At 40.0% G+C, this 72,089-nt stretch overlaps 4 protein-coding genes across 4 annotated transcripts in view; all 4 read right to left on the reverse strand.

Annotated features, from left to right (window-relative positions):
• Positions 1-4,203: 4,203 nt before the first annotated feature.
• LOC149299961 (tubulin polyglutamylase TTLL13-like) lies at positions 4,204-11,392 on the reverse strand. The gene is made up of 14 exons (XM_089485471.1): positions 11,359-11,392; positions 11,073-11,191; positions 10,717-10,847; positions 10,210-10,366; positions 9,777-9,920; positions 9,550-9,635; positions 9,223-9,448; positions 8,668-8,852; positions 8,139-8,327; positions 7,221-7,404; positions 6,140-6,470; positions 4,963-5,024; positions 4,324-4,505; positions 4,204-4,222 (listed from the first exon to the last, which is right to left on the reverse strand). The coding sequence occupies exons 2-14, from the start codon at positions 11,163-11,165 to the stop codon at positions 4,204-4,206; spliced, it is 1,989 nt and encodes a 662-aa protein (XP_089341597.1). The 5' UTR covers positions 11,166-11,191; positions 11,359-11,392.
• Positions 11,393-26,334: 14,942 nt separating this feature from the next.
• LOC149299962 (tubulin polyglutamylase TTLL13-like) lies at positions 26,335-33,673 on the reverse strand. The gene is made up of 14 exons (XM_089485472.1): positions 33,640-33,673; positions 33,354-33,472; positions 33,005-33,135; positions 32,345-32,501; positions 31,912-32,055; positions 31,681-31,766; positions 31,354-31,579; positions 30,799-30,983; positions 30,270-30,458; positions 29,363-29,546; positions 28,282-28,612; positions 27,148-27,202; positions 26,490-26,640; positions 26,335-26,388 (listed from the first exon to the last, which is right to left on the reverse strand). The coding sequence occupies exons 2-14, from the start codon at positions 33,444-33,446 to the stop codon at positions 26,335-26,337; spliced, it is 1,986 nt and encodes a 661-aa protein (XP_089341598.1). The 5' UTR covers positions 33,447-33,472; positions 33,640-33,673.
• Positions 33,674-43,251: 9,578 nt separating this feature from the next.
• LOC149299963 (tubulin polyglutamylase TTLL13-like) lies at positions 43,252-50,641 on the reverse strand. Its single transcript, XM_089485473.1, has 14 exons — positions 50,608-50,641; positions 50,322-50,440; positions 49,950-50,080; positions 49,257-49,413; positions 48,824-48,967; positions 48,597-48,682; positions 48,270-48,495; positions 47,707-47,891; positions 47,178-47,366; positions 46,260-46,443; positions 45,179-45,509; positions 44,003-44,064; positions 43,372-43,553; positions 43,252-43,270 (listed from the first exon to the last, which is right to left on the reverse strand). The coding sequence occupies exons 2-14, from the start codon at positions 50,412-50,414 to the stop codon at positions 43,252-43,254; spliced, it is 1,989 nt and encodes a 662-aa protein (XP_089341599.1). The 5' UTR covers positions 50,415-50,440; positions 50,608-50,641.
• A 16,062-nt stretch (positions 50,642-66,703) lies between these two features.
• Positions 66,704-72,089, reverse strand: part of LOC149299964 (tubulin polyglutamylase TTLL13-like) — a 7,193-nt gene continuing 1,807 nt past the window's right edge. Inside the window, exons 6-14 of the mRNA XM_089485474.1 lie at positions 72,039-72,089; positions 71,712-71,937; positions 71,157-71,341; positions 70,628-70,816; positions 69,710-69,893; positions 68,640-68,970; positions 67,463-67,524; positions 66,824-67,005; positions 66,704-66,722 (exon numbers count right to left, since the gene is read on the reverse strand). The exon at positions 72,039-72,089 is cut by the window's right edge and continues 35 nt beyond it. Coding sequence (XP_089341600.1) covers positions 66,704-66,722; positions 66,824-67,005; positions 67,463-67,524; positions 68,640-68,970; positions 69,710-69,893; positions 70,628-70,816; positions 71,157-71,341; positions 71,712-71,937; positions 72,039-72,089 — 1,429 coding nt within the window. The remainder of the gene's footprint in view (positions 66,723-66,823; positions 67,006-67,462; positions 67,525-68,639; positions 68,971-69,709; positions 69,894-70,627; positions 70,817-71,156; positions 71,342-71,711; positions 71,938-72,038) is intronic.

The following is a 72,089-nucleotide window of genomic DNA, read 5'->3' on the forward strand; positions in this document are numbered from 1 at the left end:
ATCCCCCGAAATAATAATAAGAGTAATGTGTGTGGAAGTAGACCCATAGCATCCCCATACAGCTACACAAAATGTACACGGAGAGGAAGGGGGAACTCCCTCATCGAGAAAAAGTGCGATGGAAACAGATCTACAGAACGGACTGCCTAGGAGCGTCCGCAATAAGCTAGGGCAATTGCGAGGACATAAGGGCCCACTGAAAACGACAGGGTCCGTCCACATGTGCACCCATAAACATGAATAGCTAAGTGTGATGTCAAGGCATATAATGTACAGTGAGAGCATATGAGCTAGATAGACCACATGGGGGCGTAGTGTCAAGTGTAACGGGCAAAGACTGCAAGGGCAGTACTTAACCACAGGTGTAGACATAGAAATAATAAAAAAAAAAAAAACAACAACAAAAAAGAACAAAACAACCTCCCCGTCCCAAAGCAAACCCCCCCGCCCACAAATACATACATAGAGATCATGGTGGGTGGCATGGTCACAGAGACATCGGCAAGAAAACAGCAATAACATGGCTCGCATAGTGTACCACACAATACAGTAGGACACCATAACATATAAACCAAAATCCAAATCCAAATCAAAACAGCCCGGTTCCGAAGACATCCATGGTGGTGAAGTCACGAAGGACTGGCCAGCTCAGGTAAGGGACATGACAACCGAGGGGGCCAGAGAGAGGAGCACATGGCCGGCAACCCCGGGCACTCGCAGGCATAGAAGGTAGTATAGGTGGCGAAAAAGGAAGTCCCAGGTGCATAGTCTCTACGCCAAGATGTAGCAGGCGAAAACCACGTGGCAAGGCCCAAACATGTCATCACGGGGCAATAGAAAGCTCAAAACAAACATTTAGATCTTTTATGTTATTATGGGCTTTTTTGTTTTCAAATTCCAAATTTTCAATAATCAATTCAGATTTAGTTAGCCTTTCATTCATGGAGTGAAGATCTTGCTTGATATCTTGAAAGTGATTTTTTAATTTGACTTTTATTTAAATTAGTTGTGCATCCAAACATTTTTGCATTTCCATGTATGTAATTAAGCCCTCTGAAGTTGTAGGGCTTCTAGGATGTGTTGTATTTATATCAAGGTCTGTTTCACTTGGCGCATTTAGGCTCTGGCCTGGGGAATAATCTTGTATAACCATTTTTTGGAATTTTGAGGAGAAAAAAGTGTAATTTTCTTATCTTTTCCATGTTCTACGTTGTGCTTTTTGAGATTTATTTGCCATTATCACAGAGGTAAAATTCTGCTAAGTCAATAAATACATAATAAAAAAATCACAAGGTAAAGTTCTGCTGGATCAATAAATATGGAATAAATATTTAAATAGACAAATAAATAAAGAGCTGGAGGGAAAATTCTCTTCTCGTCATTTAGGGAAGTTGACAGTCTTTATGGTTTCATTCGGTTAGGTTCCAGGGAGAGTTGAAATAAAATATAATAAATTGAAATCAGTGGCGTTACAAATGGGGGTGCCTCTCCCCTGTGACCACTTGTCCAGCAGGTCCAAAATTATTAAAAAAGGGCTAGACTTGCCCCTTGTGAACAATTTTGATCGGGCATGGGGAGACAGGAACACAGCGGGGTCCGGGTATATGCCCCAACGGTAGAATCAAGGCTGCTCGTACAGTGTGTGGGAACACCTGAGAAAATGCTGCTGGTGAGAGGATGCGAGAGAGAGTGAGCTATTGACTGTAAGGATAAGGGAGGATGTATGATTTATTGTATGTATGTGAAATGTGTGTAACATGAATGTATATGAATACGTTTACGTGAGAATGGATGTGTATGTGTTTGCGTGTAAACATAGATGTGTGTATGTAAGGGTTTGGGCAGGGGCACAAGAAGGCTTTTTGGAGACAAATATGTCACAGACAGGTTGCTTGGTGGCAAAGAAGTCACAGACAAGCTGTTTGCAGACATGACAGGCTGTTTGGGGAAGAAAATGGCACAGACAAGCTGTTGGTCGGCACTGGCAAGCTGGGGGCACTGATAACACAGTCAGAATGTTTGGGGGGCCCTGGGTTTTTGGGAGGAGCCCTGAAGTCAGTTAACTCAATTGAACCCCGCCAAACCATATATTTTTGAAAACTAAACACCCCAGGGTATTCCAAATGTAATAGTAATTTTTTTAATTTTTTTTTCACACAAATTGTACTTTAGTTATAGATATACAGGTTCTGGTATATATCACTGTCAAACAACACCCCAATGTGTGTTCAGGAACATCTCCTGAGTGCAGTGATACCCGACATGCATGGGTTTGTCGTGTTGTTTGAGATTTAAAATGCCACATTTGGGAAGTGCGCTTTTTTTCTCCATTTTTGGTCAGTCTGTACCTATGCCCTATCTTTGAGCTCGGCCACTCCAATTTACCCCATCAGCCATTTTTTTTTTATATTAGACACCCCTTGGGTATTTGAAGTGCTTTTATTTTAACTCTTTGTTGAGATTTTTGAGAAATTTTAGCACTTGCTCAAAATAATAATCTTTATTTTTTTATTGTATTTTTTTAATACTTTTTTTTTATATTTTTTTTACACATTTTGCTGGTACTGGATGGTTCATCTAGTGACATCACTGCATAATTATTTTTAAATGTTAGCACATTTTATTTTTTTTTCCATTATTTTTTAATTTTTTTTTGAATATTTTACTAATCACATTGTGATTAGAAAGCTGGGCTCCATTGACTTGCACGGTTGAATGCAGTACCTGTAAGTGTTTGGTGTCGCTAGATGCCTCCTGATCGAGGCATTCCAGCGACACCATTTAAGTTTTTAAAACGGGCGTCCGCCACCATACAATGTATGGCGGCTGTTGACGCCCCGGGGAGGGGCCAGGCATGGCCCCCGATGCCGATCTCGGCCTTGCTGAATGCCCCACATCGAGGCACTACAGTAACTTCAGGACCGTCAAAGGTCATTAAGTAACCGTTTTTCCATGACGGTCCTGAACCGACAAAGGTCGTTAAGGGGTTAATATTTATCTTTATCATATTATTATAAAACATAAACAAACACATTTAGACAATACTAAGACATAGGACTAAAGCCTGTATTAGATGTGTGTGTTTGAGCATGCATGTGTACTTGTGTGTGAGCATGGATGGATGCTTGTGTGTGTGAACATCGATGTGTACTTGTGTGTGTGAACATCGATATGTTCTTGTGTGTGTGTATGTGAGCATGGATGTGTAATTGTGTGTGTGTATGAGCATGAATGTGTAATTGTGTGTGTGAGTATGGATATGTTATTGTGTAAGTGAGGTGAGATAGAGTGTGTGTTAGTGAGTAAGTGTACATCATTTGTGTAGGTGTGTTTACATATGTTGTGTGTTAGAAGGGGGCAAGGGGCAAAGAAGGCTAAGACCAGTTGTGTGGGGGCAATGATGGCACAGACTAGCTGTTGAGTTTGGGGGGGGCGAGTCAATTTTTCGCACTAGGGCCCTGTGTTTTCTAGTTAAGTCCCTGTGTGAAGTCTTAATATGTGCATGCCTAAAACAAGTTTATTGTGATCAGTTAAAACAGGTTTTACATATTTTCCTATTTTTTAGAACAGATGTCCTGTACCTCACAGTAAAGGTGGTGGCCTGCATTTGGACCTCTACAGGGCACTACGCATGCTCTTTCAGTTTATATAATGTCCTTGCCAGCAGGAACAATTATTTAAACATGAGTGAGTATATGTGATGACAGAGAATATACATAAACATGGTCATGTATGAAGCTATTTATTTACAGAAACTGGTATTTATATGCATGCATGCTAACGATTCACTGTATAAGATGTATAACAGTATAACAAGATTCAAAGTGTCACAACTTCATTCACGTATGCATGGAGTCTTCTTTGCTTCATCATGATGGGACTGGCAGTCAAGTATGTTTCCCCTGTAGTGGATAAAGTAATATAACTTGTTAGGAATTCAGTTTTGATGCAGCATATAATATAAGTGTTGATGTATAAAGAAAAAATCCTAAACTATCTGGCTATGACGAAGAGTTAGCATAATGTATCATATAAATATCAATAGGTTAGGCAGGTGTTTTTTAAGCCCCCTCTAGAGATGTTGGTTTCCAATGCAGATATTATATATTTTCTGTTATATTTATTCAGTCCATAATTTTCGTACTAACATTTTACTACTGCTTCCAAATTATGCTTCCCGAAGGTGTTCTGGTGGTTGTTGGCTCATACCAAGGTCTTTCTCCTAAAACAGAAACACAATTTTTATAACATGTACAAAGAATCGGTTATTTTCATGCTGCTGCATTGTACAATGACCAGGATTCCAATAAATGATTGAATTACCAGTTTCTGTTTGTGACACCCGCAGTCTGCGTCGGGTAATTGGAGCAGTAGGTGGCGCAGAAGATTTCGGCTAAGAACAAGGAGGAAACCGTTTTGAGGTGCGTCAGGACATCTTCCACCATGGGGGCTGTTCTAAAGAGAGCCAGAAGAAACAGCAGATGGTTTCCTGCATCTTGTACGTCCTGAGGGGAAAAATAAAAATCCATAGCAGACACAGGTAGACTACACTTTAAACTAGACTTGTGCATTCATATTCGGGAGAACATGAAAAGAAGACGAGTTGCGTTTTCATTGTTCAAACCGAATACCCAATACACTAAATATGACGGCGGGTAATAGAAGGTTTCAGAACATAAAACAATGTGTCACAAATACTGGCTTTAAAGTACTCTAAGTGAGAGGACATTTGTAAATGATTCCTTGACCAAATAAGAAAATACTTTCTCCCCATCAATAAGGATTCTGATACTGCCTTCCCTTGGGGTTTTAGCATTAGTGCACTTATGGGGAGCAACGTTCTAGGCCTGACACGGCTTTTAAGCCCCTTCTAGAGATGTTGATTTTTAGTGCAGCTATTATATATTTTCTGTTACATTTATATAGTGTAAGACCCTCATAATTCTCGTACTAACATTTTACTGCCGACGTTGTACTTCCTGAAGGTGTTGTGGCGGTTGTTGGCTCATACCAAGGTCTTTCTCCTAAAACATGTATAAAGAATCAGTTATTTTCATGCTGCTGCTTTGTACTATGACCAAGATTCCAATAAATGATTGAATTACCATTTTTCTCACGTTTGTGACACCCGTAGTCTGTTGTTTTAAGATGTGCGTCGGGGAATTGGAGCAGTAGGTGACGCAGCAAGTAAGGAGCGATTTCCGCTAGGAACAGGGGGGAAAACGCTTCGAGGTGCGTCAGGACATCTTCCACCATGGGGACTGTTCTTAAGAGAGCCAGAAGAAACACCAGATGGTTTCATTCATCTTGTACGTCCTGAGGGGAAGAAATATCTTAGAATAAAAATTTGTAGCACACACATGTAGACTGTACTGAAAACCAAGCCATATTCTGGATTACGGTATATAAACATGTAGAAAGAATTACTACATGTTGTATATTTATTAAGTAGAAAACTTTGTAAACAGACAATAAATGGTATAGGGGTTTAGCCGGATCATGAAATGTTATCGTTATCCATTACATTTTTAAAAGAAAAAACACATCTTCCTGGATATTATCTTTAAAATATTTAAGTGGGTCCTGTAACAAATATTAACATCACAAAAGGGGTCATTGTTATCTTTCAAGTTAACACATTCATTATGGAATACACGGTGCAAATAATCATTAGAAATAGGACAAGTTATTTTACAAAATTCTATAAGCTCTTATATAGGAACGACTGTTCATAATGTATGGGGAAGTTAGAGAGATGAAATGTTTCTATATTTCTAGTTTAGTGAATACACATCTACAAGTACAGGTCCATGGTTGGCATTTCAGTAAAGAGCTGAGCTTTATCGCAGTTATTCAGTGTTTGGATTATTTTGGAAAAATGAGAATTGCAGTTAATGCATGCATCCATTTTGCCTTTTGATATAGAAAGGAAGAGGAATCTTGAGGACGTTTATTTAATTTAGCCTAGATTGCCCCGAGGACACATTGCCTATGAAATGCCGGAACCTTTGAAGATTGTTTGGCTCAGGGGAGCCTAAAAAGGGTTTAGCTTTAGTCTCAAGTCTTTTTCTGGAGATTAGGTCATCAAGCATGTCAGTTATAGATATTAATCCCAAATTGTATACATATATGTTCTTACTGTGTTCAGCCGTGTTTTTGTTACTGGAGAGACTCCTCTGGCTGTCACGCGTTGGTGGTTTAACTGGCTCACTGATGGCAGCAGTTGCCCGCACATTTTGCACCCCATACGATGTTACGGGTCTCTGCTGTGCATGTCTCTGCGCAGAATACTGGGGTGATAGAGAGCCTCCTCCTCCTGACTGCAAGAGTCTAGGAAAACCCCTATAGGATTGACGGCTGGCAGCGGCTTGAGCATTGGCGTGTGATGTTGTGTTCCTCAGTTTAGGTAAAGGAACAATAGATACGCTTTCTGCTTTCTGGCGCACTACCAGTGGGGGGGTACATTGTGCCTGTGAGAAAACAACAAGATGTGAGTTATCATTCACTAGAATCTTTACTGACATATACTATATGGAGATCCAAAAGACTACTCATCTCTTGACATAAGTGGACACAAAAGAAGAATTTGGAGTTTTGTCCACAGAATATTTAACCATACCGTCCCTATCACTTCATGTTTTTGTACATAGAAAACAGCAACATTTCTGCCAAAACCATAAGACCAAATGACTATCGCTATCATAATCAGCTGAAGAGAAGCCTGCAACCTTAAGTGATCAACAACATCAAACAGCCACAAATAGATGCGCAAATGGTTAAGGAAGCCAAGTGTGGAACAGCGTCCTCATAAAGCTACATCCCACATCTTCAACCTGCAAATATACAGATAATTGGCACATACTTGGCTTGCTTGTTGCATGCAAAATAAAGACCTTGTACTATTTACTACATCCCTTCACCTCTACACTGATATACCCATTAATGAAGGGGAAATCCCAATGAGCTTCACCTGCAGAAAGCCCGGTGTAGCCCTGTATAATGCATATTTCATGTCGGAAGATCTCTTCGGGTATCTCATAGATTTGACTTTGCAATACACAGGGCTGCATTATTTCACATGGCAGAAGCCCTTCATAGTACAGAGTGAAGTGAGTAAGCTGAAAGGCATATAATGGCGCTATATAAAACAATAATAATAATGAATACACCTTTCACTGTGAACTATTAACTGGATCTGCTTAACTGCCCATGGATCATACCTTTTTTTCCATCCTCTTAATGGAATTAGGAGGACACATTGGAGGCCTCTTTGTTAGTTTACGTGCGACGGACTTTTCAACTGCTAATGCCCCTGGGATAGGGAAACTGTCCTTAGTCTCTGGATTTTTCCCAATCAGAATGCCCTTTTGCTCTTCCTTCAGACGCAGCTCCTCCAACTGCTGCCTGCAATTAAGGAAAACCAAGATCATTATGATACAAATACTGACAGAAATGAATAAGTTAGCCCAAATATATAGAATAATGAATAGAATTCTAAAACGTTTGTAGAGTTCTCATATTTCCGGGCCCCTTCATGATCGCTATGACCTTAGATAATTGATCAGACAAAACCTCTCATGTTTTAAGGAGCGCGATCTAAAGTTGAGAAATGTTTACTAAAGTTATCTTAAAAACTGCTGAACTTATAACGTTAAGAAGTCATGCACTGTGATTGTGCTGATATTACATTGTTATAATGCAAACAGAAGCAATAGAAGGTCTCAGAACATAAAACAATGGGTCAAGAATACTGGCTTTAAAGAACTCTAAGTGAGAGGACATTTGTAAATGATTCCTTGACCAAATAAGAAAATACTTTCTCCCCATCAATTAGGATTCTGATACTGCCTTCCCTTGAGATATTAGCATTAGTGTACTTATGGGGAGCAACGTTCTAGGCCTGACGTGGCGCGGCACCTCCAGCTGCCTCCGCCATGATTCTATCCCCAGCATACTATGAGGCCGTGCCACCTTGGCACAGTTCTTCATGGCATTAAAAGGCTGGGTGGAGAGATCAGAGTTCTGTATTGCCTCGACCTGCCATCCTAGGCCTATATGACCTAGCAAAACACAAGGCTAGGTGTTGGTAAAGGGTGATTACATGTGTGTACCCGCTGCATATGTACTGAGAAACTCACCTAGCACAATCCTTTCTTGCCTTTGAAGCAGCAGTTTCCTGAAACAAAGAGCTGCACTGTTGGAAGAACTTTTCATACTGCTCCGTTCCGTCACTGGGGTAGATACGGCGGTAGCCTCCCAGATGGCTGTCTTCGTATTTTTCAGCCTGCTCCATACAAGTAGCCTGGTTGTCTTCCAACCGCTTGAATCTAGATTTACAAAACACATATAAATACATAGCATCTAACACATAAAATCTATCTGTTTCATCTAACAGCCACATGCAGAAATATTATAGAATGATTAGAAATATTCTTCCAAACATAACCTTTCCATACACCTTTCATGAGTTGTGACCTGCTTTATATATAGTTTTATATGTAGGTATATATTAAACATGTTAAAAAAACAACGAGCATGTACATTTTGTAAAGAAGCACATATATGTATATATGAACATATACCGTATAGTAAATATACATACAATGTTCACATAAGTAACTTCTGCTGCTTCTTCTGAAATGTGAAAAAGAATGACTTCAAACTAACCTCGCTTCCTTAGGGAGGGTGCACCGGAATAAACGTTCTTTCGCTCTTTGACGTCTATCTTCCTCAGTGACTTTTGCTTCGTTGGAGGCACGAAGGTTGATTAAATTTAGGGTGTCTTCCAGGAGCGCATCCTTGACCTCTCGATCTAAACATGAATCTGTTCTAAAGCTTGGGGAGTGATTTACCTGCACAAACAAGGAAACAAATGATGAGATTGAAGCTAACTATTTGCTATAATCGGGTGTAAATATGGAAAAGAAGGACTGTTAAGAAATATAAATGGGAGATGAGGAGGTTCTTTCCAAGGACAGTCACTCATTACAGCATAAAGCTGGAAGTAATACCAAAATCTTCAATATCTGCTTCCTTATGTACTGCGTGTATTATAAGCATCATGCCATGTATTCACGTCAGCTTCATGGCACACTCTGAGCAGACAGACAATTTCTTATGCAGGAGAACATTTTGTAAATATGGGTGATATATTATATATGATTAATACGGGTTTATTGCTGGTCTTTAGTACACAAGCCAAATGAAAATGATTACTGTTACCTCTAGTAGCCATGGCTTCAAATTTTTATCCAGGATGATGTCGAATCCAAGGACCTCGAAGCATGCGCTACCAGCAAGATGGTTTGGGAAGCAAGTCCGATAATTGTGCTTCAGGATAGGATGGGCAGAAATCAGGGTCTTGATGACCACATCCTCAATATCTCCCCAGAGCTTTACGGTATCGTAGCCATGATTTTCCAGCCAGCTGTTAAGAGTTGAAATTTTCCTGTTGAAGAAATAAAAAAAAATGAAAACACAAAAAAATTATCAGAAAAACAGAAATAAATAAACAAAGAAATACTATTACTGATGGTTCAAATTACATACCTTTTACTTCCTTTGATGTCATCTCTAATGAAGTTTTTGTTGTTTTTATTGATGGAATAATTTGTGAGATGCATAAAGACATTTTTCTAGAAAAAAAAGAAAATATTGCTATTTTAATTCTACCATGGATTCATTTCTGGGAACTCTCCAGATTTGAGTCGTGTAATCAGTTCTCATTGCCTGTTTTACAATCGAGAGATATTGGCGTTTCTGTTAAAGATACTCACCAGGTTGGCGTGGCTGGGTTCGGTGTAATCTATTGTCGCAAAGCGTACGATACCCTCTTTATACATAAAAACACGCAGGGGGTCACAAGATGTGACAAGGACATATATCCGCAGATCAAATTTAAATCCATCGATGAGGAATGGCTGTGCGATTAAAGCAAATATAAATGAGTAGAATTCATACAGTGCAAAAAATGATTATAGACTTCCAGAGTGAGTTATTCCTGATAAAAGTGTATTTATACAATGTTTTTGCAATGTTATGTCGCTTTAGGTAAGTGTTTGCAGTAACCGATCACCATCATTGCCACAATGTTTCTATATCTACCAAATACAGCACATAACCATTCATGCAAATTCTAAACGGACTCTTAAGATGTCTGTTCAGTAAATCATTAAGCATAACATTTCATAGACGTCCACATCCCATTACCTTGCCGATATACTGCTGACAGACCACTTTATCGTAGCGTTCAATGTCCTTCGTGTTGTGGGTCAAGAATATTCCTGTGCCTTGGGAGCCTGTGCCCGGCTTGCAGATGAAGGTCTCTCCTTTGTTGATGCGGCCGTAGTCCTGGAAAGCTCCATAACTGCAGGAGAAAGAAGTGGATTTTAGATGTAAAGAAGGAGAGGTTAGCATTAGTGGTACTGAAGAAACATCTGCATTTGTAAACATTGTTTCAGATCAGTAACAACTCCTATGATGCTCAGCTATATAAAAAACAAGCTATATAAAAGAATGATACTCAAAGGAGAAAAATAAAATATTTTTAAACTGCCTCCAATCCATTAGTAATAACAGTAGGTTTAAATAAATGACTTATATGAATATTTTACTACTGATAGAGGAACGTATAGGAGTTACTCTATAAAGAGGAAGCGTCAAATCGCTATGTAGATGGAAGATAAAATAACTCATATCCATTGCTTGTAAACTCACTCGGCTGGCATACTCCAGGTCCGGGGAAAGATGTTATATTCCTTGGGGAACAGCTTTAACAGGCGGTTCATGTTCCTGGCCAGTAAGTCCTTTCTGTAGATCGCGTTCATTCCAGGAAAGTGGTTGATTTTCTGTAAATAGAAATGTATAGAAAGACACAGAGTTCAAAAAGGCCTCCTTGTTTTGAATTGATCGATTCTTTAATATGTCTAATATTATTAGTGAATTTATGATAAAATGCAGCAGTTTGTGCAAAACTGTCACTCAAGCGAGGTTAAAAATACATAAGCACAAGTACAATGTCCTGAAACCCTACAAATGTATAATATAGCCCCAAGCAAAAAGCAGCTTCTAACCTGATATCTTTCCATGGCCTTGATGCGCTGCAGGGACGTAGACGTGTCTGACCAGTAAACCATCCATTCATCTTCATCCTCGACCTCCTTCATTCCACAACGCCGGACAGCCCGACGCACTGAAATACAACCAACAGCAAAGAAACTTATAAAAAAAATATATATATGATGTAAGGCGTGTAAGATCGTTTTTTCTGTGCTTGTTCCAGAACTCCTATATGTCCATTATTTTTCTGAATTGTTTAACCTATTAAACGTGTAATTGATCAGTAAAGACTATGCTTACCACTGTCATATCTGCAATTGGTTAAATTAATTCCAATTGGCCTAAAAACAAGAGAGGAAAATGCATCAGTTATTCTGGCTGTTTAACAGAAACAGTAAAACATCTTAAAATTCTGATTGCTATAAAGTTAATTATGTTTAAAAAAAAATACATATTATATAAAAAATACAATATTTTTATAACAGGGGTAGAAATCATATTCACTCATTCGTATAGCAATCTTATAATTATCACAATAGGATCCACAGAATGATACCGATGACCCTAGAATTCTCCACCCCGGCCCCAAATCCAAGGACACTATATCACCATTTGAAGGAAAGGGCTCTACTGATACACCTAGAAGTTTGGGGATACCTTGGTTTTGGCTTTGATGTCTCTTTTCTGAAATTCAGAAAATCTCGTCCGGGGATTTCCGCAAAAAGGTCGCGGTCTTCATCTCCGGTGTCATAATCCGAATGGCAAAAGTCGTAGTAATGAGCCATCGTTTTACCTGGAACGACAAAACTGGAAAACCATGATGGCATATTAGAAAGTTATGGAAAACCACAATAACAAAGAAAAATGTTCTGTATACGTTTATTTAATGAGTTTTCTTACGGGGTGATCCAGCCTTGTAAAGAAAAGCTTTGTTTGGGGATATAATTGGTTTCCACAGGTCTATTATTTACAAAACTAGAGAATGTGTAATAGGAAAAAACAAAGCTTGGGTTCGTGAAAGCAAATGCTCTATCAATAAATGGAAATGACTAATGTTACTTATTAAACATTACATTCAGACATTTCCGTCTATAATAGATCTGGGAGCTATTAAAGAGCAAACCTAGTAATGTTATATTTATTCAATTATGCAATAGTATATACGTTGGATATGTCCAAATATTGCTTTAGACGGAACATAAGTAATGCTGGACCTTGATGCATTTTAGTGCTTTTAGTGTAATGCTATTTTTATGTAATTCTAACGGAAATAAAGTTGTATTTCTTAAACAATTGTATAATGAGTTAATTTGAATAAAATATAATGAAACAACAATCCCTGACATACCCTATGAGAAGGTGCGCGTTCACAGATGACTGATAACACTTGGATTGGGATCCAAGTTGAATTTTCTCAGTTAAAACCTCAGAATAAAACAGAGTTTATCCAAAGATATCGCTCTCTATTCTCTCTCAGCAATAGAGTGGCTTTCTGGAGTCCTGGTCCTCAATATATTCATTTAGAATGTGTGACATCACAGAGGTATGACATAACAATTGACCTGTTACCGTGGAGACAAAATATTGTCATGCCAAAATTGTGGTAGGAAGCTGTTGTGTCTCAGTGAGTATAGGTGAGAGATGACATCATAAACCTATCTATGATGTGAAAGGTCATGTGGAATTCAGTAGCTTGGCAAAGTAGCAGTTATGCCAGCCTATTACGCTATTAGTGATCTTCAGAGCTTCCTCTACAATGCAATGAAACGTAATAAACAATGAAAGTTTTATTGTACTTGGTTCATCTCCATCCCTGTGTGCCTCTGTCCTGTTTGATGTTTGTCTTTCTTATGAGCCCAGAACACTTTGGTGTAATTACTACATTTTCAACAAAAAACTACAGACAACGATACGTTGTATTAAAACAGGAATGTGTTTATTGCGCATGTATACTATAGTAATAAATAATAATATAGGTGATAGATGGAAAAAACAGAGAAGAAGCAGCTTTAATACACAAACATCAGGAAGATGGGGACATCGCCCATCAGATGCCAGGATCACAGCACAACAAAAATAAAGACATTAAAGGTGCCGCTCCACATAGGGGGGTCTATAAACGCAGATGGAGCTACAGAGCCAGCTTTACTTCACTTCTGACTGATATGTATTAAAACACATGCACAGCAGCACACCTCATTACATGCACAGCAACATGCCACATCAGAAGCACATTACATACACATCTTAAAAAAATTTTATTTGAACACACCTGATTTCAAGCACAACACACCTGATCACACGGACTGTAGCACACCTGATCACAAGCACTGCAGCACACCTGATTAAAAGCATAGCAACACACTACGTCACATATAACATACACACATACATGTTATACATTATGTAACGTATGTGAACACACCTCATAACACATTACATACACAAGTACATATTGTAAGAAAGTAAAAAGGGGTTAACATGAACCTGCAGCCTCTGATCACCAACTGCTTGCTGTTTCTAATCTCAGTCCACTTGCAGCAGGCGCTGTGGGAAATCATTAACCCCTTCAGTGCCTGGCCAGCTTGGACAATGCAATGCTTCCCACCTTGTGGGAACAGTTTGGGGAAGATCCTTTTCCAGCATGACTGTGTCCCAGCGCACAAAGCGAGGTCCACACATTTAGTGCCTTATATCAGGAACGTTGCAAGGACTATGGATACAAACAACCCTCTTTGGTGATAAAATATATTTAACTAAAATATTCTAGTTCTGTCCATAGGTATAAAAGAATAATACATATTTGTTCATTTACATCATAAAATAATGTCAGTTATCCGTGAAATAGTATATGTGATTAAATTCACGATCTCTATGACTCGCCAGCTGATAATCATTTAGAATTTCCATTGCACTTGTAAGTTGCAGTGAAATACTGTAATTGTGTCATTTTTCTGTCCAGTTTTTGTTCCTGGGACGTGTGGTCTGCCTTGTGGTCTGCGAGGTAACGCGTAAGGAGCTGCTGCTCGCTACCTCAGAAGATCTAAGACGGCGAGAGGAGGTCCTTGGAGCGGGTCCCGGAGCGGCGTGAGTCCTGACGGATTCAATAGCATGGACTTTGTTCGTCAATAGATTATAGACTTCTTTATAGTTTTTCCCACAAAATTAAGTCTAAACGAGTGGAACCTAGCATCTTCTGTTCCAAAAAGTACCAGTCCTGTTCTTTACATGTTGACAGTTGAAATGCATGTGCATGGAATATTAAACTTGATTTGTGATATCTACTCAAATCAGGCAGACCCATACCTCCCTTAAATTTCCCTCTATATAAATGAGATTTAGCAATTCTTGGTTTCTTTCCTGCCCAAATAAATGTACCTACTAAGAATTGAAATTGTCTTATCCATTGGAACTCTCAGGGGGATCTTCTTCAAATAATAGACGACTTAATAACGTTTTTTCAACCCATCCAGGAAACAAAAAATGTATCCCATCCTTTTAACTGATTCTTTAACTGATTGGATAATAACAGGAATATCTTTCTTCAATCCATGTGCGAGAATCGCAGAGTATATCTTTGTGTCCGAATTACTTAGTCCATCAAGTGGGCTTCAATATCTGTAAGAAATTTTTTGTAAAATAAATTTGAAGAACCATCGGGCCCAGGGGTTTTATTTAGTTAATGTCTCTCTATTGTAGTTTGAACCTCATTGAGAGTAAAGGGGGATTCTAACATTTCTTTCTGTTCATGTAATATAATATTTACATTTTGTCATCTCAGATATCTTTTAATACCCAGGGCCGAGTGGAGCCGAGTGGGGCAACCGCTCCAGGCGGCACTTTTTTTTTACAGCCGAGAAGAGAGAGAGAGAGAGAGAGGGGCGCCGAGTGGTTTTATCTTCTCACTACCCACTCGGCGCCCCTCACTCTCTCCTCTGCGAGCCCTCTAGCTCGGTCTCGGTGCCGGCTTGTAATGACATCATCTTCCGGCGCTCAGCATTACAAGCCGGCACCGAGACCGAGCAGGGAGACTCACCGCAGGACTGCTGAAAGGTAAGTACGGGGGGGGGAAAGAGTAGATAATGGGGGGGGGGCGGCAGGGAGGGGAAGGGTAGATAATGGTGATCTAATGATGATCTAAGCATCATTTGATTTGCTCGTTGGGCTCGGTAATCTCTAATGTCTTGTTTCAGACAGGATATCTTAGTAGATGGCCCCTCATGCAACATTTATAGACACACCACACGTTGCACGTAGTTATATCTTCCTTCCTTTTTTCTTTAAAGAAAAGATCTGACAGTCTTGAAATCTCTTCAACAACTTCAGATTTAGCTAAAAGTGAATCCCTCAATCTCCAGTCCCTATTCTGTTTAGAATAACCACCGTTCATGTCCAATAATAAAGGTTTGTGATCAATCCAAGGGGAAGATGATACCATATTTGCTCAAATATAAGACAACCCTGATTATAAGATCACCCCCCCCAAATTTGAATATAGTATCATATCTAGTCTTGAATACGATATTGATATTGCTGAGGAAAATGGGTGAATTATTTCTCTAAAGGGTTCAATATTCTCCAGGCATCATATAATTTAAATTTACCCAATATCATAAACGGAGCCATCGATTTTTTGAAGTATCGGTACCTTCTTGTACTTCAGCCACACAGTTAAAGTCCCCGATACACAGAAAGGTGCCTTGTATTAAGTCTGTTATTCTGCTCAATGTTCCACTCAAAAATTGGGTTTGACGCCTAATATTTAAAAGCAAAATCTTTTTCTCATTTATCTTACAAATAAGAAAGTTTACCGCCCTTCTGAATCTGATACGCCTCTTTTTTTACTTGCCTGCAGGGATACATGTGCTGCTACTGAAAAACATTTACTTTGTATTCTCTTAGCGTCTGAACCACAACAATGTGTCTCCTGAACACAATACACATCAATATTTTCATCTCTCAACACTTTATTCAAAATTAAACGCTTTTAGGGAGAGTTAATCCCCTGCAGATTAATAGTAGGAAATCTTATGCTAGCCATTTGTTATGAATTTGTTTTATACAAAAACCTCTTCTCCTTACAGCCACAAAAATAACTTTACAGCCAAATAAAATACATAATTTAGCAAATATATACAACATATAACAAAGGATTATTTAATATCCAATTAACGATAGCCCTATCTGGGCATGGAGAACCCTCTTCACGCATTCACATCGCCTATCTCGAGTAACCCCATGTGTGATTTTATAAGCAAACTTCTCGTATCTTGTAGCTATGTAGGAGAGAGAAAAAAACAAAAGAAGTACAGGTTCATATTCTCTCTACCTCCCCAATCACCCAATATCGCTACTTTCAGGCGTTTAGAGTCCCTTTACCTCAAAAAGAAAAAAGGAAATTATATATATATATCTATAACATAATATTAAGAGATTGAAGAACAATATCCATTTTAATTAGTGATCGTTGCGTGTTTCATTAATTAGTTGATTGTGTCTATAATTTGGAAGCGTATCCAATCAAAATATGATATACCATATCATCCTATAAACCATTCACAAATATTTCCTGAATCTGCGACTATTGCCGATATAGTACCATTAAGCGCCATTCATCCATTCTTCACCCTTAACTTGTGTCAATAAATTCTTAACAAATTCATCCAATCAGTGAATAATGTCTAAATAATATAAATTTCCACAAAATTAAGTCTAAAAATCTTAATCACGATTTAACCCACCAAAAAAGAAAAAAAATATCAATTTTAACCCCTTAGTAATCAGTGATCTATATTTTTCCAATATAAATATAAATAAAATCAAAATAATATTAAATGACTGCCCTAATTAAGTCTGAACTTAATTATATCAAATATGTTTATGATTAGAGGGAAAATCATAAACGTAAATGTAAATGACCAAAATATTCTCTCATCTCAGTTAACTTTTCTTTACCGTATTGTCCTATAAACCTTTGCCAAGTATTTCCAAAATCGGCAAGTGATGCCATTATAATTCCATTATGTGCCGTTCATTCAACCTTAGATTGTGTCAATAACAAATTCATCCAGCAAATAAATAAAACAAATAAATAGTTATCCATGTAACAACTATATTATGCAATGATCCTCGTGCATTATAAATATCTTAAATGGAAACCCCCAGGTGTATTTTTTTTTTTTTCACAAAGTCTTTATGTCAAAGAACTTCTGGACCTCGTGGAAGGACAGAGATCCTGAAAAAAGAGAAGCCCTTTAAATCTTGGGTCGTCGTTAGCAAAGTCTTGTGCAGCCGTGAACACCTTCTGTCTCCCATAAAACGTAGTGAACCCTTTATATTAGCCGGTTTGGGAATTCGGTGTGCCCTTTCTATACACGTTTCCTCAGAAGCTTCTTGAACTTTCATTGTTCTAAATAGTTCCAGAAGTACAGGTATTAGCTTGTTAGGTCCTATTATTTCCCTCAGGCCCCTAATTTTTATTTTTTTCTCCTATTTCGGTCTTCCATATCGGCGATTATTTACTCCATTTCTTCTAGCTTAACATTTAGATCTTTTTTTTTTTTGTAAATATATTTTTATTAATTTTTCATACAAGTAGAACAGGAAATGGGGAGAGGGTAGAGGAGACATACAACACACCATAAAAGGGAAGGGGAAGGGAAACATAAGTCCCGACGCAGCGGAACTGGCAGAATATAATACTGTCACATAAGAGATTTACAGAAAGTACCAAAAGCACAGGTACAAAACTTCAACAGTGCGTGTCTGCATCTGTAATCAAAGTACCACCCGAAACCGGCAGCAGCATGGAGTGATTTGACCTACGTAAAGGGCAGCACAAACGGGAAACAAAAAGGGTAGGACAAGGGGCTACAGGGGGGGGAAAGGAACAGGGAAACAGGGTAGTACGGAGTAGCGGAAGAGTAGGTAAAGAGAAGAAAGAAGAGAAGAGAAAGAAAAAGAAAAAAAAAAAAAAGGGGGGGGAGCCTCTCCAACAGCACCCGAAGCACCACGCCCACACCTAGATCCCCAGTATGGACCGTGCATCAGGGCTTGCAACATACTCCAACCAGTAATACCACGTCCTATTATACTTCACAGTCTGATCATCAGAAGACATAGTTAGTTCCTCCAATGTTCTAATGCTTTCCACTTTCACAATCCATTCCTTGAAGGAAGGAGGTACGGGGTCCTTCCAATGAAGGGGTATTAAAGCTTTTGCAGCATTAAAAAGATGAGGCACTACCGACTTCCTATAACTGGAGATCGAACTGGAGGTATTATGTAGAAGGAAGGTGGCAGGGGAAAACGGAATTGAGTAATCCGTGAATCTCGGCAGAAGTGCGTGAATCTGTCGCCAGAAGGGAACTATCCTCGGACACTCCCACCAAATATGTAGCAGCGTACCCACCCCCGCCATGCATCTCCAACAGGTATCGGGCACGTCTGGGAAGGCGCCATGAATCGCCACAGGGGTCCGGTACCAGCGAGCTAAAAGCTTATATGAAGTCTCCTGCAACTTCGTACTACGTGAGCATTTGTGTGTAAGAAGGAAAATCTTTTCCCACTCCTGGGGGCTCAAAGAAACCTGCAAAGCCTGTTCCCAATAGCCCTGAAAGTGCAGAGGGACGGCGGTCATGGACTGTAATAGAAGCTGATACAACAGCGAGATGCCATGGGCAGGCAGGGAAGACCCAGTACAGAGGAGTTCAAAGCAAGTAAGTTCCCTAGTCAGAGTCCACCACAATGTCCGTCAGGGGGCGCAACTTGCCGACAACCAAAAACATAGAGATCTGGGCTTTATCTGTCAGTGAAGTCGAGAGAAAGGGGCCTGCCCCTTGTCCCGAAGGAAAGTCAGGGTTGTTCCGAATCGGCAACAAGGGTGAAGGATACGTCGTTAAAGCGTGTGTCAAGTGTAAAGAATGCAAAACTTGCAGTGTAGCGGACACAAATGGGTGGCCGCGGGCTTGAGCTCGGGAATGATGGCGAGGCAGCCATAAAAGGTGATGCAGCGGCAGTGTAATCGCCGCAGACTCAATATCCATCCAAAGCTTATGGAGAGGTCGATGGGACCACTCCAAAGCCCTGAGAAGATGACACGCCTGGTAATACAAGCGAGGGTTAGGAAGACCAGCCCCGCCACATCGTTTCGTCCTACACAGTGTGGTAAATTTGATTCTGGACTGCTTCCGCATCCAGATGAATCTTAGAAACATGGACCTCACAGAGGTAAAAAAGGCCAAGGGAATCGCAATCGGGAGCGACTGAAAAAGGAATAGAAGCCGAGGCATGATATTCATCTTAATCGCATTGATTCTCCCGAACCACGAGATATGCTGGGGGGCCCACCCATTGAGGTCTTTTTGGATCGCAACCAGTAGCGGGGCGAAATTATGGCGATAGAGAGCGGACATATCATTTGCGAGCCAGACACCCAGATAACGCATCTTCTCCCTACACCACCTGAAGGGGAAACTAGAACTCAAGAGAGTAGCAGTTGCGGCAGAGAGATTAATATTAAGGATTTCAGACTTGGAGTTATTGATTTTTAAATTCGCCAGTTCGCCATAGTCCCGGAATTCCCGGAGAATAATCGGGAGAGACAACTGCGGTTGCGTAATCGCAAAGAGCAAATCGTCCGCATAGCCCAAAATTTTGTGCGTAGTCGTTCCAACCCGGAGTCCCCGAATATCAGTGTTCCGCCGTACAGATTCCAAAAAGGGCTCCAGGGACAATATAAAAATCAGAGGAGACAGCGGACAGCCCTGCCTAGTTCCGTTCGTGATGGGAAAGGATTCAGTGAGCATCCCATTGACCCGAATCCTGGCGGACGGGCCGGAATACAAGGAAGCCACCCAACGTCGCATGTTGGGACCAAAACCCATTCGCTCCAGGACTGCAAACATAAACGACCAATCCAACCTGTCGAACGCCTTTTCAGCGTCCGTCGACAGGAGGATAGTCTCAGTCCGAGATTGGAGCGCGTAATGTATCAAATTTAGGGCCCGGATCGTGCTATCCCTGGACTCCCGCCCCGGTACAAAACCCGTTTGGTCAGGATGGACCAGGATCGGAATGAAACACTGCATTCTAGAAGCAAGGATTTTAGAAAATAATTTAAGATCTGCATTAAGCAGAGAAATGGGCCTAAAGCTGCTACATTGTTCCAAATCTTTGCCCTCCTTGGGAATTAAGGAGATAGTAGCCATCAGGGTGTGCGGATGGATAGCCCTGCCGTCTAGGATAGCGTTAAGAGAGAGCACCAGCTGCGGACCCAAGATGTCCAACAACTTTTTATAATAGAGCAAGGGAAGCCCGTCAGGACCAGGGCATTTCCCCAGCTTTGAACTTTTAATGGCAGCCCCCAATTCAGACAAGGTGATGGGAGTTTCCATACTCTCCGCTTCCGCCACAGACAATTTCCTCCTCAAAGTTTTATCGAGGTAAGCAGATATTTTGGATGACCGCACAGCTTGGGGGGCAGGGGGGGGAGGATCAGAAAGGTTATAGAGACCGGAGTAATACTCCGTAAAAGCTGTCATAATCTCCTGGGGGAGCCTACAGGGGGCCCCAGACGAAGAACGTACCTTAGGAATGTAAGAGAGTCGCCGGCGAGCACGCAGTGCCCATGCGAGGAATTTGCCGGGTTTATCCCCGTGTTCATAGTATATCGCCCTCAATTTTAAAAAGGAACGCCTCGCTTTAGCAGCAAGCAGGGAGGATAAATCCTTCCTAAGAAGGACCAACCGCTGGAACATTGCGTCCGTGAGAGTGTCCTTATGAACCTGTTCAATAGTCGCTATTTCGTGATACAATGTCCCAAGGGCAGCCGAGTCCGCCTTTTTCTTTTCAGCGCCAAGCTTAATGAGATGCCCGCGGACCACACACTTATGAGCCTCCCAAACAGTCAGCGGGGAAACATCAAGCGTTGAATTTTCTAAGAAGTATTTAGTCAAGAGCGTCCGAGTGTTGGCCAGAAGCACAGGGTCAGAAAAAAGCGTTTCATTAAGTCTCCATGATGAGGAAGTCGGCCTGGTCAACGTCGAAGTCAAGTCCATTATCAGCGGTGCATGGTCCGACCAGGTAATCGAACCATATCGCGCCGCCCTCAACGAGCGCAGATGATAGTACGGCATAAAGAAATAGTCAATTCTAGTGTAGAGCCCCCTAGGAGTGGAGAAAAAACTATAGTCCCTGTCGCAAGGATGCAGTGCCCTCCAACAGTCCACTAGCTGGAAATCATGGAGTAGGGATTTCAACCGGTGGAGGACATGGGGGGGGTGCAGGAGTGCCCAGCAGAAGTATCCACCGCAGGCTCCAGAGCCACATTAAAATCCCCTCCGAGGACCAACAGACCTTCCTGAAAGGACCGTAGCAACTCAAGAATCCTAGCTAAGCAGCGATGTTGCTGTCTGTTAGACAGATAAACATTAGCGAAAGTGTACAGGGAGTCTGCAATTGTGCCCTTCACAAAAACAAATCTGCCACCTGGATCCGTCAAAGTAGCCTTCTCAAGAAATGGGGTATGTTTGTCAAAAAGAATCGCTGTGCCCTTAGATTTAGAGGTAACATTATTACTAAAAAAACCCAATGGGTAGGAAGCATTGAGCAACGTAGGCGACCTGGAAGCCTTAAAATGGGTCTCCTGAAGATAGACAACAGAGGCTTTGTGATAGTGCAGGTCTCTCAGCAAATGGGAACGCTTTTCGGGTATATTGAGACCCTTCACATTATAGGAGACAATGGTAAGGTCACGAGGAACACAGGGAGGACGCCTGAGCACCAAGGGCGCTACAACCGAGGCCATGAGAGAAGCAAAAGAGAGAAGAGAGGAAAGAGAGAGAAGAAAAGAAGAGAAGGAAAAGAAAAAAGGGGGGGGTGGAGGGGCTGAGGAGGAAAGGGAAAGGGCAGGGTAGGGCAGAAAGGGGGAAGGGACACAAAAACCACCTGGAGTGACTACTGGATAGTGGAACGCGGCCTCCCTAACAAGGAAGGACGGCAGTCGTAACCACCTCAGTAACGTTACACACTCCCAATGAGGGGGTAAGCGTCACCCGTCCAGAGGGGAAGCAGGTTCCCCCGAAAACTGTATAACCAAGGGAATAAAAACAAAATAACACTGGTGCGGAAGGCAGCCGCTGCCGCCCAGAACCATCAGCAGTATTTCTATATCCCGCAAGAATTACCAAAGAACCAAAGAGAGAAACATCAGTGTGAAACCTCTTTTACTAATAGTAATCTGTGAAGGATTCCAATAATGAATCATAAAACATTCGATACTAGAGGCAAACCGAGCGAGAGACCGAAGAAAACGAGTACGAACAGAAAGAACAGCATACATCATGCAGTGGCGGGTTCCCAATAAAGGGCAGCAGAAGGTGGCCGTCAGAGTATGCAATGCACCGGACCAGGCCACAGAGCAAATACAAATGTACAACATTGAAAATACATATATAACAAAACAAAACAAAAAAAAATAAAAAAAATATATATATATAATCCAGTCCAGACACGGAGTTGCATCCTAGAGAACAACCCCATGGGGCAAGAAATCTAATTTGAGGGAGGCAAAAGGCACACCCATGGAGGGGGTATCATGGCGGCTTACCATGACCGCAAGGAGGTGTGAAAAAGAAAAACAATAATTAAATTAAGGAACCCCCCCCCCCCATAGAGAAATAAAGCACAAATATGTGTATGTGTGGTGCATCCGGGAGGTGCAATAAGCGAAGAGAACATCCACGCCTAGACCAGAGTAGCACAGTATAGGGCACACATGAAGAAACACCCCCACAAACTCCTCCCCCGTGTGACCAGGCCAAAATGCGCATTCATAGAAGCAGCGAGGTAGCAACCCTGTATTTGGAAAAACAAATTTATGATGTAGTGTGCGATGAGGGCAGATAGACAGGACTGAACAGCGATTGCACAGGCGTGTAGAGCCCAAATGAAAGCAGGAAAAAAGGGAAAAGAAAAAAAAAAAAATCCCCTAACACCCCAAAGCAACCTCCCCCCGAACTCAACCCCCCCCCCACATCCCCCGAAATAATAATAAGAGTAATGTGTGTGGAAGTAGACCCATAGCATCCCCATACAGCTACACAAAATGTACACGGAGAGGAAGGGGGAACTCCCTCATCGAGAAAAAGTGCGATGGAAACAGATCTACAGAACGGACTGCCTAGGAGCGTCCGCAATAAGCTAGGGCAATTGCGAGGACATAAGGGCCCACTGAAAACGACAGGGTCCGTCCACATGTGCACCCATAAACATGAATAGCTAAGTGTGATGTCAAGGCATATAATGTACAGTGAGAGCATATGAGCTAGATAGACCACATGGGGGCGTAGTGTCAAGTGTAACGGGCAAAGACTGCAAGGGCAGTACTTAACCACAGGTGTAGACATAGACATAATAAAAAAAAAAAAAAAAAACAACAAAAAAGAACAAAACAACCTCCCCGTCCCAAAGCAAACCCCCCCGCCCACAAATACATACATAGAGATCATGGTGGGTGGCATGGTCACAGAGACATCGGCAAGAAAACAGCAATAACATGGCTCGCATAGTGTACCACACAATACAGTAGGACACCATAACATATAAACCAAAATCCAAATCCAAATCAAAACAGCCCGGTTCCGAAGACATCCATGGTGGTGAAGTCACGAAGGACTGGCCAGCTCAGGTAAGGGACATGACAACCGAGGGGGCCAGAGAGAGGAGCACATGGCCGGCAACCCCGGGCACTCGCAGGCATAGAAGGTAGTATAGGTGGCGAAAAAGGAAGAGGTAGTCTCTACGCCAAGATGTAGCAGGCGAAAACCACGTGGCAAGGCCCAAACATGTCATCACGGGGCAATAGAAAGCTCAAAACAAACATTTAGATCTTTTATGTTATTATGGGCTTTTTTGTTTTCAAATTCCAAATTTTCAATAATCAATTCAGATTTAGTTAGCCTTTCATTCATGGAGTGAAGATCTTGCTTGATATCTTGAAAGTGATTTTTTAATTTGACTTTTATTTAAATTAGTTGTGCATCCAAACATTTTTGCATTTCCATGTATGTAATTAAGCCCTCTGAAGTTGTAGGGCTTCTAGGATGTGTTGTATTTATATCAAGGTCTGTTTCACTTGGCGCATTTAGGCTCTGGCCTGGGGAATAAACATTTTTTGGAATTTTGAGGAGAAAAAAGTGTCATTTTCTTATCTTTTCCATGTTCTACGTTGTGCTTTTTGAGATTATTTGCCATTATCACAGAGGTAAAATTCTGCTAAGTCAATAAATACATAATAAAAAAGCACAAGGTAAAGTTCTGCTGGATCAATAAATATGGAATAAATATTTAAATAGACAAATAAATAAAGAGCTGGAGGGAAAATTCTCTTCTTCATTTAGGGAAGCTGACAGTCTTTATGGTTTCATTCGGTTAGGTTCCAGGGAGAGTTGAAATAAAATATAATAAATTGAAATCAGTGGCGTTACAAATGGGGGTGCCTCTCCCCTGTGACCACTTTTCCAGCAGGTCCAAAATTATTAAAAAAAGGCTAGACTTGCCCCTTGTGAACAATTTTGATCGGGCATGGGGAGACAGGAACACAGCGGGGTCCGGGTATATGCCCCAAGGGTAGAATCAAGACTGCTCGTAAAGTGTGTGCGAACACCTGAGAAAATGCTGCTGGTGAGAGGATGCGAGAGAGAGTGAGCTATTGACTGTAAGGATAAGGAAGGATGTATGATTTATTGTATGTATGTGAAATGTGTGTAACATGAATGTATATGAATACATTTACGTGAGCATGGATGTGTATGTGTTTGCGTGTAAACATTGATGTGTGTATGTAAGGGTTTGGGCAGGGGCACAAGAAGGCTTTTTGGAGACAAATATGTCACAGACAGGTTGCTTGGTGGCAAAGAAGTCAGAGACAAGCTGTTTGCAGACATGACAGGCTGTTTGGGGAAGAAAATGGCACAGACAAGCTGTTGGTCAGCACTGGCAAGGTGGGGGCACTGATAACACAGTCAGAATGTTTGGGGGGCCCTGGGTTTTTGGGAGGAGCCCTGGGGGGGTTTCCGCACAAGAGCCCTGTGATTTCTTCTTTTTTTTAATATTTATCTTTATCATATTATAATAAAACATAAACAAACACATTTAGACAATACTAAGACATAGGACTAAAGCCTGTATTAGATGTTTACTTGTGTGTGTTTGAGCATGCATGTGTACTTGTGTGTGAGCATGGATGTATGCTTGTGTGTGTGAACATCGATGTGTACTTGTGTGTGTGTGAACATCGATATGTTCTTGTGTGTGTGTGTGTGTGTATGTGAGCATGAATGTGTAATTGTGTGTGTGATTATGGATATGTTATTGTGTAAGTGAGGTGAGATAGAGTGTGTGTTAGTGAGTAAGTGTACATCATTTGTGTAGGTGTGTTTACATATGTTGTGTGTTAGAAGGGGGCAAGGGGCAAAGAAGGCTAAGACCAGTTGTGTGGGGGCAATGATGGCACAGACTAGCTGTTGAGTTTGGGGGGGACGAGGCAATTTATCGCACTAGGGCCCTGTGTTTTCTAGTTAAGTCCCTGTGTGAAGTCTTAATATGTGCATGCCTAAAACAAGTTTATTGTGATCAGTTAAAACAGGTTTTACATATTTTCCTAATTTTTAGAACAGATGTCCTGTACCTCACAGTAAAGGTGGTGGCATGCATTTGGACCTCTACAGGGCACTGCGCATGCTCTTTCAGTTTATATAATGTCCTTGCCAGCAGAAACAATTATTTAAACATGAGTGAGTATATGTGATGACAGAGATTATACATAAACATGGTCATGTATGAAGCTATTTATTTACAGAAACTGGTATTTATATGCATGCATGCTAACGATTCACTGTATAAGATGTATAACAGTATAACAAGATTCAAAGTGTCACAACTTCATTCACGTATGCATGGAGTCTTCTTTGCTTCATCATGATGGGACTGGCAGTCAAGTATGTTTCCCCTGTAGTGGATAAAGTTAAATAACTTGTTAGGAATTCAATTTTGATGCAGCATATAATATAAGTGTTGATGTATAAAGAAAAAATCCTAAACTATCTGGCTATGACGAAGAATTAGCATAATGTATCATATAAATATCAATAGGTTAGGCAGGTGTTTTTTAAGCCCCCTCTAGAGATGTTGGTTTCCAATGCAGCTATTATATATTTTCTGTTATATTTATTCAGTCCATAATTTCCGTACTAACATTTTACTACTGCTTCCAAATTATGCTTCCCGAAGGTGTTCTGGTGGTTGTTGGCTCATACCAAGGTCTTTCTCCTAAAACAGAAACACAATTTTTATAACATGTACAAAGAATCGGTTATTTTCATGCTGCTGCATTGTACAATGACCAGGATTCCAATAAATGATTGAATTACCAGTTTCTGTTTGTGACACCCGCACTCTGTTGGTTTGGCCGAGATGTGCGTCGGGTAATTGGAGCAGTAGGTGGCGCAGAAGATTTCGGCTAAGAACAAGGAGGAAACCGTTTTGAGGTGCGTCAGGACATCTTCCACCATGGGGGCTGTTCTAAAGAGAGCCAGAAGAAACAGCAGATGGTTTCCTGCATCTTGTACGTCCTGAGGGGAAAAATAAAAATCCATAGCAGACACAGGTAGACTACACTTTTAACTAGACTTGTGCATTCATATTCGGGAGAACATGAAAAGAAGACGAGTTGCGTTTTCATTGTTCAAACCGAATACCCAATACACTAAATATGACGGCGGGTAATAGAAGGTTTCAGAACATAAAACAATGTGTCACGAATACTGGCTTTAAAGTACTCTAAGTGAGAGGACATTTGAAAATGATTCCTTGACCAAATAAGAAAATACTTTCTCCCCATCAATAAGGATTCTGATACTGCCTTCCCTTGGGGTTTTAGCATTAGTGCACTTATGGGGAGCAACGTTCTAGGCCTGGCACGGCTTTTAAGCCCCTTCTAGAGATGTTGATTTTTAGTGCAGCTATTATATATTTTCTGTTACATTTATATAGTGTAAGACCCTCATAATTCTCGTACTAACATTTTACTGCTGAAGTTGTACTTCCTGAAGGTGTTGTGGTGGCTCATACCAAGGTCTTTCTCCTAAAACATGTATAAAGAATCAGTTATTTTCATGCTCCTGCATGTACTATGACCAAGATTCCAATAAACGATTGAATTACCATTTTTCTCACGTTTGTGACACCCGCAGTCTGTTGTTTTAAGATGTGCGTCGGGTAATTGGAGCAGTAGGTGACGCAGCAACTAAGGAGCGATTTCCGCTAGGAACAGGGGGGGAAGCGCTTCGAGGTGCGTCAGGACATCTTCCACCATGGGGACTGTTCTTAAGAGAGCCAGAAGAAACACCAGATGGTTTCTTGCATCTTGTACCTCCTGAGGGGAAGAAATATCTTAGAATAAAAATTTGTAGCACACACATGTAGACTGTACCGAAAACCAAGCCATATTCTGGATTACGGTATATAAACATGTAGAAAGAATTACAATATGTTGTATATTTATTAAGTAGAAAACTTTGTAAACAGACAATAAATGGTATAGGGGTTTAGCCGGATCATGAAATGTTATTGTTATCCATTACATTTTTAAAAGAAAAAACACATCTTCCTGGATATTATCTTTAAAATGTTTAAGTGGATGCTGTGACAAATATTAACATCACAAGAGGTGTCGTCATTCTTACCTTAGAAATAAGACAAATTATTTTACAAAATTCTATAAGGTCTTATATAGGAACGACTGTTCATAATGTACAGGGAAGTTAGAGGGATGAAATGTTTCTAGATTTAGTGAATACACTAAACTAGTTTCTAGTTTAGTGAATACACATCTACAAGTACAGGTCCATGGTTGGCATTTCAGTAAAGAGCTGAGCTTTATCGCAGTTATTCAGTGTTTGGATTATTTTGAAAAGATGAGAATCGCAGTTAATGCATGCATCCATTTTGCCTTTTGATATAGAAAGGAAGAGGAATCTTGAGGACGGTTATTTAAGTTAGCCTAGATTGCCCTGAGGACACATTGCCGATGAAATAGATTGTTTGGCTCAGGGGAACCTAAAAAGGGTTTAGCTTTAGTCTCCAGTCTTTTTCTGGAGATTGGGTCATCAAGCATGTCAGTTATAGATATTAATCCCAAATTGTATACATATATGTTCTTACTGTGTTCAGCTGTGTTTTTGTTACTGGAGAGGCTCCTCTGGCTGTCACGCGTTGGTGGTTTAACTGGCTCACTGATAGCAGCAGTTGCCCGCACATTTTTCACCCCATACGATGTTACGGGTCTCTGCTGTGCATGTCTCTGCGCAGAATACTGGGGTGATAGAGAGCCTCCTCCTCCTGACTGCAAGAGTCTAGGAAAACCCCTATAGGATTGACGGCTGGCAGCGGCTTGAGCATTGGCGTGTGATGTTGTGTTCCTCAGTTTAGGTAAAGGAACAATAGATACGCTTTCTGCTTTCTGGCGCACTACCAGTGGGGGGGTACATTGTGCCTGTGAGAAAACAACAAGATGTGAGTTATCATTCACTAGAATCTTTACTGACATATACTATATGGAGATCCAAAAGACTACTCATCTCTTGACATAAGTGGACACAACAGAAGAATTTGGAGTTTTGTCCACAGAATATTTAACCATACCGTCTCTATCACTTCATGTTTTTGTACATAGAAAACAGCAACATTTCTGCCAATACTATAAGACCAAATGACTATCACTATCATAATCAGCTGAAGAGAAGCCTGCAACCCTAAGTGATCAACAACATCAAACAGCCACAAATAGATGCGCAAATGGTTAAGGAAGCCAAGTGTGGAACAGCGTCCTCATAAAGCTACATCCCACATCTTCAACCTGCAAATATACAGATAATTGGCACATACTTGGCTTGCTTGTTGCATGCAAAATAAAGACCTTGTACTATTTACTACATCCCTTCACCTCTACACTGATATATCCATTAATGAAGGGGAAATCCCAATGAGCTTCACCTGCAGAAAGCCCGGTGTAGCCCTGTATAATGCATATTTCATGTCGGAAGATCTCTTCGGGTATCTCATAGATTTGACTTTGCAATACACAGGGCTGCATTATTTCACATGGCAGAAGCCCTTCATAGTACAGAGTGAAGTGAGTAAGCTGAAAGGCATATAATGGCGCTATATAAAACAATAATAATAATGAATACACCTTTCACTGTGAACTATTAACTGGATCTGCTTAACTGCCCATGGATCATACCTTTTTTTCCATCCTCTTAATGGAATTAGGAGGACACGTTGGAGGCCTCTTTGTTAGTTTACGTGCGACGGACTTTTCAACTGCTAATGCCCCTGGGATAGGGATACTGTCCTTAGTCTCTGGATTTTTCCCAATCAGAATGCCCTTTTGCTCTTCCTTCAGACGCAGCTCCTCCAACTGCTGCCTGCAATTAAGGAAAACCAAGATCATTATGATACAAATGCTGACAGAAATGAATAAATTAGCCCAAATATATAGAATAATGAATAGAATTCTAAAACGTTTGTAGAGTTCTCATATTTCCGGGGCCCTTCATGATCGCTATGACCTCAGACAAAACCTCTCATGTTTTAAGGAGCGCGATCTAAAGTTGAGAAATGTTTACTAAAGTTATCTTAAAAACTGCTGAACTTATAATGTTAAGAAGTCATGCACTGTGTTTGTGCTGATATTACATTGTTATAATGCAAACAGAAGCAATAGAAGGTCTCAGAACATAAAACAATGGGTCAAGAATACTGGCTTTAAAGAACTCTAAGTGAGAGGACATTTGTAAATGATTCCTTGACCAAATAAGAAAATACTTTCTCCCCATCAATTAGGATTCTGATACTGCCTTCCCTTGAGATTTTAGCATTAGTGTACTTATGGGGAGCAACGTTCTAGGCCTGACGTGGCGCGGCACCTCCAGCTGCCTCCGCCATGATTCTATCCCCAGCATACTATGAGGCCGTGCCACCTTGGCACAGTTCTTCATGGCATTAAAAGGCTGGGTGGAGAGATCAGAGTTCTGTATTGCCTCGACCTGCCATCCTAGGCCTATATGACCTAGCCAAAACACAAGGCTAGGTGTTGGTAAAGGTTGATTACATGTGTGTACCCGCTGCATATGTACTGAGAAACTCACCTAGCACAATCCTTTCTTGCCTTTGAAGCAGCAGTTTCCTGAAACAAAGAGCTGCACTGTTGGAAGAACTTTTCATACCGCTCCGTTCCGTCACTGGGGTAGATACGGCGGTAGCCTCCCAGATGGCTGTCTTCATATTTTTCAGCCTGCTCCATACAAGCAGCCTGGTTGTCTTCCAACCGCTTGAATCTAGATTTACAAAACACATATAAATACATAGCATCTAACACATAAAATCTATCTGTTTCATCTAACAGCCACGTGCAGAAATATTATAGAATGATTAGAAATATTCTTCCAAACATAACCTTTCCATACACCTTTCATGAGTTGTGACCTGCTTTATATATAGTTTTATATGTAGGTATATATTAAACATGTTAAAAAAACAACGAGCACGTACATTTTGTAAAGAAGCACATATATGTATATATGAACATATACCGTATAGTAAATATACATACAATGTTCACATAAGTAACTTCTGCTGCTTCTTCTGAAATGTGAAAAAGAATGACTTTAAACTAACCTCGCTTCCTTAGGGAGGGTGCACCGGAATAAACGTTCTTTCGCTCTTTGACGTCTATCTTCCTCAGTGACTTTTGCTTCGTTGGAGGCACGAAGGTTGATTAAATTTAGGGTGTCTTCCAGGAGCGCATCCTTGACCTCTTGATCTAAACATGAATCTGTTCTAAAGCTTGGGGAGTGATTTACCTGCACAAACACGGAAACAAATGATGAGATTGAAGCTAACTATTGGCTATAATCGGGTGTAATTATGGAAAAGAAGGACTGTTAAGAAATATAAATGGGAGATGAGGAGGTTCTTTCCAAGGACAGTCGCTCATTACAGCATAAAGCTGGAAGTAATACCAAAATCTTCAATATCTGCTTCCTTATGTACTGCGTGTATTATAAGCATCATGCCATGTATTCACGTCAGCTTCATGGCACACTCTGAGCAGACAGACAATTTCTTATGCAGGAGAACATTTTGTAAATATGGGTGATATATTATATATAATTAATACGGGTTTATTGCTGGTCTTTAGTACACAAGCCAAATGAAAATGATTACTGTTACCTCTAGTAGCCATGGCTTCAAATTTTTATCCAGGATGATGTCGAATCCAAGGACCTCGAAGCATGCGCTACCAGCAAGATGGTTTGGGAAGCAAGTCCGATAATTGTGCTTCAGGATAGGATGGGCAGAAATCAGGGTCTTGATGACCACATCCTCAATATCTCCCCAGAGCTTTACGGTATCGTAGCCATGATTTTCCAGCCAGCTGTTAAGAGTTGAAATTTTCCTGTTGAAGAAATAAAAAAAAATGAAAACACAAAAAAATGATCAGAAAAACAGAAATAAATAAACAAAGAAATACTATTACTGATGGTTCAAATTACATACCTTTTACTTCCTTTAATGTCATCTCTAATGAAGTTTCTGTTGTTTTTGTTGATGGAATAATTTGTGAGATGCATAAAGACATTTTTCTAGAAAAAAAAAAAAGAAAATATTGCTATTTTAATTCTACCATAGATTCATTTCTGGGAACTCTCCAGATTTGAGTCGTGTAATCAGTTCTCATTGCCTGTTTTACAATCGAGAGATATTGGCGTTTCTGTTAAAGATACTCACCAGGTTGGCGTGGCTGGGTTCGGTGTAATCTATTGTCGCAAAGCGTACGATACCCTCTTTATACATAAAAACACGCAGGGGGTCACAAGATGTGACAAGGACATATATCCGCAGATCAAATTTAAATCCATCGATGAGGAATGGCTGTGCGATTAAAGCAAATATAAATGAGTAGAATTCATACAGTGCAAGAAATGATTATAGACTTCCAGAGTGAGTTATTCCTGATAAAAGTGTATTTATACAATGTTTTTGCAATGTTATGTCGCTTTAGGTAAGTGTTTGCAGTAACCGATCACCATCATTGCCACAATGTTTCTATATCTACCAAATACAGCACATAACCATTCATGCAAATTCTAAACGGACTCTTAAGATGTCTGTTCAGTAAATCATTAAGCATAACATTTCATAGACGTCCACATCCCATTACCTTGCCGATATACTGCTGACAGACCACTTTATCGTAGCGTTCAATGTCCTTCGTGTTGTGGGTCAAGAATATTCCTGTGCCTTGGGAGCCTGTGCCCGGCTTGCAGATGAAGGTCTCTCCTTTGTTGATGCGGCCGTAGTCCTGGAAAGCTCCATAACTGCAGGAGAAAGAAGTGGATTTTAGATGTAAAGAAGGTGAGGTTAGCATTAGTGGTACTGAAGAAACATCTGCATTTGTAAACATTGTTTCAGATCAGTAACAACTCCTAAGATGCTCAGCTATATAAAAAACAAGCTATATAAAAACAAGCTCTGTAAAAGAATGATACTCAATGGAGAAAAATAAAATATTTTTAAACTGCCTCCAATCCATTAGTAATAATATTCCCAATATCTAATTCGCTGCAAATGTTTCATATTCTTTAATAACATGTATGTTTAAATAAATGTATTCAGAAGAGTATATAGGATGCTTAGAGAAAATCTTCTTTCTTAGTTTCGTTTTTTAGAAAGTCTTTTATGTTTTCTGATAACGTGTGACTTATATGAATATTTTACTACTGATAGAGGAACGTATAGGAGTTACTCTATAAAGAGGAAGCGTCAAATCACTATGTAGATGGAAGATAAAATAACTCATATCCATTGCTTGTAAACTCACTCGGCTGGCATACTCCAGGTCCGGGGAAAGATGTTATATTCCTTGGGGAACAGCTTTAACAGGCGGTTCATGTTCCTGGCCAGTAAGTCCTTTCTGTAGATCGCGTTCATTCCAGGAAAGTGGTTGATTTTCTGTAAATAGAAATGTATAGAAAGACACAAAAAGGGCTCCTTGTTTTGAATTGATCGATTCTTTAATATGTCTAATATTATTAGTGAATTTATGATAAAATGCAGCAGTTTGTGCAAAACTGTCACTCAAGCGAGGTTAAAAATACATAAGTACAAGTACAATGTCCTGAAACCCTACAAATGTATAATATAGCCCCAAACAAAAAGCAGCTTCTAACCTGATATCTTTCCATGGCCTTGATGCGCTGCAGGGACGTAGACGTGTCTGACCAGTAAACCACCCATTCATCTTCATCCTCGACCTCCTTCATTCCACAACGCCGGACAGCCCGACGCACTGAAATACAACCAACAGCAAAGAAACGTATAAAAAATATATATATATGATGTAAGGCGTGTAAGATCGTTTTTTCTGTGCTTGTTCCAGAACTCCTATATGCCCATTATTTTTCTGAATTGTTTAACCTATTAAACGTGTAATTGATCAGTAAAGACTATGCTTACCACTGTCGTATCTGCAATTGGTTAAATTAATTCCAATTGGCCTAAAAACAAGAGAGGAAAATGCATCAGTTATTCTGGCTGTTTAACAGAAACATTAAAACATCTTACAATTCAGATTGCTATAAAGTTAATTATGTTTAAAAAAAATACATATTATATAAAAAATACAATATTTTTATAACAGGGGTAGAAATCATATTCACTCATTCGTATAGAAATCTTATAATTATCACAATAGGATCCACAGAATGATACCGATGACCCTAGAATTCTCCACCCCGGCCCCAAATCCAAGGACACTATATCACCATTTGAAGGAAAGGGCTCTACTGATACACCTAGAAGTTTGGGGATACCTTGGTTTTGGCTTTGATGTCTCTTTTCTGAAATTCAGAAAATCTCGTCCGGGGATTTCCGCAAAAAGGTCGCGGTCTTCATCTCCGGTGTCATAATCCGAATGGCAAAAGTCGTAGTAATGAGCCATCGTTTTACCTGGAACGACAAAACTGGAAAACCATGATGGCATATTAGAAAGTTATGGAAAACCACAATAACTAAGAAAAATGTTCTGTATACGTTTATTTAATGAGTTTCCTTACGAGGTGATCCAGCCTTGTAAAGAAAAGCTTTGTTTGGGGATATAATTGGTTTCCACAGGTCTATTATTTACAAAACTAGAGAATGCGTAATGGGAAAAAACAAAGCTTGGGTTCGTGAAAGCAAATGCTCTATCAATAAATGGAAATGACTAATGTTACTTATTAAACATTACATTCAGACATTTCCGTCTATAATAGATCTGGGAGCTATTAAAGAGCAAACCTAGTAATGTTGTATTTATTCAATTATGCAATAGTATATACGTTGGATATGTCCAAATATTGCTTTAGACGGAACATAAGTAATGCTGGACCTTGATGCATGAGATATATGCTTTTAGTGTAATGCTATTTTTATGTAATTCTAACGGAAATAAAGTTGTATTTCTTAAAGAATCGTATAATGAGTTAATTTGAGTAAAATATAATGAAACAACAATCCCTGACATACCCTATGAGAAGGTGCGCGTTCACAGATGACTGATAACACTTGGATTGGGGTCCAAGCTGAATTTTCTCAGTTAAAACCTCAGAATAAAACAGAGTTTATCCAAAGATATCGCTCTCTATTCTCTCTCAGCAATAGAGTGGCTTTCTGGAGTCCTGCTCCTCAATATATTCATTTAGAATGTGTGACATCACAGAGGTATGACATAACAATTGACCTGTTACCGTGGAGACAAAATATTGTCATGCCAAACTTGTGGTAGGAAGCTGTTGTGTCTCAGTAGTATAGGTGAGAGATGACATCATAAACCTATCTATGATGTGAAAGGTCATGTGGAATTCAGCTTGGCAAAGTAGCAGTTATGCCAGCCTATTACGCTATTAGTGATCTTCAGAGCTTCCTCTGCAATGCAATGAAACGTAATTAACAATGAAAGTTTTATTGTACTTGGTTCATCTCCATCCCTGTGTGCCTCTGTCCTGTTTGATGTTTGTCTTTCTTATGAGCCCAGAACACTTTGGTGTAATTACTACATTTTCAACAAAAAACTACAGACAACGATACATTGTATTAAAACAGGAATGTGTTTATTGAGCATGTATACTATAGTAGTAAATAATAATATAGGTGATAGATGGAAAAAACATAGAAGAAGCAGCTTTAATACACAAACATCAGGAAGATGGGGACATCGCCCATCAGATGCCAGGATCACAGTGGCAACAAAAATAAAGACATTAAAGGTGGCGCTCCACATAGGGGGCGTCTATAAACGCAGATGGAGCTACGGAGCCAGCTTTACTTCACTTCTGACTGATATGTATTAAAACACATGCACAGCAGCACACCTCATTACATGCACAGCAACATGCCACATCAGAAGCATACCTGATCACAAGCACTGCAGCACACCTGATTAAAAGCATAGCAACACACTACGTCACATTTAACATACACACATACATGTTATACATTATGTAACGTATGTGAACACACCTGATCACAAGCACAGCAACACACCTCATAACACATTACATACACAAGTACATATTGTAAGAAAGTAAAAAGGGGTTAACATGAACCTGCAGCCTCTGATCACCAACTGCTTGCTGTTTCTAATCTCTGTCCACTTGCAGCAGGGGCTGTGGGAAATCATTAACCCCTTCAGTGCCTGGCCAGCTTGGACAATGCAATGCTTCCCACCTTGTGGGAACAGTTTGGGGAAGATCCTTTTCCAGCATGACTGTGTCCCAGCGCACAAAGCGAGGTCCACACATTTAGTGCCCTATATCAGGAACGTTGCAAGGACTATGGATACAAACAACCCTCTTTGGTGATAAAATATATTTAACTAAAATATTCTAGTTCTGTCCATAGGTATAAAAGAATAATACATATTTGTTCATTTACATCATAAAATAATGTCAGTTATCCGTGAAATAGTATATGTGATTAAATTCACGATCTCTATGACTCGCCAGCTGATAATCATTTAGAATTTCCATTGCACTTGTAAGTTGCAGTGAAATACTGTAATTGTGTCATTTTTCTGTCCAGTTTTTGTTCCTGTGACGTCCGGTCTGCCTTGTGGTCTGCGAGGTAAAGCGTAAGGAGCTGCTGCTCGCTACCTCAGAAGATCGAAGACGGCGAGAGGAGGTCCTTGGAGCGGGTCCCGGAGCGGCGTGAGTCCTGACAGATTCAATAGCATGGACTTTGTTCGTCAATAGATTATAGACTTCTTTATCGTTTTTCCCACAAAATTAAGTCTAAACGAGTGGAACCTAGCATCTTCTGTTCCAAAAAGTACCAGTCCTGTTCTTTACATGTTGACAGTTGAAATGCATGTGCATGGAATATTAAACTTGATTTGTGATATCTACTCAAATCAGGCAGACCCATACCTCCCTTAAATTTCCCTCTATATAAAAGGGATTTAGCGATTCTTGGTTTCTTTCCTGCCCAAATAAATGTTCCTACTAAGATTTGAAATTGTCTTATCCATTGGAACTCTCAGGGGGATCTTCCTCAAATAATAGACGACTTTAACGTTTATTCAACCCATCCAGGAAACAAAAAATGTATCCCATCCTTTTAACTGATTCTTTAACTGATTGGATAATAACAGGAATATCTTTCTTCAATCCATGTGCGAGAATCGCAGAGTATATCTTTGTGTCCGAATTACTTAGTCCATCAAGTGGGCTTCAATATCTGTAAGAAATTTTTTGTAAAATAAATTTGAAGAACCATCGGGCCCAGGGGTTTTATTTAGTTAAGGTCTCTCTATTGTAGTTTGAACCTCATTGAGAGTAAAGGGGGATTCTAACATTTCTTTCTGTTCATGTGATATAATATTTACATTTTGTCCTCTCAGATATCTTTTAATACCCAGGGCCGAGTGGAGCCGAGTGGGGCAACCGCTCCAGGCGGCACTTTTTTTTTACAGCCGAGAAGAGAGAGAGAGAGAGGGCCGCCGATTGGTTTTATCTTCTCACTACCCACTCGGCGCCCCTCACTCTCTCCTCTGCGAGCCCTCTAGCTCGGTCTCGGTGCCGGCTTGTAATGTTGAGCGCCGGAAGATGATGTCATTTCCGGCGCTCAGCATTATAAGCCGGCACCGAGACCGAGCAGGGAGACTCACCGCAGGACTGCTGAAAGGTAAGTACGGGGGGGGGGGGAGAGTAGATAATGGGGGGGCCGCAGGGAGAGGAAGGGTAGATAATGGTGATCTAATGATGATCTAAGCATCATTTGATTTGCTCGTTGGGCTCGGTAATCTCTAATGTCTTGTTTCAGACAGGATATCATGGCCCCTCATGCAACATTTATAGACACACCACAGGTTGCACGTAGTTATATCTTCCTTCCTTTTTTCTTTAAAGAAAAGATCTGACAGTCTTGAAATCTCTTCAACAACTTCAGATTTAGCTAAAAGTGAATCCCTCAATCTCCAGTCCCTATTCTGTTTAGAATAACCACCGTTCATGTCCAATAATAAAGGTTTGTGATCAATCCAAGGGGAAGATGATACCATATTTGCTCAAATATAAGACAACCCTGATTATAAGATCGCCCCCCCCCAAATTTGAATATAGTATCATATCTAGTCTTGAATACGATATTGATATTGCTGAGGAAAATGGGTGAATTATTTCTCTAAAGGGTTCAATATTCTTCAGGCATCATATAATTTAAATTTACCCAATATCATAAACGGAGCCATCGATTGTTTGAAGTATCGGTACCTTCTTGTACTTCAGCCACACAGTTAAAGTCCCCGATACACAGAAAGGTGCCTTGTATTAAGTCTGTTATTCTGCTCAATGTTCCACTAAAAAATTGGGTTTGACGCCTAATATTTAAAAGCAAAATCTTTTTCTCATTTATCTTACAAATAAGAAAGTTTACCGCCCTTCTGAATCTGATAATTTATAAATGTCTTCTTATTTAAGTTTTTTAGATATAAGGATCGATACGCCTCTTTTTTTACTTGCCTGCAGGGATACATGTGCTGCTACTGAAAAACATTTACCTTGTATTCTCTTAGCGTCTGAACCACAACAATGTGTCTCCTGAATACAATATTTTCATCTCTCAACACTTTATTCAAAATTAAACGCTTTTAGGGAGAGTTAATCCCCTGCAGATTAATAGTAGGAAATTTTATGGTAGCCATTTGTTATGAATTTGTTTTATACAAAAACCTCTTCTCCTTACAGCCACAAAAATAACTTTACAGCCAAATAAAATACATAATTTAGCAAATATATACAACATATAACAAAGGATTATTTAATATCCAATTAACGATAGCCCTATCTGGGCATGGAGAACCCTCTTCACGCATTCACATCGCCTATCTCGAGTAACCCCATGTGTGATTCTATAAGCAAACTTCTCGTATATTGTAGCTATGTAGGAGAGAAGGAGAGAGAAAAAAACAAAAGAAGTACAGGTTCATAATCTCTCTACCTCCCCAATCACCCAATATCGCTACTTTCAGGCGTTTAGAGTCCCTTTAGCTCAAAAACAAAAAAGGAAATTATATATATATATATCTATAACATATTATTAAGAGATTGAAGAACAATATCCATTTTAATTAGTGATCGTTGCGTGTTTCATTAATTAGTTGATTGTGTCTATAAATTGGAAGCGTATCCAATCAAAATATGATATACCATATCATCCTATAAACCATTCACAAATATTTCCTGAATCTGCGACTATTGCCGATATAGTACCATTAAGGGCCATTCATCCATTCTTCACCCTTAACTTGTGTCAATAAATTCTTAACAAATTCATCCAATCAGTGAATAATGTCTAAATAATATAAATTTCCACAAAATTAAGTCTAAAAATCTTAATCACGATTTAACCCACCAAAAAAGAAAAAAAATATCAATTTTAACCCCTTAGTAATCAGCGATCATAATTCATTTTGTTAATAATTGTGTCTATATTTTTCCAATATAAATATAAATAAAATCAAAATAATATTAAATGACTGCCCTAATTAAGTCTGAACTTAATTATATCAAATATGTTTATGATTAGAGGGAAAATCATAAACGTAAATGTAAATGACCAAAATATTCTCTCATCTCAGTTAACTTTTCTTTACCGTATTGTCCTATAAACCTTTGCCAAGTATTTCCAAAATCAGCAACTGATGCCATTATAATTCCATTATGTGCCGTTCATTCAACCTTAGATTGTGTCAATAACAAATTCATCCGGCAAATAAATAAAACAAATAAATAGTTATCCATGTAACAACTATATAATGCAATGATCCTCGTGCATTATAAATATCTTAAATGGAAACCCCCAGGTGTATTTTATTTTTTTTCACAAAGTCTTTATGTCAAAGAACTTCTGGACCTCGTGGAAGGAGAGAGATCCTGAAATAAGAGAAGCCCTTTAAATCTTGGGTCGTCGTTAGCAAAGTCTCGTGCAGCCGTGAACGCCTTCTGTCTCCCATAAAACGTAGTGAACTGAACAATGATGTCTCCAGGGCTTTCACCCTTTATATTAGCTGGTTTGGGAATTCGGTGGGCCCTTTCGATACACGTTTCCTCAGAAGCTTCTTGAACTTTCATTGTTCTAAATAGTTCCGGAAGTATAGGTATTAGCTTGTTAGGTCCTATTATTTCACTCAGGCCCCTAATTTTTATTTTTTTCTCCTATTTCGGTCTTCCATATCGGCGATTATTTACTCCATTTCTTCTAGCTTAACATTTAGATCTTTTATGTTATTATGGGCTTTTTTGTTTTCAAATTCCAAATTTTCAATAATCAATTCAGATTTAGTTAGCCTTTCATTCATTAAGTGAAGATCTTGCTTGATATCTTGAAAGTGATTTTTTAATTTGACTTTTATTTAAATTAGTTGTGCATCCAAACATTTTTGCATTTCCATGTATGTAATTAAGCCCTCTGAAGTTGTAGGGCTTCTAGGATGTGTTGTATTTATATCAAGGTCTGTTTCACTTGGCGCATTTAGGCTCTGGCCTGGGGAATAAACATTTTTTGGAATTTTGAGGAGAAAAAAGTATCATTTTCTTATCTTTTCCATGTTCTACGTTGCGCTTTTTGAGATTTATTTGCCATTATCACAGAGGTAAAATTCTGCTAAGTCAATAAATACATAATAAAAAAGCACAAGGTAAAGTTCTGCTGGATCAATAAATATGGAATAAATATTTAAATAGACAAATAAGTAAAGAGCTGGAGGGAAAATTCTCTTCTCGTCATTTAGGGAAGCTGACAGTCTTTATGGTTTCATTCGGTTAGGTTCCAGGGAGAGTTGAAATAAAATAGAATAAATTGAAATCAGTGGCGTTACAAATGGGGGTGCCTCTCCCCTGTGGCCACTTGTCCAGCAGGTCCAAAATTATTAAAAAAGGGCTAGACTTGCCCTTTGTGAACAATTTTGATCGGGCATGGGGAGACAGGAACACAGCGGGGTCCGGGTATATGCCCCAAGGGTAGAATCAAGGCTGCTCGTACAGTGTATGAACGCCAGAGAAAATGCTGCTGGTGAGAGGATGCGAGAGAGAGTGAGTTATTGACTGTAAGGATAAGGGAGGATGTATGATTTATTGTATGTATGTGAAATGTGTGTAACATGAATGTATATGAATACGTTTACGTGAGAATGGATGTGTATGTGTTTGCGTGTAAACATAGATGTGTGTATGTAAGGGTTTGGGCAGGGGCACAAGAAGGCTTTTTGGAGACAAATATGTCACAGACAGGTTGCTGGTGGCAAAGAAGTCACAGACAAGCTGTTTGCAGACAGGCTGTTTGGGGAAGATAATGGCACAGACAAGCTGTTGGTCGGCACTGGCAAGCTGGGGGCACTGATAACACAGTCAGAATGTTTGGGGGGCCCTGGGTTTTTGGGAGGAGCCCTGAAGTCGGTTAACTCAATTTAACCCCGTCAAACCATATATTTTTGAAAACTAGACACCCCAGGGTATTCCAAATGCTGTTATTTTAACCCTTTCCATGCACCAATTATATAACTACACTTTGTCAAACTTTGTAATAGTAATTTTTGTAATTTTTTTTCACACAAATTGTACTTTAGTTATAGATATACAGGTTCTGGTATATATCACTGTCAAACAACACCCCACATGCATGGGTTTGTCGTGTTGTTTGAGATTTAAAATGCCACATTTGGGAAGTGCGCTTTTTTTCTCCATTTTGGTCAGTCTGTACCTATGCCCTATCTTTGAGCTCGGCCACTCCAATTTACCCCATCAGCCATTTTTTTTTTATATTAGACACCCCTTGGGTATTTGAAGTGCTTTTATTTTAACTCTTTGTTGAGATTTTTGAGAAATTTTAGCACTTGCTCAAAATAATAAACTTTATTTTTTTATTTTATTTTTTTAATACTTTTTTTAATATTTTTTTTACACATTTTGCTGGTACTGGATGGTTCATCTAGTGACATCACTGCATAATTATTTTTAAATGTTAGCACATTTTATTTTTTTTTCCATTTTTTTTTAATTTTTTTTTGAATATTTTACTAATCACATTGTGATTAGAAAGCTGGGCTCCATTGACTTGCATGGTTGAATGCAGTACCTGTAAGTGTTTGGTGTCGCTGGATGCCTCCTGATCGAGGCATTCCAGCGACACCATTTAAGTTTTTAAAACGCTTTTAAAACGGGCGTCCGCCACCATACAATGTATGGCGGCTGTTGACGCCCCGGGGAGGGGCCAGGCATGGCCCCCGATGCCGATCTCGGCCTTGCTGAATGCCCCACATCGAGGCACTACAGTAACGCCGTTTAAGCGAAGAAAGTGATCGTTGATCACTTTCTAAGCTTATTTAATTTTTTGACGGTTCAGGACCGTCAAAGGTCATTAAGTAACCGTTTTTCCATGACGGTCCTGAACCGACAAAGGTCGTTAAGGGGTTAATATTTATCTTTATCATATTATTATAAAACATAAACAAACACATTTAGACAATACTAAGACATACGACTAAAGCCTGTATTAGATGTATGTGTTTGAGCATGCATGTGTACTTGTGTGTGAGCATGGATGTGTAATTGTGTGTGTGTATGAGCATGAATGTGTAATTGTGTGTGTGAGTATGGATATGTTATTGTGTAAGTGAGGTGAGATAGAGTGTGTGTTAGTGAGTAAGTGTACATCATTTGTGTAGGTGTGTTTACATATGTTGTGTGTTAGAAGGGGGCAAGGGGCAAAGAAGGCTAAGACCAGTTGTGTGGGGGCAATGATGGCACAGACTAGCTGTTGAGTTTGGGGGGGGGCGAGTCAATTTTTCACACTAGGGCCCTGTGTTTTCTAGTTAAGTCCCTGTGTGAAGTCTTAATATGTGCATGCCTAAAACAAGTTTATTGTGATCAGTTAAAACAGGTTCTACATATTTTCCTATTTTTTAGAACAGATGTCCTGTACCTCACAGTAAAGGTGGTGGCATGCATTTGGACCTCTACAGGGCACTGCGCATGCTCTTTCAGTTTATATAATGTCCTTGCCAGCAGGAACAATTATTTAAACATGAGTGAGTATATGTGATGACAGAGATTATACATAAACATGGTCATGTATGAAGCTATTTATTTACAGAAACTGGTATTTATATGCATGCATGCTAACGATTCACTGTATAAGATGTATAACAGTATAACAATATTCAAAGTGTCACAACTTCATTCACGTATGCATGGAGTCTTCTTTGATGGGACTGGCAGTCAAGTATGTTTCCCCTGTAGTGGATAAAGTAATATAACTTGTTAGGAATTCAGGTTTGATGCAGCATATAATATAAGTGTTGATGTATAAAGAAAAAATCCTAAACTATCTGGCTATGACGAAGAGTTAGCATAATGTATCATATAAATATCAATAGGTTAGGCAGGTGTTTTTTAAGCCCCCTCTAGAGATGTTGGTTTCCAATGCAGATATTATATATTTTCTGTTATATTTATTCAGTCCATAATTTTCGTACTAACATTTTACTACTGCTTCCAAATTATGCTTCCCGAAGGTGTTCTGGTGGTTGTTGGCTCATACCAAGGTCTTTCTCCTAAAACAGAAACACAATTTTTATAACATGTACAAAGAATCGGTTATTTTCATGCTGCTGCATTGTACAATGACCAGGATTCCAATAAATGATTGAATTACCAGTTTCTGTTTGTGACACCCGCAGTCTGCGTCGGGTAATTAGAGCAGTAGGTGGCGCAGAAGATTTCGGCTAAGAACAAGGAGGAAACCGTTTTGAGGTGCGTCAGGACATCTTCCACCATGGGGGCTGTTCTAAAGAGAGCCAGAAGAAACAGCAGATGGTTTCCTTTATCTTGTACGTCCTGAGGGGAAAAATAAAAATCCATAGCAGACACAGGTAGACTACACTTTAAACTAGACTTGTGCATTCATATTCGGGAGAACATGAAAAGAAGACGAGTTGCGTTTTCATTGTTCAAACCGAATACCCAATACACTAAATATGACGGCGGGTAATAGAAGGTTTCAGAACATAAAACAATGTGTCACGAATACTGGCTTTAAAGAACTCTAAGTGAGAGGACATTTGAAAATGATTCCTTGACCAAATAAGAAAATACTTTCTCCCCATCAATAAGGATTCTGATACTGCATTCCCTTTTTTAGCATTAGTGCACTTATGGGGAGCAACGTTCTAGGCCTGACACGGCTTTTAAGCCCCTTCTAGAGATGTTGATTTTTAGTGCAGCTATTATATATTTTTACATTTATATAGTGTAAGACCCTCATAATTCTCGTACTAACATTTTACTGCCGAAGTTGTACTTCCTGAAGGTGTTGTGGCGGTTGTTGGCTCATACCAAGGTCTTTCTCCTAAAACATGTATAAAGAATCAGTTATTTTCATACTCCTGCATGTACTATGACCAAGATTCCAATAAATGATTGAATTACCATTTTTCTCACGTTTGTGACACCCGTAGTCTGTTGTTTTAAGATGTGCGTCGGGGAATTGGAGCAGTAGGTGACGCAGCAACTAAGGAGCGATTTCCGCTAGGAACAGGGGGGAAAACGCTTCGAGGTGCGTCAGGACATCTTCCACCATGGGGACTGTTCTTAAGAGAGCCAGAAGAAACACCAGATGGTTTCATTCATCTTGTACGTCCTGAGGGGAAGAAATATCTTAGAATAAAAATTTGTAGCACACACATGTAGACTGTACTGAAAACCAAGCCATATTCTGGATTACGGTATATAAACATGTAGAAAGAATTACTACATGTTGTATATTTATTAAGTAGAAAACTTTGTAAACAGACAATAAATGGTATAGGGGTTTAGCCGGATCATGAAATGTTATCGTTATCCATTACATTTTTAAAAGAAAAAACACATCTTCCTGGATATTATCTTTAAAATATTTAAGTGGGTCCTGTAACAAATATTAACATTACAAAAGGGGTCATTGTTATCTTTCAAGTTAACACATTCATTATGGAATACACGGTGCAAATAATCATTAGAAATAGGACAAGTTATTTTACAAAATTCTATAAGCTCTTATATAGGAACGACTGTTCATAATGTATGGGGAAGTTAGAGAGATGAAATGTTTCTATATTTCTAGTTTAGTGAATACACATCTACAAGTACAGGTCCATGGTTGGCATTTCAGTAAAGAGCTGAGCTTTATCGCAGTTATTCAGTGTTTGGATTATTTTGGAAAAATGAGAATCGCAGTTAATGCATGCATCCATTTTGCCTTTTGATATAGAAAGGAAGAGGAATCTTGAGGACGTTTATTTAATTTAGCCTAGATTGCCCCGAGGACACATTGCCTATGAAATGCCGGAACCTTTGAAGATTGTTTGGCTCAGGGGAGCCTAAAAAGGGTTTAGCTTTAGTCTCAAGTCTTTTTCTGGAGATTAGGTCATCAAGCATGTCAGTTATAGATATTAATCCCAAATTGTATACATATATGTTCTTACTGTGTTCAGCCGTGTTTTTGTTACTGGAGAGACTCCTCTGGCTGTCATGCCTTGGTGGTTTAACTGGCTCACTGATAGCAGCAGTTGCCCGCACATTTTGCACCCCATACGATGTTACGGGTCTCTGCTGTGCATGTCTCTGCACAGAATACTGGGGTGATAGAGAGCCTCCTCCTCCTGACTGCAAGAGTCTAGGAAAACCCCTATAGGATTGACGGCTGGCAGCGGCTTGAGCATTGGCGTGTGATGTTGTGTTCCTCAGTTTAGGTAAAGGAACAATAGATACGCTTTCTGCTTTCTGGCGCACTACCAGTGGGGGGGTACATTGTGCCTGTGAGAAAACAACAAGATGTGAGTTATCATTCACTAGAATCTTTACTGACATATACTATATGGAGATCCAAAAGACTACTCATCTCTTGACATAAGTGGACACAAAAGAAGAATTTGGAGTTTTGTCCACAGAATATTTAACCATACCGTCCCTATCACTTCATGTTTTTGTACATAGAAAACAGCAACATTTCTGCCAAAACCATAAGACCAAATGACTATCGCTATCATAATCAGCTGAAGAGAAGCCTGCAACCTTAAGTGATCAACAACATCAAACAGCCACAAATAGATGCGCAAATGGTTAAGGAAGCCAAGTGTGGAACAGCGTCCTCATAAAGCTACATCCCACATCTTCAACCTGCAAATATACAGATAATTGGCACATACTTGGCTTGCTTGTTGCATGCAAAATAAAGACCTTGTACTATTTACTACATCCCTTCACCTCTACACTGATATACCCATTAATGAAGGGGAAATCCCAATGAGCTTCACCTGCAGAAAGCCCGGTGTAGCCCTGTATAATGCATATTTCATGTCGGAAGATCTCTTCGGGTATCTCATAGATTTGACTTTGCAATACACAGGGCTGCATTATTTCACATGGCAGAAGCCCTTCATAGTACAGAGTGAAGTGAGTAAGCTGAAAGGCATATAATGGCGCTATATAAAACAATAATAATAATGAATACACCTTTCACTGTGAACTATTAACTGGATCTGCTTAACTGCCCATGGATCATACCTTTTTTTCCATCCTCTTAATGGAATTAGGAGGACACATTGGAGGCCTCTTTGTTAGTTTACGTGCGACGGACTTTTCAACTGCTAATGCCCCTGGGATAGGGATACTGTCCTTAGTCTCTGGATTTTTCCCAATCAGAATGCCCTTTTGCTCTTCCTTCAGACGCAGCTCCTCCAACTGCTGCCTGCAATTAAGGAAAACCAAGATCATTATGATACAAATACTGACAGAAATGAATAAGTTAGCCCAAATATATAGAATAATGAATAGAATTCTAAAACGTTTGTAGAGTTCTCATATTTCCGGACCCCTTCATGATCGCTATGACCTCAGATAATTGATCAGACAAAACCTCTCATGTTTTAAGGAGCGCGATCTAAAGTTGAGAAATGTTTACTAAAGTTATCTTAAAAACTGCTGAACTTATAACGTTAAGAAGTCATGCACTGTGATTGTGCTGATATTACATTGTTATAATGCAAACAGAAGCAATAGAAGGTCTCAGAACATAAAACAATGGGTCAAGAATACTGGCTTTAAAGAACTCTAAGTGAGAGGACATTTGTAAATGATTCCTTGACCAAATAAGAAAATACTTTCTCCCCATCAATTAGGATTCTGATACTGCCTTCCCTTGAGATTTTAGCATTAGTGTACTTATGGGGAGCAACGTTCTAGGCCTGACGTGGCGCGGCACCTCCAGCTGCCTCCGCCATGATTCTATCCCCAGCATACTATGAGGCCGTGCCACCTTGGCACAGTTCTTCATTGCATTAAAAGGCTGTGTGGAGAGATCAGATTTCTGTATTGCCTCGACCTGCCATCCTAGGCCTATATGACCTAGCAAAACACAAGGCTAGGTGTTGGTAAAGGGTGATTACATGTGTGTACCCGCTGCATATGTACTGAGAAACTCACCTAGCACAATCCTTTCTTGCCTTTGAAGCAGCAGTTTCCTGAAACAAAGAGCTGCACTGTTGGAAGAACTTTTCATACTGCTCCGTTCCGTCACTGGGGTAGATACGGCGGTAGCCTCCCAGATGGCTGTCTTCGTATTTTTCAGCCTGCTCCATACAAGCAGCCTGGTTGTCTTCCAACCGCTTGAATCTAGATTTACAAAACACATATAAATGCATAGCATCTAACACATAAAATCTATCTGTTTCATCTAACAGCCACATGCAGAAATATTATAGAATGATTAGAAATATTCTTCCAAACATAACCTTTCCATACACCTTTCATGAGTTGTGACCTGCTTTATATATAGTTTTATATGTAGGTATATATTAAACATGTTAAAAAAACAACGAGCATGTACATTTTGTAAAGAAGCACATATATGTATATATGAACATATACCGTATAGTAAATATACATACAATGATCACATAAGTAACTTCTGCTGCTTCTTCTGAAATGTGAAAAAGAATGACTTCAAACTAACCTCGCTTCCTTAGGGAGGGTGCACCGGAATAAACGTTCTTTCGCTCTTTGACGTCTATCTTCCTCAGTGACTTTTGCTTCGTTGGAGGCACGAAGGTTGATTAAATTTAGGGTGTCTTCCAGGAGCGCATCCTTGACCTCTCGATCTAAACATGAATCTGTTCTAAAGCTTGGGGAGTGATTTACCTGCACAAACAAGGAAACAAATGAACAAATGATGAGATTGAAGCTAACTATTTGCTATAATCGGGTGTAAATATGGAAAAGAAGGACTGTTAAGAAATATAAATGGGAGATGAGGAGGTTCTTTCCAAGGACAGTCACTCGTTACAGCATAAAGCTGGAAGTAATACCAAAATCTTCAATATCTGCTTCCTTATGTACTGCGTGTATTATAAGCATCATGCCATGTATTCACGTCAGCTTCATGGCACACTCTGAGCAGACAGACAATTTCTTATGCAGGAGAACATTTTGTAAATATGGGTGATATATTATATATGATTAATACGGGTTTATTGCTGGTCTTTAGTACACAAGCCAAATGAAAATGATTACTGTTACCTCTAGTAGCCATGGCTTCAAATTTTTATCCAGGATGATGTCGAATCCAAGGACCTCGAAGCATGCGCTACCAGCAAGATGGTTTGGGAAGCAAGTCCGATAATTGTGCTTCAGGATAGGATGGGCAGAAATCAGGGTCTTGATGACCACATCCTCAATATCTCCCCAGAGCTTTACGGTATCGTAGCCATGATTTTCCAGCCAGCTGTTAAGAGTTGAAATTTTCCTGTTGAAGAAATAAAAAAAAATGAAAACACAAAAAAATTATCAGAAAAACAGAAATAAATAAACAAAGAAATACTATTACTGATGGTTCAAATTACATACCTTTTACTTCCTTTGATGTCATCTCTAATGAAGTTTTTGTTGTTTTTATTGATGGAATAATTTGTGAGATGCATAAAGACATTTTTCTAGAAAAAAAAGAAAATATTGCTATTTTAATTCTACCATGGATTCATTTCTGGGAACTCTCCAGATTTGAGTCGTGTAATCAGTTCTCATTGCCTGTTTTACAATCGAGAGATATTGGCGTTTCTGTTAAAGATACTCACCAGGTTGGCGTGGCTGGGTTCGGTGTAATCTATTGTCGCAAAGCGTACGATACCCTCTTTATACATAAAAACACGCAGGGGGTCACAAGATGTGACAAGGACATATATCCGCAGATCAAATTTAAATCCATCGATGAGGAATGGCTGTGCGATTAAAGCAAATATAAATGAGTAGAATTCATACAGTGCACAAAATGATTATAGACTTCCAGAGTGAGTTATTCCTGATAAAAGTGTATTTATACAATGTTTTTGCAATGTTATGTCGCTTTAGGTAAGTGTTTGCAGTAACCGATCACCATCATTGCCACAATGTTTCTATATCTACCAAATACAGCACATAACCATTCATGCAAATTCTAAACGGACTCTTAAGATGTCTGTTCAGTAAATCATTAAGCATAACATTTCATAGACGTCCACATCCCATTACCTTGCCGATATACTGCTGACAGACCACTTTATCGTAGCGTTCAATGTCCTTCGTGTTGTGGGTCAAGAATATTCCTGTGCCTTGGGAGCCTGTGCCCGGCTTGCAGATGAAGGTCTCTCCTTTGTTGATGCGGCCGTAGTCCTGGAAAGCTCCATAACTGCAGGAGAAAGAAGTGGATTTTAGATGTAAAGAAGGAGAGGTTAGCATTAGTGGTACTGAAGAAACATCTGCATTTGTAAACATTGTTTCAGATCAGTAACAACTCCTATGATGCTCAGCCAACCACAGACACAGGATGCTGGTTGTTGGGTAATTTGCGTTGTGTCATAAATAATTGACAAGCTCTGTAAATGAATGATACTCAATGGAGAAAAATAAAATATTTTTAAACTGCCTCCAATCCATTAGTAATAATATTCCCTATATCTAATTCGCTGCAAATGTTTCATATTCTTTAATAACATGTATGTTTAAATAAATGTATTCAGAAGAGTATATAGGATGCTTAGAGAAAATCTTCTTTCTTAGTTTTGTTTTTTAGAAAGTCTTGTATGTTTTCTGATAACGTGTGACTTATATGAATATTTTACTACTGATAGAGGAACGTATAGGAGTTACTCTATAAAGAGGAAGCGTCAAATCGCTATGTAGATGGAAGATAAAATAACTCATATCCATTGCTTGTAAACTCACTCGGCTGGCATACTCCAGGTCCGGGGAAAGATGTTATATTCCTTGGGGAACAGCTTTAACAGGCGGTTCATGTTCCTGGCCAGTAAGTCCTTTCTGTAGATCGCGTTCATTCCAGGAAAGTGGTTGATTTTCTGTAAATAGAAATGTATAGAAAGACACAGAGTTCAAAAAGGGCTCCTTGTTTTCAATTGATCGATTCTTTAATATGTCTAATATTATTAGTGAATTTATGATAATATGCAGCACTTTGTGCACAATTGTCACTCAAGCGAGGTTAAAAATACAGGTTTGGCGTAAATGGTTAAGGGAGCTACAATGTCCTGAAACCCTACAAATGTATAATATAGCCCCAAACAAAAAGCAGCTTCTAACCTGATATCTTTCCATGGCCTTGATGCGCTGCAGGGACGTAGACGTGTCTGACCAGTAAACCATCCATTCATCTTCATCCTCGACCTCCTTCATTCCACAACGCCGGACAGCCCGACGCACTGAAATACAACCAACAGCAAAGAAACTTATATAAAAAATATATATATGATGTAAGGCGTGTAAGATCGTTTTTTCTGTGCTTGTTGCAGAACTCCTATATGTCCATTATTTTTCTGAATTGTTTAACCTATTAAACGTGTAATTGATCAGTAAAGACTATGCTTACCACTGTCATATCTGCAATTGGTTAAATTAATTCCAATTGGCCTAAAAACAAGAGAGGAAAATGCATCAGTTATTCTGGCTGTTTAACAGAAACATTAAAACATCTTAAAATTCAGATTGCTATAAAGTTAATTATGTTTAAAAAAAATACATATTATATAAAAAATACAATATTTTTATAACAGGGGTAGAAATCATATTCACTCATTCGTATAGCAATCTTATAATTATCACAATAGGATCCACAGAATGATACCGATGACCCTAGAATTCTCCACCCCGGCCCCAAATCCAAGGACACTATATCACCATTTGAAGGAAAGGGCTCTACTGATACACCTAGAAGTTTGGGGATACCTTGGTTTTGGCTTTGATGTCTCTTTTCTGAAATTCAGAAAATCTCGTCCGGGGATTTCCGCAAAAAGGTCGCGGTCTTCATCTCCGGTGTCATAATCCCAATGGCAAAAGTCGTAGTAATGAGCCATCGTTTTACCTGGAACGACAAAACTGGAAAACCATGATGGCATAATAGAAAGTTATGGAAAACCACAATAACTAAGAAAAATGTTCTGTATACGTTTATTTAATGAGTTTCCTTACGGGGTGATCCAGCCTTGTAAAGAAAAGCTTTGTTTGGGGATATAATTGGTTTCCACAGGTCTATTATTTACAAAACTAGAGAATGTGTAATGGGAAAAAACAAAGCTTGGGTTCGTGAAAGCAAATGCTCTATCAATAAATGGAAATGACTAATGTTACTTATTAAACATTACATTCAGACATTTCCGTCTATAATAGATCTGGGAGCTATTAAAGAGCAAACCTAGTAATGTTATATTTATTCAATTATGCAATAGTATATACGTTGGATATGCCCAAATATTGCTTTAGACGGAACATAAGTAATGCTGGACCTTGATGCATGAGATATATGCTTTTAGTGTAATGCTATTTTTATGTAATTCTAACGGAAATAAAGTTGTATTTCTTAAACAATTGTATAATGAGTTAATTTGAGTAAAATATAATGAAACAACAATCCCTGACATACCCTATGAGAAGGTGCGCGTTCACAGATGACTGATAACACTTGGATTGGGATCCAAGTTGAATTTTCTCAGTTAAAACCTCAGAATAAAACAGAGTTTATCCAAAGATATCGCTCTCTATTCTCTCTCAGCAATAGAGTGGCTTTCTGGAGTCCTGCTCCTCAATATATTCATTTAGAATGTGTGACATCACAGAGGTATGACATAACAATTGACCTGTTACCGTGGAGACAAAATATTGTCATGCCAAAATTGTGGTAGGAAGCTGTTGTGTCTCAGTGAGTATAGGTGAGAGATGACATCATAAACCTATCTATGATGTGAAAGGTCATGTGGAATTCAGTAGCTTGGCAAAGTAGCAGTTATGCCAGCCTATTACGCTATTAGTGATCTTCAGAGCTTCCTCTACAATGCAATGAAACGTAATAAACAATGAAAGTTTTATTGTACTTGGTTCATCTCCATCCCTGTGTGCCTCTGTCCTGTTTGATGTTTGTCTTTCTTATGAGCCCAGAACACTTTGGTGTAATAACTACATTTTCAACAAAAAACTACAGACAACGATACGTTGTATTAACAGGAATGTGTTTATTGCGCATGTATACTATAGTAGTAAATAATAATATAGGTGATAGATGGAAAAAACATAGAAGAAGCAGCTTTAATACACAAACATCAGGAAGATGGGGACATCGCCCATCAGATGCCAGGATCACAGCGCAACAAAAATAAAGACATTAAAGGTGCCGCTCCACATAGGGGGGTCTATAAACGCAGATGGAGCTACAGAGCCAGCTTTACTTCCCTTCTGACTGATATGTATTAAAACACATGCACAGCAGCACACCTCATTACATGCACATCAACATGCCACATCAGAAGCACATTACATACCTGTAGCACACCTGATCACAAGCACTGCAGCACACCTGATAGCATAGCAACACACTACGTCACATATAACATACACACATACATGTTATACATTATGTAACGTATGTGAACACACCTCATAACACATTACATACACAAGTACATATTGTAAGAAAGTAAAAAGGGGTTAACATGAACCTGCAGCCTCTGATCACCAACTGCTTGCTGTTTCTAATCTCTGTCCACTTGCAGCAGGGGCTGTGGGAAATCATTAACCCCTCCAGTGCCTGGCCAGCTTGGACAATGCTTCCCACCTTGTGGGAACAGTTTAGGGAAGATCCTTTTCCAGCATGACTGTGTCCCAGCGCACAAAGCGAGGTCCACACATTTAGTGCCCTATATCAGGAACGTTGCAAGGACTATGGATACAAACAACCCTCTTTGGTGATAAAATATATTTAACTAAAATATTCTAGTTCTGTCCATAAGTATAAAAGAATAATACATATTTGTTCATTTACATCAGAAAATAATGTCAGTTATCCGTGAAATAGTATATGTGATTAAATTCACGATCTGTATGACTCGCCAGCTGATAATCATTTAGAATTTCCATTGCACTTGTAAGTTGCAGTGAAATACTGTAATTGTGTCATTTTTCTGTCCAGTTTTTGTTCCTGGGACGTGCGGTCTGCCTTGTGGTCTGCGAGGTAAAGCGTAAGGAGCTGCTGCTCGCTACCTCAGAAGATCGAAGACGGCGAGAGGAGGTCCTTGGAGCGGGTCCCGGAGCGGCGTGAGTCCTGACGGATTCAATAGCATGGACTTTGTTCGTCAATAGATTATAGACTTCTTTATAGTTTTTCCCACAAAATTAAGTCTAAACGAGTGGAACCTAGCATCTTCTGTTCCAAAAAGTACCAGTCCTGTTCTTTACATGTTGACAATTGAAATGCATGTGCATGGAATATTAAACTTGATTTGTGATATCTACTCAAATCAGGCAGACCCATACCTCCCTTAAATTTCCCTCTATATAAATGAGATTTAGCGATTCTTGGTTTCTTTCCTGCCCAAATAAATGTTCCTACTAAGATTTGAAATTGTCTTATCCATTGGAACTCTCAGGGGGATCTTCTTCAAATAATAGACGACTTAATAACGTTTATTCAACCCATCCAGGAAACAAAAAATTTCCTTTTAACTGATTCTTTAACTGATTGGATAATAACAGGAATATCTTTCTTCAATCCATGTGCGAGAATCGCAGAGTATATCTTTGTGTCCGAATTAATTAGCAAAGTAGGCCGATAAGTGGCCACTCTCTTAGGATCTTTATCTTGCTTCTGGATAGGGACTATAGAAGCTATAATACTTGACTTTGTTAAAGAGATCCATCAAGTGGGCTTCAATATCTGTAAGAAATTTTTTGTAAAATAAATTTGAAGAACCATCGGGCCCAGGGGTTTTATTTAGTTAAGGTCTCTCTATTGTAGTTTGAACCTCATTGAGAGTTAAGATGGATTCTAACATTTCTTTCTGTTCATGTGATATAATATTTACATTTTGTCCTCCCAGATATCTTTTAATACCCAGGGCCGGCCCGACAATGGAGCCGAGTGGGGCAACCGCTCCAGGCGGCAATTTTGAAGCACTTTTTTGTAATTTTTTTTGTAATTTTTTTTTTACAGCCGAGAAGAGAGAAAGAGAGAGGGGCGCCGAGTGGTTTTATCTTACCAAGTTGTCAGTACCCGCTCGGCGCCCCTCACTCTCTCCTCTGCGAGCCCTCTAGCTCGGTCTCGGTGCCGGCTTGTAATGTTGAGCGCCGGAAGATGATGTAATTTCCGGCGCTCAGCATTACAAGCCGGCACCGAGACTGAGCAGGGAGACTCACCGCAGGACTGCTGAAAGGTAAGTACGGGGGGGGGGGGAGAGGAAGGGTAGATAATGGGGGGGGGCGGCAGGGAGAGGAAGGGTAGATAATGGTGATATAATGATGATCTAAGCATCATTTTATTTGCTCGTTGGGCTCGGTAATCTCTAATGTCTTGTTTCAGACAGGATATCTTAGTAGATGGCCCCTCATGCAACATTTATAGACACACCACACGTTGCACGTAGTTATTACTTCCTTCCTTTTTTCTTTAAAGCAAAGATCTGACAGTCTTGAAATCTCTTTAACAACTTCAGATTTAGCTTAAAGTGAATCCCTCAATCTCCAGTCCCTATTCTGTTTAGAATAACCACCGTTCATGTCCAATATTAAAGGTTTGTGATCAATCCAAGGGGAAGATGATACCATATTTGCTCAAATATAAGACAACCCTGATGATCACCCCCCCCCCAAATTTGAATATAGTATCATATCTAGTCTTGAATACGATATTGATATTGCTGAGGAAAATGGGTGAAAAATTTCTCTAAAGGGTTCAATATTCTCCAGGCATCATATAATTTAAATTTACCCAATATCATAAACGGAGCCATCGATTTTTTGAAGTATCGGTACCTTCTTGTACTTCAGCCACACAGTTAAAGTCCCCGATACATAGAAAGGTGCCTTGTATTAAGTCTGCTCAATGTTCCACTCAAAAATTGGGTTTGACGCCTAATATTCAAAAGCAAAATCTTTTTCTCATTTATCTTACAAATAAGAAAGTTTACCGCCCTTCTGAATCTGCTAACTTATAAATGTCTTTATATTTAAGTTTTTTAGATATAAGGATCGATACGCCTCTTTTTTTACTTGCCTGCAGGGATACATGTGCTGCTACTGAAAAACATTTACTTTGTATTCTCTTAGCGTCTGGACCACAACAATGTGTCTCCTGAACACAATACACATCAATATTTTCATCTCTCAACACTTTATTCAAAATTAAACGCTTTTAGGGAGAGTTAATCCCCTGCAGATTAATAGTAGGAAATCTTATGCTAGCCATTTGTTATGAATTTGTTTTATACAAAAACCTCTTCTCCTTACAGCCACAAAAATAACTTTACAGCCAAATATAATACATAATTTAGCAAATATATACAACATATGACAAAGGATTATTTAATATCCAATAAACGATAGTACTATCTGGGCATGGAGAACCCTCTTCACGCATTCACATCGCCTATCTCGAGTAACCCCATGTGTGATTTTATAAGCAAACTTCTCGTATCTTGTAGCTATGTAGGAGAGAAGGAGAGAGAAAAAAACAAAAGAAGTACAGGTTCATACTCTCTCTACCTCCCCAATCACCCAATATCGCTACTTTCAGACGTTTAGAGTCCCTTTACCTCAAAAAGAAAAAAGGAAATTATATATATATATCTATAACATAATATTAAGAGATTGAAGAACAATATCCATTTTAATTAGTGATCGTTGCGTGTTTCATTAATTAGTTGATTGTGTCTATAAATTGGAAGCGTATCCAATCAAAATATGATATACCATATCATCCTATAAACCATTCACAAATATTTCCTGAATCTGCGACTATTGCCGATATAGTACCATTAAGCGCAATTCATCCATTCTTCACCCTTAACTTGTGTCAATAAATTCTTAACAAATTCATCCAATCAGTGAATAATGTCTAAATAATATAAATTTCCACAAAATTAAGTCTAAAAATCTTAATCACGATTTAACCCACCAAAAAAGAAAAAAAATATCAATTTTAACCCCTTAGTAATCAGTGATCTATATTTTTCCAATATAAATATAAATAAAATCAAAATAATATTAAATGACTGCCCTAATTAAGTCTGAACTTAATTATATCAAATATGTTTATGATTAGAGGGAAAATCATAAACGTAAATGTAAATGACCAAAATATTCTCTCATCTCAGTTAACTTTTCTTTACCGTATTGTCCTATAAACCTTTGCCAAGTATTTCCAAAATCGGCAAGTGATGCCATTATAATTCCATTATGTGCCGTTCATTCAACCTTAGATTGTGTCAATAACAAATTCATCCAGCAAATAAATAAAACAAATAAATAGTTATCCATGTAACAACTATATTATGCAATGATCCTCGTGCATTATAAATAGAACTTCGTGCAAAGAACTTCTGGACCTCGTGGAAGGACAGAGATCCTGAAAAAAGAGAAGCCCTTTAAATCTTGGGTCGTCGTTAGCAAAGTCTCGTGCAGCCGTGAACACCTTCTGTCTCCCATAAAACGTAGTGAACCCTTTATATTAGCCGGTTTGGGAATTCGGTGTGCCCTTTCTATACACGTTTCCTCAGAAGCTTCTTGAACTTTCATTGTTCTAAATAGTTCCAGAAGTACAGGTATTAGCTTGTTAGGTCCTATTATTTCCCTCAGGCCCCTAATTTTTATTTTTTTCTCCTATTTCGGTCTTCCATATCGGCGATTATTTACTCCATTTCTTCTAGCTTAACATTTAGATCTTTTTTTTTTTTGTAAATATATTTTTATTAATTTTTCATACAAGTAGAACAGGAAATGGGGAGAGGGTAGAGGAGACATACAACACACCATAAAAGGGAAGGGGAAGGGAAACATAAGTCCCGACGCAGCGGAACTGGCAGAATATAATACTGTCACATAAGAGATTTACAGAAAGTACCAAAAGCACAGGTACAAAACTTCAACAGTGCGTGTCTGCATCTGTAATCAAAGTACCACCCGAAACCGGCAGCAGCATGGAGTGATTTGACCTACGTAAAGGGCAGCACAAACGGGAAACAAAAAGGGTAGGACAAGGGGCTACAGGGGGGGGAAAGGAACAGGGAAACAGGGTAGTACGGAGTAGCGGAAGAGTAGGTAAAGAGAAGAAAGAAGAGAAGAGAAAGAAAAAGAAAAAAAAAAAAGTGGGGGGGCCTCTCCAACAGCACCCGAAGCACCACGCCCACACCTAGATCCCCAGTATGGACCGTGCATCAGGGCTTGCAACATACTCCAACCAGTAATACCACGTCCTATTATACTTCACAGTCTGATCATCAGAAGACATAGTTAGTTCCTCCAATGTTCTGATGCTTTCCACTTTCACAATCCATTCCTTGAAGGAAGGAGGTACGGGGTCCTTCCAATGAAGGGGTATTAAAGCTTTTGCAGCATTAAAAAGATGAGGCACTACCGACTTCCTATAACTGGAGATCGAACTGGAGGTATTATGTAGAAGGGAAGGGGAAAACGGAATTGAGTAATCCGTGAATCTCGGCAGAAGTGCGTGAATCTGTCGCCAGAAGGGAACTATCCTCGGACACTCCCACCAAATATGTAGCAGCGTACCCACCCCCGCCATGCATCTCCAACAGGTATCGGGCACGTCTGGGAAGGCGCCATGAATCGCCACAGGGGTCCGGTACCAGTGAGCTAAAAGCTTATACGAAGTCTCCTGCAACTTCGTACTACGTGAGCATTTGTGTGTAAGAAGGAAAATCTTTTCCCACTCCTGGGGGCTCAAAGAAACCTGCAAAGCCTGTTCCCAATAGCCCTGAAAGTGCAGAGGGACGGCGGTCATGGACTGTAATAGAAGCTGATACAACAGCGAGATGCCATGGGCAGGCAGGGAAGACCCAGTACAGAGGAGTTCAAAGCAAGTAAGTTCCCTAGTCAGAGTCCACCTCCGAGGGATCGTAGCGAGATAACTCTTCAGTTGAAGGTAATGAAATTTATCTAAAGCGGTAGGTAGTCTGTCCACCACAATGTCCGTCAGGGGGCGCAACTTGCCGACAACCAAAAACATAGAGATCTGGGCTTTATCTGTCAGTGAAGTCGAGAGAAAGGGGCCTGCCCCTTGTCCCGAAGGAAAGTCAGGGTTGTTCCGAATCGGCAACAAGGGTGAAGGATACGTCGTTAAAGCGTGTGTCAAGTGTAAAGAATGCAAAACTTGCAGTGTAGCGGACACAAATGGGTGGCCGCGGGCTTGAGCTCGGGAATGATGGCGAGGCAGCCATAAAAGGTGATGCAGCGGCAGTGTAATCGCCGCAGACTCAATATCTACCCAAAGCTTATGGAGAGGTCGATGGGACCACTCCAAAGCCCTGAGAAGATGACACGCCTGGTAATACAAGCGAGGGTTAGGAAGACCAGCCCCGCCACATCGTTTCGTCCTACACAGTGTGGTAAATTTGATTCTGGACTGCTTCCGCATCCAGATGAATCTTAGAAACATGGACCTCACAGAGGTAAAAAAGGCCAAGGGAATCGCAATCGGGAGCGACTGAAAAAGGAATAGAAGCCGAGGCATGATATTCATCTTAATCGCATTGATTCTCCCGAACCACGAGATATGCTGGGGGGCCCACCCATTGAGGTCTTTTTGGATCGCAACCAGTAGCGGGGCGAAATTATGGCGATAGAGAGCGGACATATCATTTGCGAGCCAGACACCCAGATAATGCATCTTCTCCCTACACCACCTGAAGGGGAAACTAGAACTCAAGAGAGTAGCAGTTGCGGCAGAGAGATTAATATTAAGGATTTCAGACTTGGAGTTATTGATTTTTAAATTCGCCAGTTCGCCATAGTCCCGGAATTCCCGGAGAATAATCGGGAGAGACAACTGCGGTTGCGTAATCGCAAAGAGCAAATCGTCCGCATAGCCCAAAATTTTGTGCGTAGTCGTTCCAACCCGGAGTCCCCGAATATCAGTGTTCCGCCGTACAGATTCCAAAAAGGGCTCCAGGGACAATATAAAAAGCAGAGGAGACAGCGGACAGCCCTGCCTAGTTCCGTTCGTGATGGGAAAGAATTCAGTGAGCATCCCATTGACCCGAATCCTGGCGGACGGGCCGGAATACAAGGAAGCCACCCAACGTCGCATGTTGGGACCAAAACCCATTCGCTCCAGGACTGCAAACATAAACGACCAATCCAACCTGTCGAACGCCTTTTCAGCATCCGTCGACAGGAGGATAGTCTCAGTCCGAGATTGGAGCGCGTAATGTATCAAATTTAGGGCCCGGATCGTGCTATCCCTGGACTCCCGCCCCGGTACAAAACCCGTTTGGTCAGGATGGACCAGGATCGGAATGAAACACTGCATTCTAGAAGCAAGGATTTTAGAAAATAATTTAAGATCTGCATTAAGCAGAGAAATGGGCCTAAAGCTGCTACATTGTTCCAAATCTTTGCCCTCCTTGGGAATTAAGGAGATAGTAGCCATCAGGGTGTGCGGATGGATAGCCCTGCTGTCTAGGATAGCGTTAAGAGAGAGCACCAGCTGCGGACCCAAGATGTCCAAAAACTTTTTATAATAGAGCAAGGGAAGCCCGTCAGGACCAGGGCATTTCCCCAGCTTTGAACTTTTAATGGCAGCCCCCAATTCAGACAAGGTGATGGGAGTTTCCATACTCTCCGCTTCCGCCACAGACAATTTCCTCCTCAAAGTTTTATCGAGGTAAGCAGATATTTTGGATGACCGCACAGCTTGGGGGGCAGGGGGGGGAGGATCAGAAAGGTTATAGAGACCGGAGTAATACTCCGTAAAAGCTGTCATAATCTCCTGGGGGAGCCTACAGGGGGCCCCAGACGAAGAACGTACCTTAGGAATGTAAGAGAGTCGCCGGCGAGCACGCAGTGCCCGTGCGAGGAATTTGCCGGGTTTATCCCCGTGTTCATAGTATATCGCCCTCAATTTTAAAAAGGAACGCCTCGCTTTAGCAGCAAGCAGGGAGGATAAATCCTTCCTAAGAAGGACCAACCGCTGGAACATTGCGTCCGTGAGAGTGTCCTTATGAACCTGTTCAATAGTCGCTATTTCGTGATACAATGTCCCAAGGGCAGCCGAGTCCGCCTTTTTCTTTTCAGCGCCAAGCTTAATGAGATGCCCGCGGACCACACATTTATGAGCCTCCCAAACAGTCAGCGGGGAAACATCAAGCGTTGAATTTTCTAAGAAGTATTTAGTCAAGAGCGTCCGAGTGTTGGCCAGAAGCACAGGGTCAGAAAAAAGCGTTTCATTAAGTCTCCATGATGAGGAAGTCGGCCTGGTCAACGTCGAAGTCAAGTCCATTATCAGCGGTGCATGGTCCGACCAGGTAATCGAACCATATCGCGCCGCCCTCAACGAGCGCAGATGATAGTACGGCATAAAGAAATAGTCAATTCTAGTGTAGAGCCCCCTAGGAGTGGAGAAAAAACTATAGTCCCTGTCGCAAGGATGCAGTGCCCTCCAACAGTCCACTAGCTGGAAATCATGGAGTAGGGATTTCAACCGGTGGAGGACATGGGGGGGGTGGTGCAGGAGTGCCCAGCAGAAGTATCCACCGCAGGCTCCAGAGCCACATTAAAATCCCCTCCGAGGACCAACAGACCTTCCTGAAAGGACCGTAGCAACTCAAGAATCCTAGCTAAGCAGCGATGTTGCTGTCTGTTAGACAGATAAACATTAGCGAAAGTGTACAGGGAGTCTGCAATTGTGCCCTTTACAAAAACAAATCTGCCACCTGGATCCGTCAAAGTAGCCTTCTCAAGAAATGGGGTATGTTTGTCAAAAAGAATCGCTGTGCCCTTAGATTTAGAGGTAACATTATTACTAAAAAAACCCAATGGGTAGGAAGCATTGAGCAACGTAGGCGACCTGGAAGCCTTAAAATGGGTCTCCTGAAGATAGACAACAGAGGCTTTGTGATAGTGCAGGTCTCTCAGCAAATGGGAACGCTTTTCGGGTATATTGAGACCCTTCACATTATAGGAGACAATGGTAAGGTCACGAGGAACACAGGGAGGACGCCTGAGCGCCAAGGGCGCTACAACCGAGGCCATGAGAGAAGCAAAAGAGAGAAGAGAGGAAAGAGAGAGAAGAAAAGAAGAGAAGGAAAAGAAAAGAAAAAAAAAAAAAGGGGGGGTGGAGGGGCTGAGGAGGAAAGGGCAGGGTAGGGCAGAAAGGGGGAAGGGACACAAAAACCACCTGGAGTGACTACTGGATAGTGGAACGCGGCCTCCCTAACAAGGAAGGACGGCAGTCGTAACCACCTCAGTAACGTTACACACTCCCAATGAGGGGGTAAGCGTCACCCGTCCAGAGGGGAAGCAGGTTCCCCCGAAAACTGTATAACCAAGGGAATAAAAACAAAATAACACTGGTGCGGAAGGCAGCCGCTGCCGCCCAGAACCATCAGCAGTATTTCTATATCCCGCAAGAATTACCAAAGAACCAAAGAGAGAAACATCAGTGTGAAACCTCTTTTACTAATAGTAATCTGTGAAGGATTCCAATAATGAATCATAAAACATTCGATACTAGAGGCAAACCGAGCGAGAGACCGAAGAAAACGAGTACGAACAGAAAGAACAGCATACATCATGCAGTGGCGGGTTCCCAATAAAGGGCAGCAGAAGGTGGCCGTCAGAGTATGCAATGCACCGGACAAGGCCACAGAGCAAATACAAATGTACAACATTGAAAATACATATATAACAAAACAAAACAAAAAAAAAAAATAAAAAAAAAATATATATATAATCCAGTCCAGACACGGAGTTGCATCCTAGAGAACAACCCCATGGGGCAAGAAATCTAATTTGAGGGAGGCAAAAGGCACACCCATGGAGGGGGTATCATGGCGGCTTACCATGACCGCAAGGAGGTGTGAAAAAGAAAAACAATAATTAAATTAAGGAAACCCCCCCCCCATAGAGAAATAAAGCACAAATATGTGTATGTGTGGTGCATCCGGGAGGTGCAATAAGCGAAGAGAACATCCACGCCTAGACCAGAGTAGCACAGTATAGGGCACACATGAAGAAACACCCCCACAAACTCCTCCCCCGTGTGACCAGGCCAAAATGCGCATTCATAGAAGCAGCGAGGTAGCAACCCTGTATTTGGAAAAACAAATTTATGATGTAGTGTGCGATGAGGGCAGATAGACAGGACTGAACAGCGATTGCACAGGCGTGTAGAGCCCAAATGAAAGCAGGAAAAAAGGGAAAAGAAAAAAAAAAAATCCCCTAACACCCCAAAGCAACCTCCCCCCGAACCCACCCCCCCCACATCCCCCGAAATAATAATAAGAGTAATGTGTGTGGAAGTAGACCCATAGCATCCCCATACAGCTACACAAAATGTACACGGAGAGGAAGGGGGAACTCCCTCATCGAGAAAAAGTGCGATGGAAACAGATCTACAGAACGGACTGCCTAGGAGCGTCCGCAATAAGCTAGGGCAATTGCGAGGACATAAGGGCCCACTGAAAACGACAGGGTCCGTCCACATGTGCACCCATAAACATGAATAGCTAAGTGTGATGTCAAGGCATATAATGTACAGTGAGAGCATATGAGCTAGATAGACCACATGGGGGCGTAGTGTCAAGTGTAACGGGCAAAGACTGCAAGGGCAGTACTTAACCACAGGTGTAGACATAGAAATAATAAAAAAAAAAAAAAAACAACAACAAAAAAGAACAAAACAACCTCCCCGTCCCAAAGCAAACCCCCCCGCCCACAAATACATACATAGAGATCATGGTGGGTGGCATGGTCACAGAGACATCGGCAAGAAAACAGCAATAACATGGCTCGCATAGTGTACCACACAATACAGTAGGACACCATAACATATAAACCAAAATCCAAATCCAAATCAAAACAGCCCGGTTCCGAAGACATCCATGGTGGTGAAGTCACGAAGGACTGGCCAGCTCAGGTAAGGGACATGACAACCGAGGGGGCCAGAGAGAGGAGCACATGGCCGGCAACCCCGGGCACTCGCAGGCATAGAAGGTAGTATAGGTGGCGAAAAAGGAAGTCCCAGGTGCATAGTCTCTACGCCAAGATGTAGCAGGCGAAAACCACGTGGCAAGGCCCAAACATGTCATCACGGGGCAATAGAAAGCTCAAAACAAACATTTAGATCTTTTATGTTATTATGGGCTTTTTTGTTTTCAAATTCCAAATTTTCAATAATCAATTCAGATTTAGTTAGCCTTTCATTCATGGAGTGAAGATCTTGCTTGATATCTTGAAAGTGATTTTTTAATTTGACTTTTATTTAAATTAGTTGTGCATCCAAACATTTTTGCATTTCCATGTATGTAATTAAGCCCTCTGAAGTTGTAGGGCTTCTAGGATGTGTTGTATTTATATCAAGGTCTGTTTCACTTGGCGCATTTAGGCTCTGGCCTGGGGAATAATCTTGTATAACCATTTTTTGGAATTTTGAGGAGAAAAAAGTGTAATTTTCTTATCTTTTCCATGTTCTACGTTGTGCTTTTTGAGATTTATTTGCCATTATCACAGAGGTAAAATTCTGCTAAGTCAATAAATACATAATAAAAAAATCACAAGGTAAAGTTCTGCTGGATCAATAAATATGGAATAAATATTTAAATAGACAAATAAATAAAGAGCTGGAGGGAAAATTCTCTTCTCGTCATTTAGGGAAGTTGACAGTCTTTATGGTTTCATTCGGTTAGGTTCCAGGGAGAGTTGAAATAAAATATAATAAATTGAAATCAGTGGCGTTACAAATGGGGGTGCCTCTCCCCTGTGACCACTTGTCCAGCAGGTCCAAAATTATTAAAAAAGGGCTAGACTTGCCCCTTGTGAACAATTTTGATCGGGCATGGGGAGACAGGAACACAGCGGGGTCCGGGTATATGCCCCAACGGTAGAATCAAGGCTGCTCGTACAGTGTGTGGGAACACCTGAGAAAATGCTGCTGGTGAGAGGATGCGAGAGAGAGTGAGCTATTGACTGTAAGGATAAGGGAGGATGTATGATTTATTGTATGTATGTGAAATGTGTGTAACATGAATGTATATGAATACGTTTACGTGAGAATGGATGTGTATGTGTTTGCGTGTAAACATAGATGTGTGTATGTAAGGGTTTGGGCAGGGGCACAAGAAGGCTTTTTGGAGACAAATATGTCACAGACAGGTTGCTTGGTGGCAAAGAAGTCACAGACAAGCTGTTTGCAGACATGACAGGCTGTTTGGGGAAGAAAATGGCACAGACAAGCTGTTGGTCGGCACTGGCAAGCTGGGGGCACTGATAACACAGTCAGAATGTTTGGGGGGCCCTGGGTTTTTGGGAGGAGCCCTGAAGTCAGTTAACTCAATTGAACCCCGCCAAACCATATATTTTTGAAAACTAAACACCCCAGGGTATTCCAAATGTAATAGTAATTTTTTTAATTTTTTTTTCACACAAATTGTACTTTAGTTATAGATATACAGGTTCTGGTATATATCACTGTCAAACAACACCCCAATGTGTGTTCAGGAACATCTCCTGAGTGCAGTGATACCCGACATGCATGGGTTTGTCGTGTTGTTTGAGATTTAAAATGCCACATTTGGGAAGTGCGCTTTTTTTCTCCATTTTTGGTCAGTCTGTACCTATGCCCTATCTTTGAGCTCGGCCACTCCAATTTACCCCATCAGCCATTTTTTTTTTATATTAGACACCCCTTGGGTATTTGAAGTGCTTTTATTTTAACTCTTTGTTGAGATTTTTGAGAAATTTTAGCACTTGCTCAAAATAATAATCTTTATTTTTTTATTGTATTTTTTTAATACTTTTTTTTATATTTTTTTTACACATTTTGCTGGTACTGGATGGTTCATCTAGTGACATCACTGCATAATTATTTTTAAATGTTAGCACATTTTATTTTTTTTTCCATTATTTTTTAATTTTTTTTTGAATATTTTACTAATCACATTGTGATTAGAAAGCTGGGCTCCATTGACTTGCACGGTTGAATGCAGTACCTGTAAGTGTTTGGTGTCGCTAGATGCCTCCTGATCGAGGCATTCCAGCGACACCATTTAAGTTTTTAAAACGGGCGTCCGCCACCATACAATGTATGGCGGCTGTTGACGCCCCGGGGAGGGGCCAGGCATGGCCCCCGATGCCGATCTCGGCCTTGCTGAATGCCCCACATCGAGGCACTACAGTAACTTCAGGACCGTCAAAGGTCATTAAGTAACCGTTTTTCCATGACGGTCCTGAACCGACAAAGGTCGTTAAGGGGTTAATATTTATCTTTATCATATTATTATAAAACATAAACAAACACATTTAGACAATACTAAGACATAGGACTAAAGCCTGTATTAGATGTGTGTGTTTGAGCATGCATGTGTACTTGTGTGTGAGCATGGATGGATGCTTGTGTGTGTGAACATCGATGTGTACTTGTGTGTGTGAACATCGATATGTTCTTGTGTGTGTGTATGTGAGCATGGATGTGTAATTGTGTGTGTGTATGAGCATGAATGTGTAATTGTGTGTGTGAGTATGGATATGTTATTGTGTAAGTGAGGTGAGATAGAGTATGTGTTAGTGAGTAAGTGTACATCATTTGTGTAGGTGTGTTTACATATGTTGTGTGTTAGAAGGGGGCAAGGGGCAAAGAAGGCTAAGACCAGTTGTGTGGGGGCAATGATGGCACAGACTAGCTGTTGAGTTTGGGGGGGGCGAGTCAATTTTTCGCACTAGGGCCCTGTGTTTTCTAGTTAAGTCCCTGTGTGAAGTCTTAATATGTGCATGCCTAAAACAAGTTTATTGTGATCAGTTAAAACAGGTTTTACATATTTTCCTATTTTTTAGAACAGATGTCCTGTACCTCACAGTAAAGGTGGTGGCCTGCATTTGGACCTCTACAGGGCACTACGCATGCTCTTTCAGTTTATATAATGTCCTTGCCAGCAGGAACAATTATTTAAACATGAGTGAGTATATGTGATGACAGAGATTATACATAAACATGGTCATGTATGAAGCTATTTATTTACAGAAACTGGTATTTATATGCATGCATGCTAACGATTCACTGTATAAGATGTATAACAGTATAACAAGATTCAAAGTGTCACAACTTCATTCACGTATGCATGGAGTCTTCTTTGCTTCATCATGATGGGACTGGCAGTCAAGTATGTTTCCCCTGTAGTGGATAAAGTAATATAACTTGTTAGGAATTCAGTTTTGATGCAGCATATAATATAAGTGTTGATGTATAAAGAAAAAATCCTAAACTATCTGGCTATGACGAAGAGTTAGCATAATGTATCATATAAATATCAATAGGTTAGGCAGGTGTTTTTTAAGCCCCCTCTAGAGATGTTGGTTTCCAATGCAGATATTATATATTTTCTGTTATATTTATTCAGTCCATAATTTTCGTACTAACATTTTACTACTGCTTCCAAATTATGCTTCCCGAAGGTGTTCTGGTGGTTGTTGGCTCATACCAAGGTCTTTCTCCTAAAACAGAAACACAATTTTTATAACATGTACAAAGAATCGGTTATTTTCATGCTGCTGCATTGTACAATGACCAGGATTCCAATAAATGATTGAATTACCAGTTTCTGTTTGTGACACCCGCAGTCTGCGTCGGGTAATTGGAGCAGTAGGTGGCGCAGAAGATTTCGGCTAAGAACAAGGAGGAAACCGTTTTGAGGTGCGTCAGGACATCTTCCACCATGGGGGCTGTTCTAAAGAGAGCCAGAAGAAACAGCAGATGGTTTCCTGCATCTTGTACGTCCTGAGGGGAAAAATAAAAATCCATAGCAGACACAGGTAGACTACACTTTAAACTAGACTTGTGCATTCATATTCGGGAGAACATGAAAAGAAGACGAGTTGCGTTTTCATTGTTCAAACCGAATACCCAATACACTAAATATGACGGCGGGTAATAGAAGGTTTCAGAACATAAAACAATGTGTCACAAATACTGGCTTTAAAGTACTCTAAGTGAGAGGACATTTGTAAATGATTCCTTGACCAAATAAGAAAATACTTTCTCCCCATCAATAAGGATTCTGATACTGCCTTCCCTTGGGGTTTTAGCATTAGTGCACTTATGGGGAGCAACGTTCTAGGCCTGACACGGCTTTTAAGCCCCTTCTAGAGATGTTGATTTTTAGTGCAGCTATTATATATTTTCTGTTACATTTATATAGTGTAAGACCCTCATAATTCTCGTACTAACATTTTACTGCCGACGTTGTACTTCCTGAAGGTGTTGTGGCGGTTGTTGGCTCATACCAAGGTCTTTCTCCTAAAACATGTATAAAGAATCAGTTATTTTCATGCTGCTGCTTTGTACTATGACCAAGATTCCAATAAATGATTGAATTACCATTTTTCTCACGTTTGTGACACCCGTAGTCTGTTGTTTTAAGATGTGCGTCGGGGAATTGGAGCAGTAGGTGACGCAGCAAGTAAGGAGCGATTTCCGCTAGGAACAGGGGGGAAAACGCTTCGAGGTGCGTCAGGACATCTTCCACCATGGGGACTGTTCTTAAGAGAGCCAGAAGAAACACCAGATGGTTTCATTCATCTTGTACGTCCTGAGGGGAAGAAATATCTTAGAATAAAAATTTGTAGCACACACATGTAGACTGTACTGAAAACCAAGCCATATTCTGGATTACGGTATATAAACATGTAGAAAGAATTACTACATGTTGTATATTTATTAAGTAGAAAACTTTGTAAACAGACAATAAATGGTATAGGGGTTTAGCCGGATCATGAAATGTTATCGTTATCCATTACATTTTTAAAAGAAAAAACACATCTTCCTGGATATTATCTTTAAAATATTTAAGTGGGTCCTGTAACAAATATTAACATCACAAAAGGGGTCATTGTTATCTTTCAAGTTAACACATTCATTATGGAATACACGGTGCAAATAATCATTAGAAATAGGACAAGTTATTTTACAAAATTCTATAAGCTCTTATATAGGAACGACTGTTCATAATGTATGGGGAAGTTAGAGAGATGAAATGTTTCTATATTTCTAGTTTAGTGAATACACATCTACAAGTACAGGTCCATGGTTGGCATTTCAGTAAAGAGCTGAGCTTTATCGCAGTTATTCAGTGTTTGGATTATTTTGGAAAAATGAGAATTGCAGTTAATGCATGCATCCATTTTGCCTTTTGATATAGAAAGGAAGAGGAATCTTGAGGACGTTTATTTAATTTAGCCTAGATTGCCCCGAGGACACATTGCCTATGAAATGCCGGAACCTTTGAAGATTGTTTGGCTCAGGGGAGCCTAAAAAGGGTTTAGCTTTAGTCTCAAGTCTTTTTCTGGAGATTAGGTCATCAAGCATGTCAGTTATAGATATTAATCCCAAATTGTATACATATATGTTCTTACTGTGTTCAGCCGTGTTTTTGTTACTGGAGAGACTCCTCTGGCTGTCACGCGTTGGTGGTTTAACTGGCTCACTGATGGCAGCAGTTGCCCGCACATTTTGCACCCCATACGATGTTACGGGTCTCTGCTGTGCATGTCTCTGCGCAGAATACTGGGGTGATAGAGAGCCTCCTCCTCCTGACTGCAAGAGTCTAGGAAAACCCCTATAGGATTGACGGCTGGCAGCGGCTTGAGCATTGGCGTGTGATGTTGTGTTCCTCAGTTTAGGTAAAGGAACAATAGATACGCTTTCTGCTTTCTGGCGCACTACCAGTGGGGGGGTACATTGTGCCTGTGAGAAAACAACAAGATGTGAGTTATCATTCACTAGAATCTTTACTGACATATACTATATGGAGATCCAAAAGACTACTCATCTCTTGACATAAGTGGACACAAAAGAAGAATTTGGAGTTTTGTCCACAGAATATTTAACCATACCGTCATGTTTTTGTACATAGAAAACAGCAACATTTCTGCCAAAACCATAAGACCAAATGACTATCGCTATCATAATCAGCTGAAGAGAAGCCTGCAACCTTAAGTGATCAACAACATCAAACAGCCACAAATAGATGCGCAAATGGTTAAGGAAGCCAAGTGTGGAACAGCGTCCTCATAAAGCTACATCCCACATCTTCAACCTGCAAATATACAGATAATTGGCACATACTTGGCTTGCTTGTTGCATGCAAAATAAAGACCTTGTACTATTTACTACATCCCTTCACCTCTACACTGATATACCCATTAATGAAGGGGAAATCCCAATGAGCTTCACCTGCAGAAAGCCCGGTGTAGCCCTGTATAATGCATATTTCATGTCGGAAGATCTCTTCGGGTATCTCATAGATTTGACTTTGCAATACACAGGGCTGCATTATTTCACATGGCAGAAGCCCTTCATAGTACAGAGTGAAGTGAGTAAGCTGAAAGGCATATAATGGCGCTATATAAAACAATAATAATAATGAATACACCTTTCACTGTGAACTATTAACTGGATCTGCTTAACTGCCCATGGATCATACCTTTTTTTCCATCCTCTTAATGGAATTAGGAGGACACATTGGAGGCCTCTTTGTTAGTTTACGTGCGACGGACTTTTCAACTGCTAATGCCCCTGGGATAGGGAAACTGTCCTTAGTCTCTGGATTTTTCCCAATCAGAATGCCCTTTTGCTCTTCCTTCAGACGCAGCTCCTCCAACTGCTGCCTGCAATTAAGGAAAACCAAGATCATTATGATACAAATACTGACAGAAATGAATAAGTTAGCCCAAATATATAGAATAATGAATAGAATTCTAAAACGTTTGTAGAGTTCTCATATTTCCGGGCCCCTTCATGATCGCTATGACCTCAGATAATTGATCAGACAAAACCTCTCATGTTTTAAGGAGCGCGATCTAAAGTTGAGAAATGTTTACTAAAGTTATCTTAAAAACTGCTGAACTTATAACGTTAAGAAGTCATGCACTGTGATTGTGCTGATATTACATTGTTATAATGCAAACAGAAGCAATAGAAGGTCTCAGAACATAAAACAATGGGTCAAGAATACTGGCTTTAAAGAACTCTAAGTGAGAGGACATTTGTAAATGATTCCTTGACCAAATAAGAAAATACTTTCTCCCCATCAATTAGGATTCTGATACTGCCTTCCCTTGAGATATTAGCATTAGTGTACTTATGGGGAGCAACGTTCTAGGCCTGACGTGGCGCGGCACCTCCAGCTGCCTCCGCCATGATTCTATCCCCAGCATACTATGAGGCCGTGCCACCTTGGCACAGTTCTTCATGGCATTAAAAGGCTGGGTGGAGAGATCAGAGTTCTGTATTGCCTCGACCTGCCATCCTAGGCCTATATGACCTAGCAAAACACAAGGCTAGGTGTTGGTAAAGGGTGATTACATGTGTGTACCCGCTGCATATGTACTGAGAAACTCACCTAGCACAATCCTTTCTTGCCTTTGAAGCAGCAGTTTCCTGAAACAAAGAGCTGCACTGTTGGAAGAACTTTTCATACTGCTCCGTTCCGTCACTGGGGTAGATACGGCGGTAGCCTCCCAGATGGCTGTCTTCGTATTTTTCAGCCTGCTCCATACAAGTAGCCTGGTTGTCTTCCAACCGCTTGAATCTAGATTTACAAAACACATATAAATACATAGCATCTAACACATAAAATCTATCTGTTTCATCTAACAGCCACATGCAGAAATATTATAGAATGATTAGAAATATTCTTCCAAACATAACCTTTCCATACACCTTTCATGAGTTGTGACCTGCTTTATATATAGTTTTATATGTAGGTATATATTAAACATGTTAAAAAAACAACGAGCATGTACATTTTGTAAAGAAGCACATATATGTATATATGAACATATACCGTATAGTAAATATACATACAATGTTCACATAAGTAACTTCTGCTGCTTCTTCTGAAATGTGAAAAAGAATGACTTCAAACTAACCTCGCTTCCTTAGGGAGGGTGCACCGGAATAAACGTTCTTTCGCTCTTTGACGTCTATCTTCCTCAGTGACTTTTGCTTCGTTGGAGGCACGGAGGTTGATTAAATTTAGGGTGTCTTCCAGGAGCGCATCCTTGACCTCTCGATCTAAACATGAATCTGTTCTAAAGCTTGGGGAGTGATTTACCTGCACAAACAAGGAAACAAATGATGAGATTGAAGCTAACTATTTGCTATAATCGGGTGTAAATATGGAAAAGAAGGACTGTTAAGAAATATAAATGGGAGATGAGGAGGTTCTTTCCAAGGACAGTCGCTCATTACAGCATAAAGCTGGAAGTAATACCAAAATCTTCAATATCTGCTTCCTTATGTACTGCGTGTATTATAAGCATCATGCCATGTATTCACGTCAGCTTCATGGCACACTCTGAGCAGACAGACAATTTCTTATGCAGGAGAACATTTTGTAAATATGGGTGATATATTATAAATGATTAATACGGGTTTATTGCTGGTCTTTAGTACACAAGCCAAATGAAAATGATTACTGTTACCTCTAGTAGCCATGGCTTCAAATTTTTATCCAGGATGATGTCGAATCCAAGGACCTCGAAGCATGCGCTACCAGCAAGATGGTTTGGGAAGCAAGTCCGATAATTGTGCTTCAGGATAGGATGGGCAGAAATCAGGGTCTTGATGACCACATCCTCAATATCTCCCCAGAGCTTTACGGTATCGTAGCCATGATTTTCCAGCCAGCTGTTAAGAGTTGAAATTTTCCTGTTGAAGAAATAAAAAAAAATGAAAACACAAAAAAATTATCAGAAAAACAGAAATAAATAAACAAAGAAATACTATTACTGATGGTTCAAATTACATACCTTTTACTTCCTTTGATGTCATCTCTAATGAAGTTTTTGTTGTTTTTATTG

This window comes from Sceloporus occidentalis, unplaced genomic scaffold (genome assembly GCF_023333645.1).
Source record: "Sceloporus occidentalis isolate IW3139 unplaced genomic scaffold, rSceOcc1.0.p SCAF_26, whole genome shotgun sequence".
Classification (NCBI taxonomy): Eukaryota; Metazoa; Chordata; class Lepidosauria; order Squamata; family Phrynosomatidae; genus Sceloporus; species Sceloporus occidentalis.

Excerpts from the sequence above, each read along its gene's own strand:
- LOC149299961 (XM_089485471.1), bottom strand. The coding sequence starts at position 11,165 with ATGAAGGAGGTCGAGGATGAAGATGAATGGATGGTTTACTGGTCAGAC. Across the intron at positions 10,848-11,072 it reads AGGCCATGGAAAGATATCAG|AAAATCAACCACTTTCCTGG; the intron begins GTTAGAAGCTGC and ends TTCTATTTACAG. Across the intron at positions 8,328-8,667 it reads ACCCTCCCTAAGGAAGCGAG|ATTCAAGCGGTTGGAAGACA; the intron begins GTTAGTTTGAAG and ends TTGTAAATCTAG.
- LOC149299962 (XM_089485472.1), bottom strand. The coding sequence starts at position 33,446 with ATGAAGGAGGTCGAGGATGAAGATGAATGGGTGGTTTACTGGTCAGAC. Across the intron at positions 30,459-30,798 it reads ACCCTCCCTAAGGAAGCGAG|ATTCAAGCGGTTGGAAGACA; the intron begins GTTAGTTTAAAG and ends TTGTAAATCTAG. Across the intron at positions 28,613-29,362 it reads TTAAGAGGATGGAAAAAAAG|GCACAATGTACCCCCCCACT; the intron begins GTATGATCCATG and ends GTTTTCTCACAG.
- LOC149299963 (XM_089485473.1), bottom strand. The coding sequence starts at position 50,414 with ATGAAGGAGGTCGAGGATGAAGATGAATGGATGGTTTACTGGTCAGAC. Across the intron at positions 48,683-48,823 it reads AACCCAGCCACGCCAACCTG|AAAAATGTCTTTATGCATCT; the intron begins GTGAGTATCTTT and ends TTTTTTTTCTAG. Across the intron at positions 43,554-44,002 it reads CAGGAAGTACAACTTCGGCA|GACGTACAAGATAAAGGAAA; the intron begins GTAAAATGTTAG and ends TTTTCCCCTCAG.